Raw genomic sequence first — 71,546 nt, 5'->3', positions numbered from 1 at the left:
AAGACTCTGATGCTGGGAGGGATTGGGGGCAGAAGGGGACAACAGAGGATGAGATGGTTGGATGGCATCACCAACTCGATGGACGTGAGTATGAGTGAACTCCGGGAGTTGGTGATGGACAGGCAGACCTAGCGTGCTGCGATTCATGGGGTTGCAGAGAGTCGGACACGACTGAGCGACTGAACTGAACTGAACTGAATCTAGTTCAACCCCCTCATTTTACAGATGGGAAAACCAAGGCAAAGAGGAGGTAAATGTGGATACTGCACTGTAGGAGTGAGTGGGGGAAGGACCCGCAGTCACTAGGGGAGGTAGGGATAGGGCCATGGCAAGGAGCCCTGGTTCTCCAACCACCTACTTGAGTACCTAGCCATCTAGGAGTTTATGGAAGACAAAAGGTGTATCTTCCCTTCCCCAAGGACATTGGGTCTTGGGGTGATAACCCAGCAGGAGGCACTGAGGCGCCCCTCTTAATTTCCTAGGCCATTTCATCTAGATAGGAGAATGCAAAGGCCAAGTTCCTTCCCTTCAGGATTAAGAGCAAACTGGGAAGGCTGCCTTGGTTAGCATCTCTGCACTTCCTCTTACAGGCTGTGCTATTTAACCTGTGTGCCCAGACTCAAAAACCGCCTTAGTAAAAATCTGAAATTTCAGTTCCTGCGGCATTACTGACTCAACGGACATGAGTCTGAGTAAACTCTGGGAGTTGGTGATGGACAGGGAGGCCTGCCCTGCAACAGGCCATGGGGTCGCAAAGAGTCTGAGTGACTCTTTGACTGAACTGGACCACTGCAATTGGGAAGGTCTTGAGGAAGAGACACACAGGACTAAGATTTAGCCTCCTACGCACAAAGGGCCTCCCCCAAGAGGGACTGCCAAGGTCCCACGGGAAAATGCCCCACTCTCTGGGTGGGCCTAAGTGGGTACATGGAGACACCTAATAGGCTGCGCCCTCTGTCCATCTGGAGTGGCTCTACGGGAAGCCACACCGACCACTGTCTCCCAGCAGCAGCCAGCCAGCCCTCCAATTTGGTTTCTTTGCTCTGGGTGGTGCAAAGGATCAAGGGTGTAACCTCAGGGTGGGGCGCTGACTCAGCTGCGGGCAGGCTCGAGGAGTGTCTCAGTTCCTGCCGCATCCTCTTTCCATTCTGTTGGGCAAAAAACTGCTGGTCAGAAAGGCAAAGGCCTCCCCTGCACTGGAAGAGCTCCTAGGCCGGACGCACCTCTTCGCTCAGTCGGGAGGATTGGGGACCGAGGGAGGCCAAGAGACCAGCAGGGGTTAAGACCATGGAGCTACAGGGCACCGCCAAGGCCTAGAGAGACCCCGCCTCCCCACGTCCCCCCGCCTTGGAACCCAGTTTCCCCTTCCGTTTCCAGCTTCCGGGCGGGGCGCGACTTCCGGTTCCGGCGGTGGGCTACAAAGCTCGGCGCCGAGCAGCTGATTTCCCTTTCCCGGAGCCGGTGGCGGGGCTTGGCGTTTCGCTCCTCTCCTTCCCCCGTTCACCCGGCCTTCCGAGGGGCACCTGCGCAGGTGAACGCCCCTCCCCGCCCCCTGCACCTCCCTCCTCCGCCGCGCACCGCTGGGTGGGAGCGGGCGGCCGGGGCGGCGGCCGTGGGAGTGGGGAGGCCCTCGCCCGTGGGGTGTGCCGGCTGGTCGGCCTGATGTGGCCTTGGGGCCCCGCTAAATGTCCCAGAGAGGAGGGCGTCCAGTTCTGGATTCCCCAGATGGGCCTTTTCCGGCCGGATCTCGGCCGTCTGAACCGCACCCAGGTGGTGGGAGGAGTCGGACCCAGGCCCCTGCAGAGACGCCGGGGATTTTTCTTCTGGGCTGGGTGGTCCCGCCACTTCCTAGCCTTGTGACCTTGGGCAAGTCCCCTTTCTCCGAGCCTCAGTTTGTTTATCTGTGAAGTGGAAATGACAGTAAAGGCCCTACTGGGTTGTCGGGCAGGACTCGATGACGGAAAGCTACTGAGGACCGTGTGGCCTGTAAAATTCAACAAGTGGAGAGGTGGAAGCTGCTTGTTAAAATGGAGACTACTGGGGCGGTGGAGAGTCTTACCGAGAGTTTAACCTGAGTCGCTAAGAGAATCACGTAGGGAATGTGAAACGCACAGTATCAGATAGGAGATAAGGGTTACCTAAGCTGGAGTTACTGACTGGTGAGGATAAGCATTCTGTATGGCAGGTGGCCTTCTCAAACTGATTGGGTTTGGAAGCTGGGTAAATCATGGAGCTGATCATCATCTTCCAAAGCCAGCTTTGAAAACTGGCCTGTTGACAGTTGAGACTGTTCCTAGAAGTCGGGTTTGGGAATGAGAAGTAGTGAAAGGGTGTTTTCCTAAGTGGATTAGGGGTTTTCTCCCAGTTTCGAGCTGGAGGGGAAACCCTGAAGTGTTTTCTCCCTCTTGAGTTGTCATGAAAGTAGCATAGATGTAGTAAAAAAGAAGACAGTACAGAAAGGTATAAGAAAAATGTTTCCCGCTTTCACTGTTCTGCTCGTCAGAGGTAAAAGAACTTCTTTGATAACCTTCCCGGTACTGTTTATAGATACATCGGGTCGTATATGCTTACGTGTATGTGCTTCTAATTTCCCCAGATGAGATTACACTATACGTACTGATCTGTACCTGGCGGAGGGGTGCTATATTATGGAGAACTTTACATATCGGCTCTCACAGGCCTCTTTCATTTCTTCCAAGGCTGCATAGTATTCTGCTGAGTGGCTGACAGTACTTTAATCATTTCCCTGTTGATAAGGGCTTCCCTGTGGCTCAGTGGTAAAAGAATCTGCCTGCAGTGCAAGGGACACACGAGACACAAGTTCAGTCTCTGGGTGGGGAAAACCCCATGGAGAAGGAAATGGCAGCCGACTCCAGTATCTTGCCTGGGAAATCGCTTGGACAGAGTAGCCTGGTGGGCTACAGTCCATGGGGTCTTGAAAGAGGTGGACACAACTTAACGACTATACAACAACATCTTAACCACATTCCTGTTGATGGCTTAAGCTGTTCCCAAGATTTTGCTTTCATACAGTGTTTCATCCAACCTTTCCTTGACTATTTCCCTTTTATTCAAGGCACCCCTGAGTTTGGGGTGTATTCTGCTTTTGTCCTTCTCATCACCCTGGGATAGTTAACTTATTTTGAGGCATGAGAAACACCCTGTTGATTGAACAGAAACCCAGATCATAAGGGAAGTGATATATTCCAAAAATACTGCTACCCAGTTTAGAATCAATTCAGAGCTCCTAGAGGGACTTTCCTGGTGGTCCTGTGGCTAAGACTGTACTCCCAGTGTAGGAGGCCTGGGTTCAATCCCTGGTCAAGGAACTGGGTTCTACTTGCCATAACTAGGAGTTCCCATGCTGCAACTAAAGATCCTACATGCCTCAAGTAAGACCTGGTGCAGCCAAATAAATATTTTTTTAAAAAGTTCTAGGAAATGAATCAGTGAACGTTTAGAGACAAGGTGTTAGGAGCCAAGAACCATTTAACTCAAGGCAGCTGGTCGGTGTTAACGATTGTTGGCTTCTATAAATTGTTACCTAGAGGACAGATTTGAGACTCTTTGATGTAGGAAGGATTTTAAATCTCAACACTTCTGCAGTGTTGATACAATAAGAGAACTGATCCTTGGGGGAGGTGGTAATAATGAAAAAAAGGTGATCTGTGTAAAGTGACTTCATAGGGATTATAATCTTTGATTGGACATCCCTGCTGTGACAGTAGAGTCATTTCTATACTGTTATCTGGTTTCCCTGGTGACTCAGAGGTTAAAGTGTGTGCCTGGAATGTGGGAAACCCTGGTTCGATCCCTGGGTTGGAAAGATCCCCTGGAGAAGGAAATGGCAACCCACTCCAGTACTCTTGCCAGGAGAATCCCATGGAGGGAGGAGCCTGGTAGGCTACAGTCCATGGGGTCGCAAAGAGTGGGACACGACTGAGTGACTTCACTTTCATACTGTTATCTTAAGTCTCTTCTTTTGTTTTAAATTAACCTAGAATGTGGTTTTCCTGTAAATAATCCCTCTTTGGACTGGGCCCTAGCCTAAATGAAGCAAAACCTTTTTTCCCCCAGCTTTTCACAGGTGTTTGATTTACCTATCAGACCCCCTCCATCTCCCTTCGTCCCACTACCTCTGGTTTGCTAATCCTGGAGCTCTCAAACATCTAACGAGTCAGAAATCCATGCTACAAGGATTCTTCCAAGTTCAATTCCTCATACTTTGAGGGAGCTTAGGATCTTGATCTTAATATAAAAGCTTTTTCCCTTTTTTCTAAATTGTCATAGACTCCGCCCTGAGGGTAGCTCCTAAAGTATTTTTTTAACACTATTCTTTCATCATCATAAAAGACAGGAGGAGATAGAAAAGACGACAGTATATGAAAATGAAGACATTTTTTCCCTCTATTTTAGCGTTTCTTCATAATTTGCTTTTAAGCATAGCAAATACTCCATAAAAGTGGTTAGAGGAAGCAAACCATGATTTTAAAGACTTCCCCCCCTACAAGTCATGTGCATGTGTTTGTATTGTGGGGGGGACTGGATGAAAGATTTTTCCAGCTAGCAAGGCCAGCATTCTTGACTCTCTGCCTTGAGAATCTACTACATCTTACATTTTGGTAAACTGTAGACAAACTTTCTCAACTGTGTCCATTGATCCAGCAAGAGGAAACAAAAGCGGAATTTCTCATAACTTTATTAAGATTGAAAAGTTGTCGGAACCTAGGTCTCTCCTAGTTGGTGGACCAGATCCTTGAGATCAGGGAGGTTTTAACATCCTTTAAGATTTGTTTTTGTTGAACCTGACTTTTCTCTTTGTGCCTAGGAGTCTGAAAAATCCTTTTGCAGAGTTTTAGGATGGAGACTGAAGGGTATCCAGAGATGCAAAGAGATGGAGAAGTCCAGAATGATGAAATAAGGTCACCATCAAATGAGAGGATGGCTGAGGAGCCAGAAGGCATCCTGATAGCGCCACCCCAGGTCCAGGTTCCACCAGAGAGCCTGGATGAAGACTCTGAAGATGACCTGGAGACCGTGCCCCGAAGGAGTCCTCTCAACCCTGCAGCCTCCAGGCAGAGGTTCCGGGAGTTCCGCTATGAAGATGCAGCTGGCCCCAGGGATGTCCTGAGACATCTCCAAGAGCTTGCTGGACAGTGGCTGCGACCTGATATTCACACGAAGGAGCAGATTGTGGAAATGCTGGTGCAGGAGCAATTCCAGGCTGTCCTCCCTGAGGAGCTCAGAGCTTGGGCACTGAGGTGTCAGCCTGGGGTCAGAATCACTGGCTAAAATCTCACTGCTTCTTTTTCAGCCTACATATGAGAAGTGACCAAAGGCTCTCTGTTGCAAATCCAACTACAGTCATGAGAAATCTGAACCTTGATTTTCTTTGAGCTTGCCTTTGCTAGCTGTAATAAGAATCAATGAAAACCTTTTTTTTTTTTTGCCTGAAGCAGCTCTATTTCCTGGCACTGCGAACTCCAAAATGAGTTTCCCTGCCCTCTTGTAAGGACAATCAGTCTGCTGCTTGTTTTTGCTCTGCTGAATGCATCCCTTTTTGCACTTTGTGACACGCTTTAATATATAGTTTTTATGTATCCAAAGAGATGATTGCTTCAACTTTAATATTCTTGATTCTCGCTGTGGTGGCTTGAATGGAAGCTTCTGTAACCCCGCCAGTAACTCATTTGGGGTGTCCTTGAAATATTAAAGTTTGATTCTTAATAAAAATGTCCTGTGGTGATTTGCCAGTCTGGCTCTTAGTTGTCAGCATTTGAGAAAGGTGGGATAATTATCGGGAGTAGATGTGAGCTGCAGATAAGAACTATGTGGCATTTGCTGAGCTGGCGAATAGGAACAGGCCTGCCTTTGTTTTCAGAGTCAGCGTCTAAATTCGGCAAAACTGAGAAGGGGGAAAGAGGTCAGAAGAGGTAAGTAACTCAGGTGGGGCTGTTTGATTTGCTCTGTGTCCATTTCCTTATCTTCCTCAGCTCATCTTCCTGCTAGAGGACCAAACCATCTGAGGTTCTGTTCTTTCTGGAACAGAGGTCATCCTGGCTTTTTGTGTGTCGAGTCCTGTACTTTGGTTTGCAGCTGAAACAGCAGTAGCTGTGGTTGCGACAGGTAGAGAGGAAACAGCAGCTCCTTCCCCAGCATGACCCAGTCTTGAGGAACCTTTCTGCCTCTGCAGCCTGGCTTTTGGGATAGGGGTGGTTAGCTCCACTGTGGAGCTTGAATTCGATTCTGCTGATGTTTGTTGAGTACTTCTGTGCCTTTGGGACTCTTGATGCTAGAATCCCAGGTGGCGCAGCAGTAAAGAATCTGCCTGCCAGTGCTGGAGACACGGGTTCAGTCCCTGGGTGGGGAAGATAGCCTGGAGAATCCCATGGACCGAGGAGCCTGGCAGGCTACAGCCCATAGGGTTGCAAAGAGTCAGAAATGACTGAGCACACACAAATATAAAACCCAATTTCAGGGAATTGCCTGGTGGCACAGTGACTAGGAATCTGCCTGCCAGTGCAGGAGACGCGAGTTCGATCCCTGATCGGGGAAGATCCCACATACCTGAGAGCAACTAAGACCCTGTGCCATAACTGCTGAGCCCATGTGCTGCAACTGCTGAAACCTTTGTGCTCTAGAGCCTGTGCTCTGCAACACGAGAGGCCACTGCAAAGAAATCTGCACAGCAACGAAGAGCAGCCCTCGCCGCAGTTAGAGAAGGCCCTCACAAAGCAATGTACACCCAGTGCAGCCATAAACAAAAAATTCAAATATGTAATATAAAGCCCAACTTTATGGGAATCTATTGTTTCTAAGGAGAGGAAGAAGCCATCAAAATACATCATTAGAAATGCTGGAGTAAAACTAGCCTTTTTTGGCATCTGATTTTGAGACAGCACTAAAACATTTTGTGTGTTTTTTTTTTTTTTTTAAAGAAGAAATAGCCGAGTCAGGGAAGCGGCATTTTTATTGAACTTTAGTAGGAGTCAGAGATCACTGGACAGAAGGCACACCTTTTGTAAAGGCCTTTACAATGGGGATGGGAGGGCGTACAGTATTTGGGAAATAACTCATTGACTGGGTTAAGCTCTCAAGTAAAATTTAACATTGGCAATGGAGTAACAGTGATAGTGTCATAGTATCTTCAGCACTTCCATTTGTTCCAAACATTCCGAAGGTATTTCCTTTAATCTGCAGGGATTAGGAACTCCAGGTGTTAAAGAATTTCCTGACCTGCTCCAGTTTCTCAGATGCTTTGATGGCCTAGAATTTAGAATGCAAGTAAAGGACTAGAGTTCCAAGTAGACAAATGTTTTCATCTGTGGGATTTTAAAACGAGATTTCCTGAATCCCTTAGCACAGATTTTTCAACCTTGGCAATTTGGGGCCAGGTAATTCCTTTTTGTGGGGGCTTGTCTTGTGGATTCTAGGGTGTTTAACAGCATCTTTCTTCTCTGCTCACTAGATTAGAGTAACATCTGCTAGGTGTGACAACCAAAAATGCCTCCTTTGCCCTTGGTTGAGAACCACTGACTTTCAGTAGGAGACTTCATCCAGACACGTCCCAGATTATACTTTGGTCCACGGTCTCTTAAGCTTAACATCAGACTGAGAAGCTGTTGGAAGACTGGTGTAAACTGGGGTTTGTGGTTCCTTTTTTTATCCCTTCAAATTTTCTATTGGAGGATAATTGTAAAGCACTCTCCTGTGTGTGAGATATTTCTTTGGCTTTTTTCATCTTTATCTTGAAAGTGAAAGTCGCGCAGTTGTGTCCCACTTTTTGTGACCCCATGGACTGTATAGTCCATGGAATTTTCCGGGCCACAATATTGGAGTGGGTAGCTTCTCCCTTCTCCAGGGGATCTTCCCAACCCAGGGATTGAACCCGGGTCTCCTGCATTGCAGGCGGATTCTTTACCAGCTGAGCCACACAGGAAGCCCAATCTAAAATAACATGTCTTAGGTTCATTTGACAAAAAGTATGAAAGAAACAAGCCTGGTACATAGTCTCACTTCCTAGGTAACTCCTGTTAGTGTTTTTAAATTATAAGATACAAGCGTCCTGTGCTGCCTGTGTCTCCTCTCTTTCTGCCTCCCCAGCACATGGTAAGCTCTCTGAAAGCAGGGTCGGCGTCTGCTTTGTCCTCTACCCGAGGAGTTCCCAGCCTTCAGGATCTAATGCCTGACAATCTGAGGTGGAGTTGATGTAATAATAACAGAGATAAAGTATACAGTTAATGTAAAAAAAAATTAATTTGCATGTGTATAGAAAAGTCCAAGGATATAAGAGGAAAATGTAAAGGCTGTCTTCACATTAACAGTTTTGCAAATAGACATGTATGTGCCCACATATGCATATATCACCCTGCCTTTTTTTTTTTTTTTTTTGACCACGCTGTGTGGCATATGGGATCTTAGTTCCCTGACCAGGGATTGAACCCATGGCTCCTGCAGTGGAGGTACAGAGTCTTAGCCACTGGACTGCCGAATTGCCAGAGAAATCCTTTTTTATTTACACAAAATACATTATGAATGTTTGTATATTTTTCTTGCCCAGTAAGCCTTAGCAGTCTTTTGCTATCAACATAAAAAGATTTATTAAAAAAAACTTTTTTTTTAAGCAGTTGCGTAGTATTCTGTATGGCTAATACCTAGCCTTACACTTTTCAGTAAAAAATGCAAGGCAGGGGGTTTAGATACAGAGGTGAACCTCCAAAGCACAAGTGAGGCTTACAGAGGTAAGTGAGAGAGCCAGAACTCAAATCGGAACTGGTAAAATGCCCAGCACTATCTCCCAGCAACCTGCTAGTACCAACGCTTTCTCATGGAAGTGAACTTGTAGATGCAAATCCTTACCCCAAACAAACCCAGTAAGAGGAGAAGCTCGAGTTGATCTCCATTCCATCTGGCCCTAGTCCCATGCCCTTGCCACGAGGTCACGCTGCCTGGTTACTAAAAAGTAAACCAACTTCAAGGGTTTCTCGGGCCCTGTGGAGATTTGGGAAGACAGTCACTCCCCATCTCTAGTGCCACTCTTCCAGAGGTGGTTCCCATGCTTTCTCTACCCCGTAGAGTAGTTCTCACTGCTGCCAGTCACTGTCATTTCTGGAGTCAATCTAGATACCAATTCTAAAGAACCCTGTTTATTTCTACTATTTACTTTTTGGCTGCACTGGGTCTTCATTGCTGCCTGTGGCCTTTCTCTAGTTGTAGCAAGCAGGGGTTACTCTTCGTTGAGGTGCACGACTTCTCATCGCCGTGGCTTCGCTTTGCAGAGCATGGGCCCTAGGTGTACAGGCTCAGTAGTTAACAGCGCACGGGCTTAGTTGCTCCGAGGGAATGTGGAATCTTCCTGGATCAGGCATCAAACCAGCATTCCCTGCATCGGTAGGTGGGTTCTTAACCACCGGACCACCAGGGACATCCAAGAACGCTTTAAATTCTGTGAATGATGGGGGCAAGAGGAGGGAGAATGTAGAGGAGCTGGAGGGGAGCATTTCTAACATGTCTCATGTGTCTGACTTGCCCTCTGTGATTATTTTGACTCCAGTTCCACAGTTTCATCTAGTCACTGAAAAGCAGCCAGATGGCTGCTGGTGAAAACCAGTGTACGGACCACAAGGTAATATGAGATTCCTAGCAACTGGCTGGAGCCATGGAAAAATATGTCATCTGTTGGGCAACTGCACCCTGAGCAGTGAGTGGGTGCCAGTCCCTGGTTGCTGGAAAGGAGGCCAACTCCAGGGGCTGGGGTGGGGCAGAGTCCCCCACTCGTGGTGGTGAGAATTCAAGCACATCTGGCCTTCCTCAGAGCACCCCATGCGGTCAGTTTCCAAAGGCAGCTCACTACAACTCTCTTGACAACGAGTTGACTATTTTGCTAAGCATTTTCCACCCACCACCATGCATTTATTGGCCATTTCCCCTTGGCCTGAAACGTCCCACCCCTCTGCCTCCCGCGTCTTTGCCAGCCTACTCCTATTCATTGTTTATGACGCAGATAGCAGTGGTCACCTTCACGAAGCCTTCTGTGATTTCTGCCTTGAATCAGCATTTGAATCCCTCTTGTGCGCTCCTGTAACACCTTCCCTCTAGTTCTGCGTCCCTGCTCATTCAGCAAACATGCACTGTGTACCCAGCGCGCCAAGGCCCGTGCTAAGGATCACATGCAGTGCCTAGTTTGTGTCCCCAGCAGCTTGTGAACCCCACGTAGAGGGAATCTGTTCCTGGCCTCCAACACATGACCTGCACGTGACATCCTCTAGAAATAGTTTATTTTGTAGAAGACACATGATTGCTGCCTGATTTAAGGTGCTTCCTTCTTAGTGAACACAAATGACTGGAATTCATGGGAAACGAGGGAGTGAGATGATTAAATCCTGTTTAATTGGAGATAAATTGTTTAATTGGAGATTATTATTGCCCCTGTTTAAAATGGAGATGATGGTGAAAATAAACCCCTGAAGAAAAGAGGAAGGTTTCACTCAGTCTTCACTGGGGTGGCTGGCTTCCCTCTCCGTTTTGCACCTGATTTTGCAGTGAGGTGAAGTTAAAACAGCCCTTGGCTGGCTCTGTTTGAAAGCTCCAGGGCCCCCTGGGTGCCTAGCAACAAGCTGACTGCCCAGAATAGTGATTTTGAAGCTGGGTGTGTCTTCTGGGCAGGAAGCCACCAACACCACCAGAGCAGCCAGGGCCTCCCCTTCACTTCCTCTGGGCCGAAGCTCCGCCTTCACTTGGGGCCAGAACTAAGTGTTTTGGAGCCCTGTCTTAGCACAGATGGGATGTTCCTAGCAAAGGTAACTCCCGCCCTTTCAAGGTGTGTGATCTTAGACAAGTCTTGTCACCTCTCTGAGCTCCAGTTCCCACACCTGTCTTGTTTCATATTCCCAGCTAGGGTCACCCTTGCGCAGCACAGAGGCATTCTGTATATGCTACTTTCTGTGATAAATAGTCTATATCGTAGCTGAATCTGCTTGGTAAAGGGAAGGTTCATCGAGTGATTCCTTCTCAGCTGTGTCTTTGATCTTTTCCTTCCTGAGCCCATCTCTCAAACAGCTCCATCTCCTCATTCCCCATTTCTCTATGTAAAATCCTCTTTTTATCTTCTCACTCCTCCCCACCCCTCTCCTCATTTCTTATCTTATCCCCAGGCATTAGACCTCAGCGTTGAAAAAAGCCTACACTTCTTAAAAAAAAAAAAGTGTTTTAGTGTACAGGCCATTGCTAGTGTGTCGTGACCTTTAATTTTTAAGATTTAGATATAACAGGCATCCTGTAAAACACACAGATCTTAATTTCATGACTCAATGAATTTATCCAAAGTGGGCATACTCCTCTGACCACCTTCAGATGAAGATACAGGATTTAACCAGCTCCCCTGGAAGTCTCCCTCATACTGTTCCCGAGTTATCAGCCCCCCGAAAGGTAACTGTCATGCTTTCTATCGCCCTAGAGCAGTGCTGCTGAAGCTAGTGGGCAAAGACAGGGCGCGCTCTTTTGTGTCTGGTTTCTTACGTCCAGCATCATGTCTCTATAATTTGTCCGTCCCCCTAGCATCCTGCTTTTCTGTGTCTGTGAACCTGGACACGCCTGTTCTTTCCAGCAGGAAGCTTCTGTTCTGCTGACACGCCCTATCCTGGCCTGACCAGTCTGTGCAAGTCCTCTAGACTCAGATCAAATCTCCCTCCTTTGGGAATTCTGTGGTCAGCTCTGGATTTGAATCCCAGAGCTTCTGTCTACCGGCTGTGTGATTTCGGCCATGGGTTACTGACCTCTTCACTCCTCACTGCTGTTGAAGATCATGGTTTCTAGAGTTCTTATGAATTTCAAATGCGGTAATACATATTAAATACTAAGAACAATAGCTGGAACTAGGAAATGCTTAGTAAATATTACATATAACTATTGTGAATACTCTTCTTATGTCCGCAGATTCTTGTACACCCCCCCCCCCGCCATCTTAACACTTACCTTGATTATTGTTTGTTCCACTGTGTGACCTTAGTTCTTTAAGTGGGAATTGTATCTTCATTCATGGTATTTTCTGCAACAGTCTTTTATGAGTATGCCCTATATTCTAGCACGGAGGGTACAGTGGTGAAGGAAATCTTTGCATTTACTTTTTAATGGAAAGAGACGGATTACAAGAAAAATAAAGAGGTAAGGTCATTCTGGATAGTGATCAGCTCTAGGAAAGAAGTAAAACCGTGTGGTGTGAGAGTGGGTGTGAGGTGCCGCTGAAGCTGCAGGGGTTGGGGGGAAGGGAGGAGGTCTTCTTGAAGAGGCGAGTTGGAACAGAGCAGGTACATGCAGAGAAGGAGCGAGACCAGCAAGTGCAGGCTTCAGAGGGTTGCACAGGAAGCTCAGATGTGTCTGAGAAACAACAAAGAAGACCACGTAGCTGGAGCCCAGTGAGTGAATGCGTGGTCTGGAGAAGGCCAGAGGATGGGCAGGAGCCAGGAGGAGCTATGAAGTTAAGTGGGGGGATATTGTTCACCTCTGCTGCCTAGGTGCCTAGTACATAATGGACACCGACTACTTGCTGAATACTGGCAGCAATGTGCCCAGGACCAGTTAGGCCACACAAGCAATTCTTGGATCATTTTCAAGTTGAAATTTAATCTTTGTGCCGTATGCTTCTGAGCTCTTACCAAAACCGACCAGACGGGGAAGGAGATGCTCAGGTGTTTATAGATTCTTCTCTTCCCTATCCCATCTCATCCACCGTTCTTCAGTGACCCAGATTATCTCCACCAGAGACGTGTAACAGTGATGAAGGTGGCAAGTCTGGGCCAGTTAGAGAAAAGGCAGGTAGGAAACAGGTTCGGTCAGTTTCTCTCCTTTCTCTGACTCCAAGAGGGGTCCAGGTCCCTGGACAAGGGTAAGGATGTGGCACAAAGTGGAGGAGAGAGGCTGAGCCCCAAGGGGACTGCATACAGGGTGGGAGGGGGGTGGTGACCCTTGGAGGCGCCTGCTCTAGCCTCTTAAGGTGTGGCAGTCCCAGCAGAAAAATGGGGCTGCGGGCAGGGCCTGGGGCCGTGACCAGCCTGAGGGGGGAAAGACAAGCCAGTAAATCAGAATGGAAGGAAAGGCCTGAGTCTCAGTGACAGGAGTTTATTTATTTATTCGGCTGCACCAGGTCTTCCCTGCAGCCTGTGGGCTCTAGCTGCGCCGTGTGGGATCTAGGCCCCCGCCCAGGGATCGAACCTTTGCCTCCTGCATTGGAAGTGTGGAGTCTTAGCCACTGGACCACTAGGGAAATCCTCCAATAATAGGAATTTGTACAAAAACATCAACCTTTTAGTAACAACAGTGAGACTTTGTTTTATTTAATTATTTCTAATTTTATTTTTTATGAAATATTACGTGTGAGAAAAAGCACAGAAAACAAGTATACAGTACAATGAAGACTTATAAAGCAAACATCCGAGTAATCATCACCCAAGTCATGAAACAGAACATTGTCAACATCATCCCCCAAGCCCAGCACACCTCGATCCTTTCCAGATTACTATCTCAGTTAGAGGCAGCCAATAGCTGGATTTTTATAATTATCACTTCCTTGATTTTCTTAATAGTTTTATAACCTATGAATCACACAGAGAGTCTTAAATTAGGATTTTCTCACGTAAATCCTAAGACTGAGGGCCGCAAAAGAGAGCCTCTTTAACATAGATCCTTCTCCAGTGGATCTTGGCAGGCTCTGGGGAGATGGTAATGGATTTGAGGCTTTGGTATTTGTCAGAGAAAGTGGTGTTGAGGCTTCTCTCATTCAACCAGTGTTTGAGTGCTCACTACGTTTAAAGCTCCTGAGATGCTCCCCAAACTGAGCCTGCCCCTGGGAGCTTACAGTCAGGCAGGGAAAGTGTGGATAAGCATGACAGAACAGGGTGAGGCCTGGGACTCAGATAAGTGCTCAAAGCACTCAGATAAGTGCTCTGGGAATTTAGAAGAGGCAGGGACCACTTTTGGTGGCAGGAAGCAGAGCAAGCTTTATGGAAGAGGTGGATGACGCTCATTCATGCATTACTTCTCAAATATTTTTGAAGGTCGGCAGAGTGCCAGGAAATTAGGTAAAAGGAAACAAAAATGAATAAGTTAAGGTCCCTGCCTGCTCATGGCCGAATGGCATTTTAGCAGATACAAATATGGCATGCTTTAAAAAGAGCATAATAGGAATAATTGGCTGTGTGGAGTTGTCAGGGAAGCATTCGCAGCTGAGATCTAGGTTAGTCCTTGAAGAAAAGAACAAGAGTTTGGCAGACAAAGAAGGGAACCAGTGAATCTGCCTAGTTACAGAAGTGGGAAAGGACACGAGGTCGACGTTGACGAAAGGAGCAGTTCATAATGGGAAGGAGAGTGGGACTCGAGGGGTAGGACAGATGAACAGGAAGGGTGTTGCTGGCAAGGGGAACAGCATCAGCAGCACAAAGAGGCCAGAAATCACGGCACCTGTGTGCACGGTACTAAGTAACTTACTCTCGCTGCAGCATAAGGGGGTGGGACGAAAGTTGTGATGGTTAATTTTATATGTCAACTTGACTGGGCCATACGGTGCTGAGATATTTGGTCAAACATTATTTTGGATGTTTCTGTGAGGGTTTCTGGATGATATTAACATTTGAGAAAAGCAGATTGCACTCCCTGATGTGATGGGCATCATCCAACCAGCTGAAGGTCTGAGCAAAAAGGCTAACCCTCCCTTGAATAAGGAAGAAGTAAGTCCTGGCTTTGGACTCAAACTGAAATGTTGAATTTTCTTGGGTCTTGAGTGGCTGGCTGTTGGACTGCAATGGAAGCATTGGCTCTTCTGGTTCTCAGGCCATCAGACTCGGATGGGAACTGTACCAGTTCCTGCATCTGTAGCTTGCCCACCCACCTTGCAGATCTTGGGGCTTACCAGCCTCTGTAATCATGTGAATCAATTCCGTATAATAAGTCTCTTTAGGTAGAATTGGAAATATAGATGCATATAAATATATTGATAGATAGATGTAGATCCGTCTATCCATCTATTGAATCTCCTACTGGTTCTGTTCCTCTGTAGAGTTAATACAGAAGGGAAGGGGAAATAACTTTGGAAAGGCAAGTTGGTGCCTGATCATGGGGGACAGAGAATACCTGGCTAAAGGACTTAGAATTTTATTTTGAAGACAGAGGAGAAAGCACTGGGATTTCCTGAACTGGGCAGTGTCTTAATCAGAACTGACACCTAGGAAGATGAAAGCTGTGCTGTATAAAATGAATTCAAACAGAGATTCTTTTTGATTTTTAAAATTTTTTAGCTGCACCACATGGCACGTGGGATCTTAGTTTCCTGACCAGGGATCGATCTAGCACCCTTTGCAGTGGAAGCACAGAATCTTAGCCACTGAACCATCAGGCAAGTCCTAGAAGAGAGATTCTTAAAGGAAACCTCTAGAAGCTGGGTATTAATTTGTGGGCATAGGATCTACGATGCAAAAAAATTGGGGATCCCCGAAGCCAATCTAGGCACTGCAGAACCTGAAGCACGTGGGAACTGGAAGATGATTTCTGTGGTGCTGATGAGATTTGTGCGTAGCTGGAAATTTGGAAAAGGGGGTGAGCAGGGGTTAGAGACGGAAGAGATTTGGGAATCATCTACGTAGAGGGTGGTGGCAAGTACCCCAGGGGGCAGACGCTGGGGTCAGGAGTGGCAGAGTGACGGTGCATCAAGAGCCTTGAAGTTGCTCGTGATGGAAAACTACCCCACCTGGCCCAGGCAGGAGAGGGGATTCATTGGCTGATGTGATTGCAAACTGAAGAAGACTGGATCCAAGGGTTCAGTCATGCTACTGAGACTTGGTTTCACTGTCCTGTCTCTCCGCTCTGTTCTCCCTGTCTTGGTCTCATTCTCCGGCTGTCACTGGACTGACTGTGGGAAGAGGGCTACCAGCAGTGCCGTGATTACATGCTGCTCTCAGAAGATGGATTCATGCAACTGGACAGTTCTGACCAAAGGCCCAGAATCGGATCTCATGGCTCTCGTTGTGTCACGTACCCACTGCTGGCATGCTGTGGCCAGAGTCCTCTAAAATGCTCTGATAGGCCAAGCATGCGTCACGTGTCTGGCCCTGCAACTTGAGGAGAGACTCATCTCTCAAGCCACAGGGGTTGAGAACTGGTGGAAGAGCTGCCCAGGAGAAATGGAAATGCTGTTACCAGAGGAAGAAGGAGTGGGCACTAGGCTGGTAATCACAGGGGAAGGAGAACTGGAAACCCACAGGCTGGCCGTCCTGCAAACGGGAAGCAGCTGCGGCCAGTGGGGCAGTGGGGAGGGGCCACCAGGAGGTGGAGGTCTGGGCTGACAGCAAGGGAAGGGCTAGACTCGGTAACACTGTTGCCTTTGGGACGACCTAAATGTTGGAGAAGCTTCTTCTGACAAAGCCCTGACAGCATAACAAAGTGCTAAGTAAGTTCTTGTCCTCAGGATAAAGGCAGGAAAAACCAAGTGGGTTGGGTGACACCCCATCAGGATTTTGCTGCTGATGGAAAGGGCGAACATTGTCTGGGGACATTGATGGGAACTGCGAGATGGGATGGAGGAAAGGGCACCTGCCAACTGGTCGTGCAGAGGTTGAAAACAACCAGTTTTCCTTCCAGTTTAAGAAACTAAGCTCATGCATTTTTCAAACAGTCAAAAATTTACAGTAACCAAAAATAACCTAAATTTTGAAAGTAGGCGATTGATTGGGTAAATATAGAAATGCCTGAATAATGAAATGCAGCCTTTAAAAATGATGCGTGGGGACTTCCCTAGTTGTCTAGACCTCGGCCTTCCAGTGCAGAGGTTGTGAATTTGATCCCTGGTTGGGGAGTTGGTTTCCCTGGTGGCTCAGAGGGTAAAGAGTCTGCCTGCAATGCGGGAGACCCAGGTTCGATCAGTGGGTCAGGAAGATCCCCTGGAGAAGGAAATGGCGACCCACTGCAGTATTCTTGCCTGGAAAATCCCATGGACTGAGGAGCCTGGTAGGCTACACACCATTGGGTCGCAAAGAGTCGGACACAACTGAGCGACTTCACTCTCACTTTGGGGAGTTAAGATCCTACATGCCTTGAGGCGGAAAAAAAAATAAAACATAAAACAGAAGCAATATGGTAACAAACTCAACAAAGACTTTAAAAACGGTCCACATTAAAAACAAAACTTTATATTTTTTAGTATATGATGCTTTACTTGACATGGAAAGATGTTTGCAATGTAGTTTTGAGAGAGAAATGCAGAGTACAATCTGTTTTTGTACAATAAATGTGTATACATATATCTATGAATATATTCATATATCTATGAATATCTGGAAAGGTGTACACTGAAATGTTAATAGTTGGTATCACTAGGGATAGGACTAACAGCTAAAGCTTATCTTCTGATTTCATTTTAATAAACCTGCTAGGTAGTATGTAGGTACTACCTACTACCAACATACTACCTACAACTACCTACAATTAGGTAGTTTGTAGGTCAACTGGCCTCTTGGGTTGAAGTGCTAGCTCTGCCACTGACTGGCTTGGTGACCTTGGGTAAATCCCCTAACACGTCTGAGCCTCTGTTCATGCATCAATAGTGGGGGTACACTTTGTGCAGTGGCACTATCCTAGCCTATGAAGTTTATCCCAGAGGTGATTATGGCTGATTGAAAAAAAAAATAAGTGGGGGTAGTAGTTCTTAACTTCTAGGGTGGTTGTGAATTTTACATTAGCTACTATTACATGCAAACCTGTTCAGTTCAGTTCAGTCACTTAGTCGTGTCCAACTCTTTGCAACCCCATGAACTGCAGCACGCCAGGCCTCCTGTCCATCACCAACTCCCGGAGTCCACCCAAACCCCCGTCCATTGAGTCGGTGATGCCATCCAACCATCTCATCCTCTGTTGTCCCCTTCTCCTCCTGCCACTTATAGTAAACACTCAAAAATGTATTTTTCTTGTGTAATTAAAAAGTCCAAAAGAAACTCTTAACTATTAAACATATTGGAAACAAATGTTTTTCTTGGCCAACTAACTGTGGTGGTCATCAACAAAGGAGCTATTACTAAGATAAGCTATTTTCCTGTAACACTGGGAAACATCTGAACAAGACAGAGAAAGTTCCTACTCTCCTGAAGATTGCACACTAGCCAGGAAGACAGATGATAAACAGATGCTGTGAGGATAGCAAGATCAGAAGTTGGTGACACTGAAAGGCTGAGAGCCAGCAGAAGGGCTGAAGAGGAGGCAGTGAGTGCCGGTGGTGGGGAGGAAGTCTCTAAACCAAGAGATGTGGTTGGAGTGAGGGACAGAAGGGTCTAAACAGAGATGAGAAGCGACCTCAGCTCTTAAGCCAGTTCAGTTCAGTCGCTCAGTCGTGTCTGACTCTTTGCAACCACATGGACTGCAGCACGCCAGGCTTCCTTGTCCATCACCAACTCCCAGAATTTACTCAAACTCATGTCCATTGAGTCAGTGATGCCATCCAACCATCTCATCTTCTGTCCCCTTCTCCTCCTGCCCTCAATCTATGGTCTTTTCCAGTGAGTCAGTTCTTCGCATCAGGTGGCCAAAGTATTGGAGTTTCAGCTTCAGAATCAGTCCTTCCAATGAATATTCAGGACTTATTTCCTTTGGGATGGACTGGTTGGATCTCCTTGCAGTCCAAGGGACTCTCAGGAGTCTTCTCCAACACCACAGTTCAAAAGCATCAATTCTTAGGCGCTCAGCTTAAGCCAAGGCGTACTGAATACAGGCTTGGGGGAGTCAGGAGGCCGTCCCACTTGTAGTGTGGTTTCGGGCAAGTCACTGCCCGTTTGAGTAGCCACTGTCTTCTCTGCAAAATCGGGATGCTAACACTTTGTAAGGATGCAAGGATCAAAAGACATGTTAGGGGCAGCGCTTTGCAAGAGATCGTTTGTAGCATAAATTACAAATGCAGGAGAAGAACTGTAGAAAGAAGTCCAGAGAGCAGCCACCAACTAGCGACCGCGGTGACTGGCGCGTGCGCGTTAGACGGCCCGAGCCAGGGGCCTGAAGGGAGCGGGGGGAGGAGTTCAGGCCCCGCCCGGAACCGCTCGGCCTCTTTTCGCCTCCCGGCTCCTCCCATTTCCGCGGATAACCCAACCGTGCGTCGCCTGCGTGCTGACGTCAGGCGCGTGCCCCTGTCCGGCAGCCGAGGAGACCCCGCGCAGTGCTGCCAACGCCCCGGCGGAGGAGCTGAGGTGAGTGTGGGGCCCGAGGTTGCCCCGCGGGAGCGGCTACCCCCTCACACCGTCCTCGTCCCCCCGCCGCGCGGCCCCTGGCGTCTCCCGGTCCGCGGGGACCTCCTGCTCTGGGACCCCGGGGGGCGGGCGCGGGGCGCCGCGGGGGGAGGGGTGCCGGGCTCGCGCGGCGCGGGTCCGGGTTCTGTCAGGGGGACTGAGGGGAGGGGGTCGCGGAGGGCCCGGCGGCGGCGGCGGGGGGCGCGGGTTCGGCCCGGAGCGCGCGGCCGGGGCGTGAGGTGCCGGGGCGAGGGCGCGGCCGGGCTGTCACCGGGCAGCGGCGGAAGGAAAGGGTCACACCCATCCCGGCCGCCCGGCTCTCCTCCCCCGCGGCCCCGCGGACGCCCGCCGCCCCCATCCGCCGGGGCGGGCGGCCGGGCCGGGCCGGGGCGGTGAGGGCCGCAGACCCTCTCTCAGGCGCCCGCGCGCTGGCGGGGCCGGGGCTCCCTGGCTGGCCGGCCGGCCCCCAGCGCGCGCCCCGGCTTCGACTTCCTGCTTCGCCGCGGACATTTTGCGGCCGGCGGCGGGGGAGGGGAGCGGACCGCGAGCGCGGTCGGGGAAGCGGGCGGTCCGGGGGGGCGGCTCGGCCCTGCCGCGCGCCACCCTCTCTCTGCGGCGCGGCCGCCCGACGTCTCGTCCCGCGCCGGGAGGGTGGGGTGGGGGGCGGCTCAGTCGCCGCTTCTCCCGTCTCCTCGATTCCTGCCTTAGGTCGAGTTCCTCCCAATACCATTTCCGTTTGGCGTCTCCCAACTCTTCTCCCTCCCCGCCTCTTCAGTTGAAGCTTCCCTTGCTGGAAGTTAACCTAACCACCTCCCGAAACTGTCGTTCTGCCTTTTGCCTGATTCCTCTCTTTAGGGGGAAATTTTTCTTTGTTCATTTGTACCCCCCCCCTTTCCCTTTAAGTCCTAGAGAAATGCAGTGGGGAAGATTACGTCATTGCAATATAAGGGGTGAGAGTTTTTAACTCCTGCAAGTCAGGGGCTCGCTAAATTAAGACAGCATTTGGTAGCCTCTGTTGAGGCCACCCAGTGGCATATCCTGCCTGTTTCCCAACTACTGGTATTCAGAGATGATCTTTTGAAATCCTGGCCGTCTCATAAGCGTCTGAAAGCCAGGGAGGTTTGAAATCTCAAGATGATCTTAATGCCAAGACAACACTTTTCTTTAGCCACTTGGCGTGGGCAGTAACTTTAAAGATTCCTGTGACTGTATTGGAGTGAAGTTAATTTATTTGTGGAAGCCTTTCTTTGTTCCCAAATAACATTCTCAGATTATTTAACTTTAATAAGTGTGTCTTATTGATTCAGAGTACGTACCTAAGTCGACTCACCTGCACTTTTGTGGCAAGGGTGTGGTGAAAAGAGTCAGTTCATTTTACACCTGTTCTTTGCTTGCTGGTCACTTTAGTTTTGTTAAAATGAGTTTTGGGTTTTTAACCAAAAAAAAAAACCAAACCTTAAGTGAATAACATTTTCAGACTTTGGAGATCACAGTATTCATTCTTCAGAATGTTAGGCGCGTCTTGAATTGTATATCCTTCACTGACTACAGGGTACAGTAGCACAGAAAAATATTAGCATTGTAAAGCAAATGAGATCCAATTGTGTAATGCATTGTTATAAGGATAGTTCTTGTTGGAACAAGTACTTTCTTGTTGTTTCTCGTTTCTATAGAGAGAACAGATTGCTTGTTAAACACTTAATAGAAGTGGTCGATTTAAAGCAGCTTTTGGTAGTTTGTAGGTGTTGGTAGATGATTATATAGGTGTGGAGCTTGGATCTTCTGAAATACATTTGTTATAATGTATCTCTTTAAGAATATAAAATCGAAGTACTTATCTGCCATATTTCTCGACTCTTCTGTACTTAAGAGCTTTAAATACACAAATATCAATTGTCTTCTTCCCTTTTAAAAGTATGGGAGAATAGTTTGGATTTACAGCTTTTATACTGAGGCAAGGAGATTGGTGATTGAGTATTAAAAATGAACTCTTTCTCAGTAATTTTTTCAAGACCCAAAAGATATCACAACCTCTTAAAGTGTTTGTAATAATCAACATCTGTACTCAGGTGAACTTAATATTTTGGGCACCCGAGGCAGGTGTTACAGCCTAGGGTGGTGGTGGTTCAGTTGCTAAGTCGTGTAGGACTCTTTGTAACCCTGTGGCCAGGCTCCCCTGTCCTCCCCTGTCTCCTAAGGTAGTCAGGGGCTGAAATGAAACATCAGTGAGATTCTTTTAAAGCCCACCAAACCTACGTCTTGACTTTTTTGTAACTTCAAGATTTTCTTTATTCGGATACTTTTTCCACTTTTAATTTTATGGTTTATTAAAGAAGCATTTCTAGTTACTTTAAAAATGGTTCACTAATGTTTTGATTCAAGATGTGTTCCATTTGGAAAACTTCAAAGTACAGTTTACTGTGCCTGTTTGGGAGTAGTATTTATAGCCATTCTTGGAAGTAAAAGTGAAATTGTATTTTTTATTTTAAATGCATTTATCGTTTTAGGGTCAATTTTTGAGAGGACAAGGAATGCTTAACAAGAAACACTTAAGGCCACAGAGCTTCCTCTGCTGGGGGAAGAGGGGGTTAGTATGTTCACTTCTGTCCCGTAAATAGACCTGTGTGTTTTCTATTAAAGGTTGCATTCTAGGTTTTCAGTATTCAGTAGTCTCTTCCAAGTCTGTTAATTTCACCCACTAGAATGTAAATCTGTGAAGGCAGGACTTTTGACCTGGTGTGGTCACCCCGATCCCTAGTACCAAACCATGATGTATCTCAAGAAATGTTTGTCAAATGAATGATTGTGATGTCTGAGGGTCAACATTTTCTGCATATTCTACAGGCGTATGTACTTTGTTTCCTGAGATGACTTTTGTGCTTGGTCAGCCATATCCATATTTGGGCTCATTGAAGTGATGATTACTAATATTTTTTTGCTTAACCATATCCATCTGTTTACTCCTATATTTGCTGCAGGTGTACTATCTGAACAATTAACAGTTGCTTAGAAAATCTTTTCTGATGACTGGTTTTTATTCTCCTAAAAATTATGCAGACTTTAATGTGTTTCCTTCCTCAATTTCTGTTTTGAAAAGTCGCTTAATTATGCGACTTCTTTTCCTCAATTTAATGGCATAAAATTCTTGGTCATGTTAAGTTTTGTCCCTTACGTTTCTACTTTTAGTTACTCATCCCTTCATTCCAAAATATTTTTGCTAAAGCAAATCAATTTTCATTACTTGTTGTTTTGGCCTTCACTCCTGTTATAAGTCCTGGATGTCAAAACTCTTCTTTACTGGTTGCCCGTGGGACATTGGTCTCAAATTGTTCATTCCATGAAGTGAAACCCCATTTTTGCTACCAAAATGGTGTCCTATTAGAAAAAATTAGAAACATTTTTTTCTTAAAATATTTAGCTATTATGCTGAAATCCAGAACAGTTTCTAACAGCAAAAATCTACGTATCAAGTTATGGTGTTTACCAAGCGTCAGTGGTCAGTCACCTGAAGAGAACCTCGGTTGCTCATTCTGTTCTTTAACACTTTACACTTGCATCATTTTCTGTAAGAGTGAGCCATTTTGATTTGCTGTTGCTGTGTGTTTTGAGAGAGACACTGCAAGTATAGTGATTAATAGTGTAGACTCTGGAATCAGACTGCTTGGATTCACATCCTGGCTTTGGCATTTATTAGCTCCATGCAGCCTGAGTAACGTCTTTGTGACTGGATTAACCTTCCATAGAAAAGTTCTAGCAGTAGTCTCTACCTCACAGTGGTGGTGGTGGTTGGGCGCTAAGTTGTGTCCGACTCTTACGACCCTATGGTAGGCTCCTCTGTCCATGGGATTTCCCAGGCAAAAACACTGGAGTGGGTTGCCATTTCCTTCTCCAGGCAACGTTCCCAATTCAGGACCCAGGAAATGAACCCGTGTCCCGGGCATTGCTGGTGGATTCTTCACTGCTGAGCTATTAGGGAAGCCCCACAGTGTTGTTAGGAGTATTCTAAATGAAGTACTTAAAGCAATTAACTGGGGCACAGCAGTGCTTTGTAGGTGTTTGCTCTTGCTATTATTACAGCCTTGCTTAATGCCCCCATTTTTGAGAATTTACATGCATTTCTCTCAAACATCAACAGTTTAATAACCATCCCTCTCCCAGATAATCTCTTGAAACCATAAAAATTAAATGAAGTGGGAATTGGTGTCTTCTTTACGTTTATGTTCATTATCTTAAGCAGTGTCTAGAGCTAAGGGTGTAAGTTCTCAAGTGTGAAGTATGTGGTCCTGTGAACTAGCAGCATAAGCCTCACCTTGGAGCTCCTTAGGTATCTCAGGCTCCATTCCAGTCCTTCTGAATCAGAATCTATATTTTAATGCGATCTCCAAGTGATTTTCATGCTCATTGAAGTTTGAAGCACCCTCTGAGTTATAGTTTCCTGCCTATTGTGTAGAATCGCCTCATGTCTGTGCTCATCATCAGGAACTAATGTGTTTAGTTTCTAAAGAGTCATTACCCACTTAGTAATAACTAATCTTAAATTCTAGTTTTAGAACTGCTTGAACTTGAGTTCAGTTACACATTTGAACTCAGTGACTTTTTATGGAATACTAATTGCTGTTATGAAGAGCATATGATTAGGATCATTCACATAATTGTTGGTTATGAAAACAGGTTAAATACAAAGTTGGCATTTAGCTGATCAAATGTAAAAAAATTTTTCTGCTTTTTTGGTACTAAAATAAACCATATCTCCAGTCTCAAGGGAAAATCTTAATAACTAAAATCTAGTCTTATTTAGCTACCATCCTGAAAAAATTATTGCTGTTTTTAAAGGACTTGATTACATTTTCTGATTTTTCTTAATACTGATTGATGTAGAAGAGATTCACCAGTAATATCCCTGTGCAGTGTGTGCTCTAGAGCAGCGTTGTGTGACCTTTTTCAAATCAATGGAGACATAAAAAAAGTTGGCACCCTGGAGTAAAAGGATAAGACTACTCTTGGCTGGCTGGAGGTGCTGCAGCCCCAGGAGAGCTGGGAATCAATGCCTTAGGCACACCTGTGTCCGTTCTGTGTGTCCCAAGGGGCACTTTGAAGCCATCTGCTGTTGGATATTAAGCCACAGCCATCATTTTCAGCTAAAAAGATTATCACTTTTTGTTACTCCTTGTGTAAACAGAAGAGATGGAAGATAACAGGTCAAATGAGGAGCAGATGAAACCAGGGGGAGAAATGGAGGTGGAATTAAAGAATACTGTAATTAGTGTTAAAGACTGTGAGATGATAAATTTTGTAGAAGAAAATGAGCAAGATTTCAGCTACAATCCATTTACTTTGTTGGTAGGCAGTTTAAGGATATTTGTAATTTTTTTGTTTGTATTGGGTTTACTTTAAATCTGTCTAAAAGCAGATGAAGAGGAATAGGATGCGAGAGTCAAGTTTCTTAAGAAAGATATCTTTGTTATATGTGGTTTCAAGGATTTTCATCCTAATACAGCTTCACTGTAGCTTCTAGTGTTTGTAAAACAGCTGAAGGTGAGAGGAGCTCAATTTTAGAATTTTTTGAAGTGGAGTTAAACCATCTATATTATTTATTACTTTGCCAGAAAACCATAGTTTTATTGTGAGGTTTAAGAATAACAGTACAACTCAAAAGTAAACTTAGATTTTAAATATAAAATTTCATTCTTCAGATAACTAGGAATGAATGGATAGTTCCTGTGAATGTTGAGTGCTGGGGCTTTAAATCAGTATCTAATACTCTAATTTGTTTCAGGAAGTGTATAAATAGTATACATAGTATAAAATATAAGCTATGAAAATGTTTGAATCATTTTCGGTTGTGTGATTTATTTGTTTAAAGGGCCAAAGGAAATATTAGTTCGTCATGGACAGAGGAGCCTAGTAGGCTGCAGTCCATGGGGTCACAAAGAGTTGGACACCACTGAGCGACTTCACTCTCACTTTCAAGCATTTATAAATCAGTGGAGATGGGGATAAGGGATACTTGCAGTTTTTAAGAGTGGGGATTTTTCTGGTGGTCCAGTGGTTAGAACTCTGCCCTTCCAATACTGGGGGTATGGGTTCAATCCTTGGTTAGGGAGCTGAGATCCCCCGTGACATGCTGTGTAGCCAATAAATAAATTAAAAAAATTTTTTTAAGAGTAATGCCTATGTTAATTCTCTAGTGTGTTTCAGAATAGCTGGAAGAGGTTTCCATGGGGATGGGTTCGAACCCCTACTTAATATATCCCCATTTTGGAAATTTATGATATGTAAGTTTGTTAAGGGTTCATGGAAGTTATTTACATTTGATCACAGATTGTCAGAATCTGTTTTTATTCAGTGTTTTTTAAACTTGTTTGGTGATGGCCCCATCTCCCCAACCCGTGGAACACCCAGTTCCACCTTTGAGAAAGTGGACTGGGAGAAAGTGGTATTTGGTGGCTTGTTAATCTCCATTAGGCAGGGGCTGTTGGTGTGGCTTTGCTATGGGTAGAAAAATGGAAAACACTTTAAGTTCCTGAGGCAAGTGAAAGGTAGAGACTTTAGCAGAGCCCATAGATTATCTATTCTTGCTGTAACCTAAACGCTGCTCAAGATCTTTGTACAGAAATTGCTAATATGCACTTCCTTAAGATGGAACTTGGCATGTTATGTATAAAACACATCTTTGGGGTATTGATAGGGGAGTTAAGTATTCATTGAAAGGACTGATGCTGAAGCTCCAATACTTTGGCCATCTGATGTGAAGAGCTGACTCATTGGAAAAGACCTTAATGCTGGGAAAGATTGAAGCCAAAAGGAGAAGGGGGCAGCAGAGGATGAGATAGTTAGATAGCATCACCCACTCAATGGACATGAGTGAGCAAACTCTGGGAGATATTGGAGGACAGCAGAACCTGGTATGTTGCAGTCCCGGGTTACAAAGAGTTGGACACAACTTAGCTTAACAGTAACAACATGGGGGTGTAGCTCCATCTCAATTTAAAAATCAGGCAAGGTATTGGAAGGGTTGCAGTCCATTATTAGGGACTGGGAAAGTGATTGTCTAGTGGCTGCAAAGGAAATCTCTGAAATGGAGTCTCTGTCTCCTGTTTTCTTTGTTCTTGGATCAGTAATCCTAGTTTGAGTATTTATTATTTTCCAATATTCTGAAAAGCTTGCAGTAATTTCAAAGCCATTTTTTAAAAGCTCTGAAAGTCATGTAATTTTTAAAACTACTTTATTTGAGATCCAAAGAAGTTTTATGTTTAAAAAATAATTGTTAACGTAAACAAGTTTTTTAGGAGTTTGTGGCAGTAATCTTTTGTATTTTATAATTTGACATCTTTCTTTTGCTTTTTCTTGTCATACATACTGCCCAATCCACTTCTCCCTTCTCACAAAAACAAAAACCTGGCCCAGATACCATCTTTTACGTTGATTTTTTTCCCCCTAGTTTCATATATTACATGGAAATGAAGATGTATTCTCCTAAAAAATTGTCCTTGGTTCTAGTTCAGAGCCAGGAATAGAAAAAATCATTTTACTTACTGTTGGATAGTTGACCAAAAGAGGTGGGGGAATGGGGAAAGATGATTTTGTGGGTCAGGATTAGGGTTAAGGACTCGGGTTGGGCTGTTTTAGTTCTTTTTAGAAAATTACTATTTTTTGGTAGTGGGGTAATTTTTCTTTAGGATCACAATTCATGTCTTGGATGTGATATATGTTGAAGATACAAAAGTTTGTTTTCTGTTGACATCAAATTTTTTATCTCTGCTACTTTCAGTTTGAGAAATTCGTGTCATTTCTGCTCTTATAAAACATAGATCTCTCATGTTCCTTTTTAACAATACAAAGATGAGGTGATTCTTTGCAAATATTAACACACACTCTAAAAGAAATGTAAGACTTAGAAACAGCTTTTAAAATAGAGCTGCTGCTGCTAAGTCGCCTCAGTCGTGTCCGACTCTGTGCGACCCCATAGATGGCAGCACACCAGGCTCCCCCGTCCCTGGGATTCTCCAGTCAAGAACACTGCAGTGGGTTGCCATTTCCTTCTCCAATGCATGAAAGTGAAGTCGCTCAGTCTTGTCTGACCCGCAGCGACCCCATGGACTGCAGCCTACCAGGCTCCTCCGTCCATGGGAGTTTTCAGGCAAGAATACTGGAGTGGGGTGCCATTGCTAATCAGTAACAAAGATTTTTGTGAAAACCTAGATTCTGGAAATAATTTTTTGGCAGTTCTGTGTTTCCTTAAGTGTACTATTTTAATTGATGTTAAATCTGAGTGAATTTTTCCAAAATTAGAAGCACATTTTAATTATAAAGCTACTGAGCCTAAGATTGGCTACATTAACTGTTTCACTGTGATACAGTTGGAAACATCATGTGGTATGCATTCTTTATAGGGATCTTGTGTTTTATAGAAAAGTATCCTTTTTTGCTAGTTTAAAACTCAGTAGAGTTTCCCTGGTGGTCCAGTGGGTAAGACTCTGGGCTTCCAATGCAAGGTGGGGGGATCCCTGGCCAGGGAATTAAGATCCCCCATGCCACAAAAAGAAAAAAAAGTAGAATTGTGCATTCCCAGACTACAGTTGCTCATGATGATTCAGGATATTTATTCTCCAAAATGATATTGGGTGGCTTTTAAACAGTTTGATGTTAACTACTGTAGCTAGTTTGGGCTGTGGCCTTGACTTAAGCTTTAGGAATAGGATTCTTGTCTTTCAGAGGGAGTTAAATTTTTTTTTTGTTCCCCTCTCCCTTCTTTTCTCCGGATAGTGATAGATGAGGGTTTAGGAGCTTAGAGGATCGACTAATGGGTATATTCTTAGTTCAAAGAACAAGGTTTTTTGTTTTTTTTTTTTTGATTCGCTTCATCTCTAACCCATACTGTTTTATTAATTAGTGATTTCAGCAACCCTTTGTGTGCTCTCTGGAAATGACAGTTCTAGGTGTTGGTGATAGAAGTGAATGCAGTAGACCAAAACAGATCTCTGGCCCCATGCAATTGACACACTAGTGTGTGGGTTGGAGATAAGTGGCTAAAAATGAAGAAGGGGAGGCAGGGTACAGTGGAGTGTTTCAGGGTTTGTAGAACTTGTGGTGCAGTTTAAGGTAAGGTAAGTGAGGAGTTCTCACTTCAGAATGACATTTGAGCAAAGACCTGTAGGGGAGGTGACTGACTGAGCTGTCCAGGCCGGAGCCTTCTAAGTAGAGGGAACTACTGTAGTCAGTCTTCAGTCAGTGGCCAGTGCTGCTCCACCTGATTTTATACGAAGTCTTCAAAAACAGACATTAAACAAATTGATTTTTTTCGTTATTTAAAAGTTTATTTTTTAATAGAAGGATAATTGCTTAAAGAAGTGTATTATTAATGCATCTGGAATACCATTATAGGAGCTTAGCTTCTCAAAATGCGGTATGTGTATATAATTTCCATAGATGGAATTCATAATCAAAGTAGAAGTTTGTGCTTTGATGGTGTTATCTTTGGTTGCAAAGTGTGCTCTAAAAGGCATATTTGTGGCCAGCACATACTGGTTGTTTTTCGGTCTTTGCAACTCTTATCTTTGTTGTTTTTGTTTCTCTTGATCTCTTTTAGTGGATAGAACTATACTGTTACTGCTGTGCAGCCAGGCTGAAACATCTGCAGTCATGCCAGCTGTACTGCCTTGACATAGAACTTAGTGCAAGTGTTATAACGTCTTTATTCTTTGTTGAATTATTTCTTCAAGTGCACAGCTGAGTGCTACTGTAGAAGTTCACCCTGTTAATTTTACAATTGGTAGACTGCTTTGCTTCAGAATCTTGGTAATCTTATTAAAAAAAAAAAGGCTTGTAGTTTGTAAAATAGATTGTTGAGTATCCGAATGTAGGTGCCTCCGCCTCATTAGATGTAACAAAATTTAAATGATCATGGTTAGTTTTGTAACCATGGTGGCCTCTCACCTGATAACCTATTCAGAGAAAGGTTCTCAGCTTGTCACTCATTTTATGGTGTGTGTGTTGTCCAGGTTTTATAGTAACTTTTTTTTTTGCTTCAGACATTTTTGCTGCAAATGTATGCTTGTATGTGGGACTTCTGATACATACTGGCACATGATTTCATCCTTGATGGACTTAGGACCAAATTATTGTGTTCTGATTCTGAAAAGGCTATTCTTTTTCGTGTTTTCTTGCAAAAGAACGTAATATCTTGACCTTAAGATTTCTTTTCCAACTTCTCCATTTGTCTGTGTTACACATCTCTCCTGTAATTTCCCAAACTAAAAAAGTTTCCTCATAATTTACCACCTCCTTAAATAAACCCCTCCTCCACCCCCAAACTGGTCAGCTCTTTCTCTGCTGGCATACAGCCACTTCCTAGTTCAGGCCCTTGGATTATTAAAGCAGTTTCTTAGCTGAGTTCCTGTATTTTATCTGGTTACCTTTGACAGTTCACCTTGGAGTACAGATTGATATGCTTAAAAAAAAATTGGTTCATGGATCAGAAAGAAATGGTAGCTGCTTCTTATTAAATGAAAGTTCCTTCCTTAGCTTTCAGAGTCTGTATGACATGAACTCATCCTCTGTGTGTGTGTTTCTTTCATTCTTGACCACTCCCATGTTTTATTACTTTTGAAAATCTTTGGAAGTTGTAGCAGACTTGCAATTGTGTTAGTCTCTCCTGCTTATAACCAATGAAGTATACAAGGTGATGTATGTTGAGCTATCTAGCATAGTGTTTGACACAGAGTAGGCATTGAGGAAATTACTAAATTTGTGTTGAAGTCAGGGTTTCTGCGTTACCCAATGTAGTGCTATAATAAGCACTTAAATATCTTGCTGACTTTTACAGTATGTAGAGTTGTTTCTTGGAAGAACAGAAGTGTAACATGTTCTAGATTCTAACTTTTGTCCCGATGCAGTGAAGATTGAAAAAGATGTTAGGCACTTGGTTCTTGTTCATTAATTGATATACACACACACTCACTCTAGCGTAGCTGATGTTTTCTTTATTGTTTGCTCTGTTGGTATTCTTCATAACTATTTTTAATATGTATTGCATGTCATTCTCTGGTGTATTGTTACTTAATCGTTTTTTTCTGTTTAACATTAAGGTATTTCATTGTTTCTTAGTGAAGAATTTTCTTTATTTTGGATAAATTATCTGAAGTGGAATTATTTTTTAAAAACAATAAAAGTATTTTGATTGTTGAAATACATTGGTACATTTTAGTACTAAGTAGATGAAGGGTATTATTGAGGCAAATAAGTGAATATTTAATGGATCTTAGAATACCGTACAATATGTTTAAAAAAAAAAGCCTACGCTCATGAAGTAGATCACAGATTTTTATGGGTTTGGTTTATTGGTACTTGATATCTTGTAGACCAGGTTTGATCAGAATGTTTTCCTTACTTGTTGAAAGGCTTTTGGAGATCTTTTCATTTTAATAGATAGCTTTGTTTTTAAAATTAAAGTACTACATGTACATGGTGAGAGCTTCAGTACAAAAGAGAATATGATGAAAAATATGTCTACCCATTACAGACACACCCATGTCCTCTTCCTAGAAGCAGTCACTTGTCCAGCAGATGTATTTTTGTAGAGAGTCTCTGGACCTGTCAGTATATAAGTATCTCCTCTCCATTAAAAAATTCGCACGCGTCAGTTGCTATATTATGCATACTCTTTGCACTTTTCTTTTCAAAAACAATATATTTTGGAGATCTTCCACACTTGCACTGTATTGGTAGTTTTTGCTAGGGTTACTGTATAGTCTGGCTGATTTTAAACAGCAGACGTTTATTTCCTTACAGTCCTGCAGGCTGGGAGTTTAAAGGCAGGTTCTGGGCAGGTCCGTTTCTTCCAAGGCCTCTCCTCTTCGTTTCTAGACGGCCGACTTCTAGGGTCTGCACTTGGTCTTCCCTCTGAGTGTCCCAGTCTTGCTATAAGGACACCAAGTTAGATTACGGCCCACCAATATGATCTCATTTTACCTTCATTATTTCTTTAAAAGCTCTGTCTCGAAATATAGTTGTATTATTAAAAAATTTTTTTAATTTAGAATTTGAATTGGGGTATAATTGCTTTACATTTTTTTTAACCAACAAGTTATACTATTTTTTATTCATGTTAGAATTTCTATCAGTGTTTGAACATTAATATTTAGAGTGTTTGTACATTTTTGCCTTCTGACGTTTAAAATGAGAACCACACTAGGTCACAGATTGTAACTAATACAACACATTCCACAACTGCATGAATATTCACTCAGTCTCACTCTCTTAACACTGTTAAGACATTTTCTTTTTCTTGCTGTACTTTACAATGAAATGTGTGCCCCAGTCATGTCTCAGCAAAGTTCCAGACATTATGGATTCATCACATATAAATTCTTCAAAAATTTACTTCTGTCAAAAGACTTGATGACTACTATGTACACTACAAAAATAAATTTTCATATAAATTGCATGGCATACTTTTATCTTTGTAATTGAAATGACACAAACCCATTCCTGCCAAAATTGGCAGACGAGACCCAGTTTGAATATTTCCTTTAAACTCCTTACACTAAAACCTACCATGAGTCCTTAATGAAAATGTTATATATGCTTTACAATGTTATGTTAGTTTCTGCTGTACAACAGTGTAAATCAGCTATATGTATACATATCTCCCCTCCTTCTTGAGCCTCCCTCCCAACCCCCTCCATCCCACCCCTCCAGGTCGTCATAGAGTGCCGAGAGGAGCTCCCTGTGCCATCCAGCAGCTTCCCGCCAGCTGTCTGTTTTACAAGTGGTGTATATATGTGTCAGTGCTACTCTCTCAATTCACCCCGCGTCCCCTCGTTTTCAGAAGTCCGTTCTCTACATCTGTCTCTCTTCCTGCCCTATAGATAGGTTCATCAGTATCATTTTTCTAGATCCCATATGTATGCATTAATATACAATATTTCTTTTTCTGACTTCACTCTGTATGACAGACTCTAGGTCCATCCACATCAACAAATGACCCGATTGCGTTTCTTTTTATGGATGAGTAATACTCCACATATGTTCAGTTCAGTGTCTCAGTTGTGTCCGACGCTTTGCAACCCTGTGAACCGCAGCACGCCAGGCCTCCCTGTCCATCACCAACTCCTGGAGTTTACCCAAACTCATGTCTATTGAGTCAGTGATGCCATCCAGACATCTCATGCTCTGTTGTCCCCTTCTCTTCCTGCCCTCAATCTTTCCCAGCATCAGGGTCTTTTCAAATGAGTCAGCTCTTTCCATCAGGTGGCCAGAGTATTGTAGTTTCAGCTTCAGTATCAGTCCTTCCAATGAACACCCAGGACTGATCTCCTTTAGGATGGACTGGTTGGAGCTCCTTGCAGTCCAAGGGACTCTCAAGAATCTTTTTCAACACCACAGGTCAAAAGCATCAATTCTTCGGTGCTCAGTTTTCTTTATAGTCCAACTCTCACATCCATACATGACCACTGGAAAAACCATAGCCTTGTCTAGTAGCCTTGACCTTTGGTGACAAAGTAATGCCTCTGCTTTTAAATATGCTGTCTAAGTTGGTTATAACTTTCCTTCCAAGGAGTAAGCGTCTTTTAATTTCATGGCTGCAGTCACCATCTGCAGTGATTTTGGAGCCCAGAAAAATAAACTCTGACAGTTTCCCCATCTATTTGCCATGAAGTGATGGGACCAGATGCCATGATCTTCGTTTTCTGAATGTTGAGCTTTAGGCCAACTTTTTCACTCTCCTCTTTCACTTTCATCAAGAGGCTCTTTAGTTCTTCTTCACTTTCTACCATAAGGGTGGTGTCATCTGCATATCTGAGGTTATTGATATTTCTCCTGGCAATCTTGATTCTAGCTTATGCTTCCTCCAGCCCAGCGTTTCTCATGATGTACTCTGCATAGAAGTTAAGTAAGCAGGGTGGACAATATACAGCCTTGACATACTCCTTTTCCTGTTTGGAATCAGTCTGTTGTTCCATGTCCAGTTCTTACTGTTGCTTCCTGACCTGCATACAGATTTCTCAAGAGGCAGGTCAGGTGGTCTGGTATTCCCATCTCTTTCAGAATTTTCCACAGTTGATTGTGATCCACACAGTCAAAGGCTTTGGCATAGTCAGTAAAGCAGAAATAGATGTTTTCTGGAACTCTCTTGCTTTTTCGATGATCCGGCAGATGTATCACTTCTTTTATTCATTCGTCTGCCAGTGGATGTTTAGGTTGCTTCCACGTCATGGCTGTTGTAAATAGTGCTGCAGTGGACTTTGGAGTACATGTGTCTTTTTGCATTATGATTTTCTCAGGGTGTATGCCCAGTAGTGGGATTACTGGGTCATATTTTTATTTAGTTTTAGTTTTTTTAAGGAACCTCCATACAGTTCTCCAGAGTGATTGGTTGCATCAATTTACATTCTCACCAACAGTGCAAGAGAGTTCCCTTGTCTCCGTGTCCGGTGCAGCATTTATTGTTTGTACAGTTTTTGATGATGGCTTTTCTGACCAGTGTGAGGTGATACCTTATTGTAGTTTTGATTTGTATTTTTCTAATAATGAGTGATGTTGAGCATCTTTTCATGTGCCTCTTGGCCATCTGTATGTATTCTTTGGAAAAATGTCTGTTTAGGTCTTCTGCCAATTTTTGATTGGATTATTTGTTTTTTGATGTTGAGTTGTGTGAGCTGCTTGTATATTTTGGAGATTAATCCTTTGTCAGTTGCTTCATTTGCAGATATTTTTTCCCATTCTGAGGGTTGCCTTTCATCTTGTTGGCAGTTATATTCTGAGTTACTGGTGTTTATGACTTCAGCATATCAGTTTGGGGGATGGGCACAATTTAGTCCATAACAGGCACTATAGGTCATTCTTTTTAAATAGTTCCATGATATTCCTTCGTAATATGACCTATTTTACTGTTCCCCTGTTGGTGTGCATTTTGCTCCTGCAAGCAAGGCTGTGGTAAATATGTTTGTGCCTCCCTCTTTGCATACTTGGAGAACGTCTTAGAAATGGAACTGCTGATCAAAGAATGTACATATTAAATTTTGGTAGGTACTGGCCTAGACATGGGAACCTTGTTCCTTATTGTTTCTGATATTTTTTGAAAGCAAAACTTTACTTTGTGTATCATGTCCTAATGTAAAAACCACATTTTATTTTCAAGGGTATATCATTGACTTTCACTTTGCATTTTGATAAGGTATAAACACAACCCCCTATAGAAGACTGCTTAATCATATTCTGAATTAACTGCTTATCTGGGTCATTTTGGGGCTTCCCAGGTGGTGCTGATGGTAAAGAACCTGCCTGCCAATGTAGGAGATGCAAGAGACATGGTCAATCCCTGGGTTGGGAAGATCCCCTGGAGGAGGGCATGGCAACCCACTCCAGTATTCTTGCCTGGAGAATCCCCATGGACAGAGGAGCCAGGTGTGTTACAGCCCATGGGGTCACAAAGAGCTAGAGACCACTGAAGCACCTTTTGCACGCTTTTGCACACAGCACACTGGGTCACTTCACAGTGATAAAGAGCATTCGCATTTGAGTGTCAGGTGCTGTGCAGAGGGGTAACAGAGTTCATTGTGACAACCTGTGATGTGAGTACTGCTTCTGTTTTTAATGGAGAAACAAGGTCTTGAAAAGAGGTTAAGCTTGCCCAAAGTCACACAGGAATGGAAATGTAAAATTCGGGCTGAAAGTGAAAGTGTTAGTCACTCAGTCGTGTCCACTCTTTGGGACCCCATGGACTGTAGCCTACCAGACTCGTCTGTCCATGGAGTTTACAAGGTAGGAATACGGAAGTGGGTTGCCATTCCCTTCTCTGGGGGAATTCCTGACCCAGGTATGGCACCCAGGTCTCCTGCATTGCAGGCAGTTTCTTTACAAACTGAACCACCACGGAAGCCCCCAAATCCCTAAGGGGCTGCTTGACTTGAAAGATTTTGTGCCTGCCTCCTCTGAGTTGTTTTCCTGGGCATATTAGTCTGGCTAGATATTTGCTGCATGATTAATTGTTACTTTGTCTCTTTAAGTAAAGTGGATTGCAACCCTTTCTGTAACATTCAAAAGCTCTTGCTGCAAATGTGACATTGGAATTTAAGCTACAAATGTGACATTTAGTTTAAGCTGTTCTTTGAGATTAGAGTGAGGGGATTTCAGAAAGGAAACCCTAACCCTGTCAAGTAGAAGCAAGGATTTTTCTTATATATAGTATTTAGATGCTTTCATTTCACAATAGTGAGTCTGATCTTTTTCATAGGGCCATTTTGGTTTTTGCAGATTATAATTGGGGATAAAAATAAGGTGCCAGACTAGGTGTTTACTCTCTACCAGGTGATAATCAATAGTTTTATACACATTGCTTTGTTTCTCTTTGTGGCAGTTTTGTGAGTTAGATGTTATTGTAGAGAAAAGATATAGAAGTGAAATAACTTGCTGTATTACGTGAAGTAACTTGCTGGGATTACGTACATTAAAATTTTCAATTCTAGCTCAGTACTGTATTAAGTGCCTTGGGAAGGAGATAAAGTATAAGCCTAGTTTTTCCTCTCAGAGAGCTTAAGCTCTTTTAGAATAAACACACACTTCTGTGAATAAAAACAAGATAATTGAGTGCTCAGTGGTGTTTCACATTTGTTCACAGAGTGCCTACTGTGTCCAGTATTGATCTGTGTTCTGGGAATACAGCAGAGTCCCCACCTTCACAGAGATTTCCTTATTTTTTACCTGTCTTCCTTTACTGCAATATACCATAAACAAGATAATTATAGATTATGACTATGCTGTAATGGAAATAAACAGGATAATACGATAGAAGTGAGGAGGGAGGTGGCTGGATAGTACTCTACATAGTGTGTTTAGGGGAGAATTTTCTGAAGAGATGATTTGAGCTGAGATCTGAAAGATGAGAAGTCAAACGGTGTTGTGAATGGGGAAGGACTATTTGGCAAGTATAAAGACCTGTAGGCAGGACAGGACTTGACGTGTTTGAGGAATATAATAAGACATGTATAGCTAGAGCATGAAGAGTGAAAGGGATAGAGTATGAGACAGGAAACTTAAGAGCTAAGAAGGGCCTTGCCATGGAAGTTCAGAGAATTTGGGCAGTTTCTGATAGCTGGAATAGTTAGGTGATGTGTTTTAGATAAGGTGGGATTTGGGGATGGGAAGTTAGGATAGAAACAGGATGAGTTGTAAGGCTAGACATCCAAGATTTGGAGAGATTTTATGGATAAAAGCATAGACATTGAAATAAGCACCATACTGTATTAGATAATTTAAATAATATCAGGCAACTTGCAGTTGATTAGATGGGCCGAGTAAGACGCAAACTTAGTTGAGCAATTTCAGTCCTGTATTTGCCTAGGTTGTCAGACCTCAGAGCTGTAGCAAATGCAGACTTGAGATCTGGAATCTGTGAAATGCTGTCTTTTGTTGTCTGATCTTTTGCAGGAAACTGAGGGTAGATTTGAATGTGTTTTAATATCTCCTTACCCTTTCTTAATTAAGAGAACAGAATAGGAAAACTGCATATAAGGGTGTCCGTATTAGTAATACTATGAGGAAGGCTGTGCGGGGGCGATGCTGATTTCCTTATTGTATGTATACACCACTAGGATTATTGTCCCAAGCGGACAGGAACTTTGTTCCAGGCATGGGCGGGGGGCGGGGCATGGCTATGTATAGGACAGTGCTCGGCACTTACCAAGTGTTTGTTGAATCAGTGAATAAATCTACAAGTCTTGAATATTTTGAGGGAAAATCTTATTGTAATTTCCCTTCTTTTCTAATCAGATTCTTAGTACTCTTATACATTTTGGCGTACTCTTCAATTTTTCCAAATTGTTTTGAAGTATATTACACTCAGAAATTATATACCTTAGTAGATACTTATTAATTGGACTAAATTTTTTTTTGAGTCACAAAGATAATAAAAAATGATTACTTTGGCTAGCATCCCTTAATTTTTGGTAGTTTGAGGAACGAAAACTCAGTAAGGTTCTAAAAATAAGGACTCCCGTTCTTACTGGATCAGACATTTCTGAATGAAGTCATTTTCAGAAATGAAGCTGACAGCAGACTTCGAGCCCTGCTGAAAACTTCTTTTTGCCACACAGGATCTAATCTTTTCATGTTACGGGTGCTGCTGTCAGCGCTTTCCAGACAGTTGCTTCATTTTTTTGGCGTTTCAAGGACCCAGAGAGCCGTAATTTGGCACCCGCTTCTCTACTGTTTCATATAGGTTGCAGTTTCACAATATATTTAATTTCTTTCACAAGTGGCAGAGAATGGAAGAATTGAGTAGTTGCTTTAATGAATGCCTAATGTTTGCCTTTCAACACTTTGCGTATGTTAATGCATCTAATTGTCAGCTGGAGATATTAGAAATTTTGCAGCCATTTTGTGGGGGAGAGATACATGAAGAATTTGAGATGTTTTTGCCCAAAGATACTTTTGTTTTATGTAACATCTGGAAAGTACATTTAGGAGAGGGGAGAAAAACCCATTATCTTTTCCAGCAATCAAAGGCTTTTGTAGTGTTATCACATTCTGCCCAAGTCTGTTTCCCTGATTTCTTTGACTAATTTTGGGGCGAATTTTACATATATCTGCCAATCTCATGTTAAACATTTGAGAGGAAAAAAAGCAACAACAGGGCTCTCAGACATGTACCAGGAGACTTTGTCCTTTAACATTGTATAATGACTTAATTTTAGAAGTGAATAAGTAGAATTTTGGGGGAAAATAAGCATACTCACAGCTGTTTAGGGGCTTCCTTGGTGGTTCAGACTGTAAAGAATCTGCCTGCAATGCAGGATACCTGGCTTTGATCCCTGGGTCGGAAGATCTTATGGAGAAGGGAATGGCAACCCACTCCATATGCCTGGAGAATTCCATAGACCGAGGAACCTGGCGGACTACAATCCATAGGGTTGCACTCAGACGTGACTGAGTGACTAATACTTTGACTTTCACAGCTGTTTAAGGATAGGAGAACAAAATAAGGTTTGGTTTTTGCAAAAATAGCTGATTTATTAGCTTTATTCAAAGCAAAACAAATACATTCTTATTTTTATTTTACCACCTTTCTTGATAGAGGATTCTGGCCTTCACACATTTCTTCCTATTAGAACAGACACCTGGAAGATGGAACATAAACAAGTGAAACAACCAGTCAGCTCTTGGGGAACATGTACTGGCTTGAGTGAGGAGACCAAGGTGTAAAAAAAATGTTGATTATTTCAGGAGGGTTTTCTGTGAAGAACACCTTTGGATACTGCATAAGATATGAGGCCTGGTAACCTAGCCTCTACTCTCTTTATTATTCTAAGAAATCATTTAATTGCTCTGTTATTTACTTCCACAACTCAAGTGCACAACAAAATCATTCTCATAGAGCTCAGTCAATTAAGTAAACAGGGTTGGGGATTTTATTTTACTCCCCTTAAAAGCTAATATGTTAGCCTTGTATTGTTTTACGGATGCTGGCAGAAAACATGGGTCGGAGACAACGAATTTAATTAAGCCATAGCCAGCAGCAGGAGATGAGAGTGTTGTGTGCTGGGTCGCTTACCCCTAAGACTTACGGATGGGTGACACACTGGGTTTGTGTCATAGCTGAGGGGCTCCGAGCTTGGGGAACCTACTATTTAGTAGCATGCAGAAGGCCGCCTTGCTGTTTGTCCCAGAGGGAGGCTTTACTGTACCCGTCAAGGTGGTTTGCTGCAAATAACCCTGTGACATGGTCTGGGTAGAGTGATCAGGGCCTTGCCCACTTAGCATACCTAGAAGATGCTTAGGACCACAAGAGACCCATGAAGACTGTCTTTCCTAACACAGGGTTGTCGGCTTTTTACTAACAGAAAGTTACTTTATAGAATTCTGGTTTTAATTTATTGTTCAAATTGGAATGCACACATTTATTATTGAAAACTGAGGCAAACCATGTGATCATATTAAGCTTCTTTTGGATTTTATTAGAGCAGATAAGTTTGAGCAGTAGTTGAATCATTTTGACCTTTTGAATGAGCACCAAAGTTTTCTAAGATGATTCCTTGTTTACTTAGGACTCTGAAAACAGATTATCAAGTTCAAAAAGAACTGTATTTATGTGACTTGTTTTGTGTTTGCCTGAATTCTGAAGAGTTGGGAAAGACTATCAGGATACATGGGTGTTAACTGTCTGGCACTGGGGCAATTCCTTTCCATTTAGGCCAGAATATCTGCAAAATGATGGGAGATTCAGTTCATTAAGGAATATTCCAATTTTGAAGGAAAATAATATTCTTTATTTGGGTTCTTCTAAGTAATATTGGATGAACTCTTAAATTTAGTTTGAAACTAAGTGTCCCTTTTCAAGGTTTTATGTATATTGCTTGTTTTGGGGGAGAAAGGCATCTAGGACAGAGGTGCAGTAGGGTTTCTGGGAAGAGCTGCAAAAGGCTGTATGCACCGTATTCTCCAAAAGCGACTGGATGTGAGAGGAGAGACAAGTGGCACCAAGTTTATTCATTCTGTCTAACCCTGTAACCAGAGCAGGCGTGTCATCAGATATGTAAGGAAGGCTTGTTATTCAGGGTTCTTATTCTCTTGATTCTTGATGTCTCTTTCCTGCAAGTATGAAAATGGGTTGCTTCAGGGAGAACTGTATTTCAGATGAAAAGAATATTACTTTGGGTGTATTTTGTGTTAGTGTGAATGTAGTATTTTTTTCTGATATCACTTCTGTCAATTCCATTCTAACACTAACTCCCAGAATTAGTGTAGACCCCACAGCTTAAGGGCTCATCCCCACAAGACTGCCTCAGCTTCAGGCAGCAGCTGCAGATGGGGTGCCGAGGCTATCCACCCTGCTGCCTGGCTGATGGCAAATTTGGGGTATGGGATACAGGTCCTCTCCAGGCAGGCACTCTCCAGCACAATGTGGTGACTAACTTGGAAGCTCTCTTAAATCTTCAACAGTTTTCACAGATCTCAGTTTCCAATGCTCTCTTGCCCGTCCCCTACTGCTGAGGTTGACAGGTAGGGCTGAAAATTCTAACCCTCTCATTGCTTGGCCTTTCTGATGAGCAGTCCCATCCCAAGGCTATCCAGGGGCCCCTTCCTAGTCACTATTAGGAAGGAGCACATTATGAATGACAAAAGATACTGCTATCATTTAGGGGAACTTCAAGGGTTTAGGAGTTCTATGACAGGAATGCTGCACAAAGACTAGTTATTTTTACCACAGTGAATAGCAAAAATTAGACGTGGGTTTTATTCACACTGTTTACTGTTAATATTTCACATCGTTTTATAAGGGATATAGTAATCTGATTGAGAATACATCTTTTTTTTTTGCAAAACATGCTTATTAGCAAATACTTAACCCCCAGATCTTTTCATATGCTCTTTGTGCCTTATGTCTGGAATGAATGATGGTGCATGGGAAGTCAAGGCATCTGTGGCCGGGAGCTTTGTTCCCTTCCCCTGTGTGAGTTCTTTTCCTCGCAGATTGCATTGTTGGTGGAGTTTAGTTGGCATCTAGCTAATAATGATGCTAAAGAGAGAGTTCCAAAGTCTCTTTATTTTTATTTAAATATTTATTTATTTGGCTGTGCTGGGTCTTAGTTGCAGCATGTGGGATCTAGTTCCCTGACCAGGGATCAAACCCAGGATCCTTGCACTGGGAGCCCAGAGCCTTAGCCACTGGACCACTAGGGAAGACCCCCATCGTCTCTTTAAATTTAGATAGAGCTTAGGAATCCCAGAAAACTAAAGGGACTTTAGTTTAGAGATCCTTGAAGGGTAATTTGAACCACCAAAGCATTTAATTAAGAACCTAAGAGAAGGGTTTTGGTGTGGTTTTCAGGAAGAGTGATAGATACTGGGAAGGAATGTAGATGATTACCTTATTTCACAATTTTTCTTCCTTAGGATTGGCAGTCGTTTTTTGTGCCTAAGGTTGCTCAACACCAACCAATTCCAAGTTATGGTACAAATGAACTTCATTATTAAAAAGAAATAGTATTTAGCTGTTGGTCCAAAATGACTTTTCTAGCCACTCTGGATAGCAGAATGGTAAATTGGTACTACATAACCTCTTTGCTGTTACAGTGATTTGACATGGTTCAAATAGAGAGTTAGCATAGGATTTACAAACACGTCTGGCCTAGTTCGCGCATGTTGTTGAAGCTGCCATTATGTATGTTGCAAAAACAGTCTCTCCCCTGGTCCCCTACTTCCTTCCCATCTGTGGGTCATCTGGTGACATTTTAATATGTGATATTATTAATATTAATAATACATGTCATGCTTTTCAGAATAGCCCTAATTAAATTGGAACTTGACTCTGAAATGACCACCTTTGTAATGATAACTCTAAATTTGATTACATTTGTAGTAAAGACTTTACTCATTTAAGAGTAGGTGTAAACATTTAGTAAGCATTTATTGGAGGCCAGGCACTTTTACTTCTTTACATATATTATCTTCTTCAGTCAACTTTATGAGAGTGGTATTATTTTTATTTTTGAGATAAGTGAAAACAGCAGTTAAATAGCTTGACTAAGGTCACATAAGCTAGAGTGGTAGAGCCAGCCTGGCTTCTGAACCAATGCTCTTAGCTGGGGTCCCACAACTGATTTCTGATAGATTGCTGAACTGTCAGGTTAGGAAGCCTAAGAAATGGAAGATTTGTGAGTATAGAGATAGAAAGAGGAAGAGCAAACTCTTATCTTACAAATTCTCGCTTCCCTTCTCCCCAATAAAGATTGAGTGGTTGTCTGCAGGGTGAAGAAATCGGAAATGAACTTAATCCGTCTTCCTCGCTCCTTCTCTAGCTTCCTCTGCCTGATGCTGGCAACTGTCACATACGTGCCACTTCATTTGTAGTGATCATGTTTGTTTTTATTAATGTCACTTCTCAGGAGAAAGTGGTATAGTGTATAGAGTTTTAGAGCAGAACCTTGACAGACTGCTTGGGCTTAAATTCCAGTTCTGCCATTTACTGGCTTAGTCATCTTGATCTAGTTACTTAACTTCACTGAACCCTTCTTTTCTTATCTGTGAAACAGGGATGTATAGTACATACCTCAGAGTTGTTGAGAGAATGGCATGTACAGATATGTGTAATACGTTTAGAACAGTATGTGGCACGGAGTGCTATATAAGTGTTGGCATTGTTATTTGAGAACACTGAGGTTGAACCAGTATTAAAGCATCTCTGAAGTATCTTGGTTCATGATCTCTCAGTATCCATGAGTTTTGTGTTAGTAAATACCTGGTTGATATAGATAATTTACAGTGATAATTTGGATTCTACTTTGAAGAAACTCACTTCTTGGCGATTTAAATGCTTGTAGTGTTTATCTTAGTTTGCATTCTTTTGTTACTGGTATTTTTTGTCTGGTTATCATATGTGGTTGCGGTTCTCAGACTTCTCTGTACATGAGAATTACATAGGGAGGATTGAGATCTGGTTTATTAGATTTGGGGTGAGGGTCCAGGAGTCTGAATTGATAACATTCATTTTGGGTAATCCTGACTGTGATTGCTTGAGGTAATAGTTTTGGGATTGCTGATTTAGAGGCTGAATTAAGTATAATGGGAAAAAGATTTTTATAAAAGGTATTAACAGTGTGAACATTGATAACAGAAACCTCATTTAAGCTGGAGTCAGGCTTCCCAGGTGGCTCTGAATTGAAATGAAAGTCACCGCTTTGTGACCCTGTGGACAATACAGTCCATGGAATTCTCTAGGCCAGTATACTGGAGTGGGTGGCCTTTCCCTTCTCCAGGGGATCTTCCCACCCCAGGGATCAAACTCAGGTCTCCTGCATTGTAGGGGGATTCTTTACCAGCTGAGCTATCAGGGGAATCCCAGGTGGCACTAGTGATAAAGAATCCACCTGCCAGTGCAGGAGATGAAAGAGACACAAGTTCGAGCCCTGGGTCAGGAAGATTCCCTGGAGTAGGAAATGGCAGGCTACTCCAGTATTCTTGCCTGGACAATTCTGTGGGCTGAGGAGCCTGGTGGGATACAGTCCGTGGGGTCTCAGGCTACAGTCCATGGGGTTGCAAAGAGTTGAACACGACAGCACGTACTGCAAGGAGACCCAGCCAGTCCATCCTAAAGGAAGTCAGTCCTGAATATTCACTGGAAGGACTGATGCTGAAGCTGAAACTCCAGTACCCTGGCCACCTGATGGGAAGAACTAACTCATCTGAAAAAACCCTGATGCTGGGAAAGATTGTAGGTGGGAGGAGAAGGGGACGACAGAGGATGAGATGGTTGGATGGCATCACCAACTCAATCGACATGAGTTTGAGTAAACTCTGGGAGTTGGTGATGGACAGGGAGGCCTGGCGTGCCACAGTCCATGAGGTGGCAAAGTCGGACACGACTGAGCGACTGAACTGAACTGAGCACAACAACAGGTGACCAGAAGGGGGCGCTCTCACACCCTACCACTAGATTTTAATTGTCCACCTGGAAATTTTTTATCTCCAGCAGGGAGAAGGTGAAATAACTGGCTGTTTTATTGTTTTAGATGAACAGTTGTCAGATTTTCATCAGTTTGCATGTGGGCAGTGATGATTTGTAATCCCAGGGGATCTTCCCGACCCAGGGGTGGCACCCAGGTCTGCTGCCTTGCAGGCAGATTCTTCACCATCTGAGCCAGCAGGGAAACCTGACTGGGTCTGTTCCCATACCAAAATTATATTGTTTTGTTTTAAAGCTCCATTTAAGAAAATTATATTTATTTATTTGACTGTGCCAGGCCTTGCCTGTGGCATGTGGGATTGTTTGATCTTTCGTTGTGGCATGCAGGATCTAGTTCCTCGAATAAGGATCAAACCCAGGCCCCCTGCATTTGAAGTATGGAATGTTAGCCACTGGAGCACCAGGGAAGTCCCCTAAAATATATTGTTAACACCTGTTAAGTACCTTGGTTTTAAGGACTGCTCTGTAAATAGAGAAAAGTGCAGGAAATACAGAAAGAAATAATATGGGAGTCTTCAGGAGAAGAAATATTTGGATGGATTTCTTGTTTTTTTTGTGTGTGTGTCACTCACTATTAATAAATAACAGCAAATATAATCAGTTTATTTTAGCCTGTTTTTGATGTGCGTGTTTTGGGTAAAGTGTGAGAAGTTTTGCTTAGGTAACAGCCTTCTAAAGAGAGAAGAAAGCGTGGTGCTCTTTTTGCGCCTTTGGATGAAAACAGGTGTGATGGGATTGATTTAACTGGCATACTTGGTAGAGGAATTCATGTATCTTGAGTATGTGCTAGGAGCCAGGTTCTTTAATATTATTTAATCTTTATAACTTTGCAAGGTGTTGGTTTAAATTATAATTAGTTCTGTTTTTAAATGAGAAAATTGAGGCAAAAAGAGATTCAAGAAACTTGCCTAGGTCACTAGTAAGCGCTGAGCAGAGATTAAAACTGAAGGTTTTCCTGGTTTCAGAGTTAGGAAAATTATTGCCACGTTATGTATTAAGTTTATGTAGCTTGGAAGTTCTTTCCAGCTTACTAAGCAGGACACCAAAGAAGGGCCTGATTGGTTTAGGGGCTGTTTTTCCTGCTCAAAAAAGATCCAGACTTCTGCAGGTTTTCAAAGCAGCAATGTTTAGTGATCTGGCCAAACTGTGATCCCATTTCTCTCACGTGAGTTTCAGTCTCCATTATCTTTCAGTGGAAAAGCTTAAAGATCTTCCTCAGATAGTGATTTTGTTCTTAACAATGCAGAGATATTTTTAAAAATTATATTTGGAGGATAAGCCTAATTAGCCAATTTGAAATATTGTTACCTTGTTTCTAAACTTACATTGTAGACTTAATCTAAGACAACTTGTGTTGTAGGTTTTGCTCAACAGTTATGTTTCCTGGTGGACATTTTTAGCATTTTCTTATACTTAATGGTATCAAATACAGAGGTACCACATTTAGGTTTTTACCATACAAAGAGGGCTTCCCAGATAGTGCTAGTGGTAAAGAAGCTGCTTGCCAGTGCAGGAGACATAAGAGACACCGGTTCGATCCCTGGGTTGGGAAGATCCCGTGGAGTCGGAAGTGGCAACCCTCTCCAGTATCCTTGCCTGGAGAATCCCATGGACAGAGGAGCCTGGTGGGCTACAGTCCATAGGGTTGTAAAGAGTCAGACACGACTGAAATGACTTGGCATGCATACAGTATACGAAGAACCAGTATCCTAAATTGGTTATTTGTGAAATGTCTGTCCTGAAGACAGTTCATTTTGATAAATTTCCTAATATACCTATAATAAAAAAAGAGGAATTCAACTTGAATTAGATTTAAATGTTTCTCTTTTAACACATTTATTAATGATAGCTTCTCTTTTCTTTGGAATGTTGTAGGCCAGGTTTAACCTTCTCCATCATAGCTTGTGATAGTTTGTGATTTAGCCATGTGGCAGTGGTATTTGTGTCTTTAGTCATGGAAACTTTTTGTTTTAAACTTCTTTATTTCCTAGAGAATTTTAGTGAAAGTTTTAAGAAATGTTAGCTCTTCATTTACGAGAAGTTTCAAGTTTAGAAGTGGTCTGATGATTTTGTATTTGCTAGGTTGTATGAGTTATAAGTCTTAAAAGTGAATACCATAGGTGGACTGAAGATAAGGATTATCATATTTAAGGATGGCAGTTTTAACCACAGTTAAAATTTAACAATAGAATTTATATTAACAATAGTATTTATCTTAGGTGTTTTCAAGACAAAGTTCAAAAGTGGTCAAGTTTACTATAAAGTTACTTGATAAGTCCAAATATTACTATAATTTTATGAATTGTAAGACTATATCTTCTACACTTAACATCTCTAATTTAGGATGTATTTTAAAAATCGTTGTCTTAGAGTCTGTGAAATACAGAGATTAGGATTTCAGTTCTGCTGCTGTAACTGAGAAGTCCAAAATACTAGGGACTTAATGAAGGCAAAGTTTCTTTCTCCTGTAAAAGTCCTGGAAGGCAATACAGGGCTGGCTTCTCCTACTGTGTTCCTCATCCTTAGCTGTAATCTCTGCCTTCTGATTCACTGTGACTGCTCTCATGTCTGTTATGATGCATTCTAGCCTACAGGCCAGGTGGGACAGAGAAACTGTTTTCCTTGTTTTTAAGGCTTGTCTTGAAAATTACATGCTTTGCTTCCATCCCCATTTGCTTGAACTTGGTCACATCTAAGAAGGCAATGGCACCCCACTCCAATACTCCTGCCTGGAAAATCCCATGGATGGAGGAGCCTGGTGGGCTGCAGTCCATGGGGTTGCTGAGGGTCGGACACGACTGAGCGACTTCACTTTCACTTTTCACTCTCATGCATTGGAGAAGGAAATGGCAACCTACTCCAGTGTTCTTGCCAGGAGAATCCCAGGGACGGGGGAGCCTGGTGGGCTGTTGTCTATGGGGTCACACAGAGTCGGACACGACTGAAGTGACTTAGCAGCAACTGCACAAAAATTTAGGAAATGTTGTCTTTACTAGGAGCCATATGCGCCAGTAAAATTCTTTTACTAAAGAAGAGAGGAGCAGTTGCTAGCAGTCTCTGCCACCCTGCTCAAACCTTACTTTCTGGCCAGTGTTTATGATTAAACTCTGTGTAAAATGAAATTACCCGTAATGGTCATGAGACATGGAAGATGCAAGAACCGAACTTGAAATTTATTTTTAGGCATAATTTATTTTTAGGAAGATAATTCTGTAGGATGATCAGAAGTCTCTGCTTACCTTTTTTTTCTTCACTCTGAATTGGAAATAAATTTTACAGAAGACCTTGTTTTTTAGTAGTCCCTGGTAGCTCAGCTGGTAAAGAATCTGCTTGCCATACAGGTAGACCTCAGTTTGATCCCTGGGTTGGGAAGATCCCCCGGAGGAGAACATGGCAACTCACTCCAGTGTTCTTGCCTGGAGAATCCGCATAGACAGAGGAGCCTGGTGGGCTACAGTCCATGGGGTTGCCAGAGTCAGACACGACTGAGCGACTAAGCACAGCACATCCTGTTTTTCAGAGGTGGATTGAGGAACTATGAGAAGATAGCCATTTCTGTTTTCTCTTCTTGGTTTTATTAATCATTAGAAGACATTGTTCTAGAATAATTCTCTAGAATTAATTTAGTTCTTGGTGTAGTGTTGTTATTTTGATAAGTGATTTAGTTCAGGGGTCAAGATCCCTAACTGAGTATGAGTATGCTAGTGCGTTGTTCTCTAGCGCGTTACAGGGAAGAGAGAAGATAAAAGGAGGTTAAATAAAGAGAGATGCAGTCAAGATGGTTTTGATGAAGAATGGAAGAAGGTGTATTTCCTGTATGTTACCCATTCCTCATATATATACAGAGATACTAACAGGCCTAAGTGATGCTTCAGAGTTGCAGAGGTTACTATAGGAGCATATAGGCCTGGCATCTAATTCTGTTGACATTTTTATGTTAATAAGGTGGCATCTCTAGCTAACAAGAAATTGTAATCCCTTCAGAATTATAAGAAAAAGAATTTAATCTTAAAAAATAGATATATAGGTAGTGGTGTTTTTTATTGTTTCAGAAAAACTTAAGATTTTCACTGATACAAGATGTCATATATCCCAGTTTCATAGATGTCAACATGTTGGGGTAAAATGGCTGGTAACAAGTGTAAGGAACCTTTGGTAAAGATATGTTCTGATTTTAGAAATGCTTAAGTGTAAAAACAAGCATCTCAGAATTGATAAAATTAATAAATCTTTGGTGTATTTGTAATCAATAGTGTCTTAGAATGGAGGACTATAGTAGAAGAAGCTAAGGTAATTGGATCTGTTTATAAGTTAGAATGCTTTAGAGAGATCATTTTCATTTGAAAAGTCTAGATTTCGATCTCTTCATACCATAAATACTGAATTAGTAACTTGACAGCTTGGTGCTGAAACAGCCACTGAGACCAGGGATCACCCTGATCTTTGTCCGGTTCTTCATGCCTGTCTGTTATGCGGGACAGGTGATGATGCTCTGCTGCTTATTAGTTATGCCTGAGTAGCCATCTTAGATGGGGTAAAGGGACCATTCTTTGAAGCGGTGGCCTTTTTTTGCAGTCTAGTACACATATATGTGTATACACGCATGTGGAGGCACGTACAACTGAAGGAAAAGTTGCACAAAATAACGCTTGACATTAAGTGGGGTTCATTCTGAAATAGCTTCTTCTCTTTCATTATAAAAAGATCTGTGCTGCTGTTAATGTTCTTTTTGATTTTTTTAAGAAAAACACTTAAGTCAAAAACAACCAAGGATCAGAAACTTAGGAAAATTGACTCCTATTTGCAAATCACTGTTTCTCTTTTTTGGTTCTCCTAGCGCTGGTAGTTGAGGTGCTGATTCTGTTATTGCTCTGAATGTGTGAGTCTGTTGCTAATTGAAGAAAAACAGTATATGTATAAGTACAAATAATTGAGAGAATTATTTTTAATCTTTTTGTAGGTCATCATCAAATTTGAAATATTTAAAGTGGATACAAAACTGTTTCAGCAATGCAGACAATTAAGTGTGTTGTTGTGGGTGATGGTGCTGTTGGTAAAACGTGTCTCCTGATATCCTACACAACCAACAAATTTCCATCTGAGTATGTACCAACTGTAAGTATAAAGCTTCCATCTGTTAGTGAAATGTATTATAATTTGATATCCTTTTGAAAACTTCCTCATGTGTGTACTGAAATTTTTCTGTTGTCTGCCTTTGTTTCCTGTTTTTAAAGATCTTGACTTCTCATGGGTAAATTATGTACACTTTAAAATTAAACAGCTGAAAATCAGTGGAAAGTCAGAAGGGGTGACAGAAGGGTTTGCAAGAAGTGCTGGGAGGCAAAACTCCAGTAGACAAGCTTCTAAAGAGTGGTGGTCTCAGTTTGGAGGAGTATGCACTACATCTTGGAATGAGGTGACTTTTTTTTTTTTTGATATCTTGGCCAATGATTAATCAGTGCTTGGAGTTCTTCGGGATGATTTTGGGGGGCCTTGTAACTTGAGGGAAAGTAGTGTGTGTCTACGCATTCTCCTTAGGGAGTAGAAGAAAAGCTTATGGAGCTGTTGTCCTCACAGAAATGGTGCTCCAGACTGGCGTTTAGAGGCAGAAAAGACCTGTTTTTCTTATGAGAACATCAACAGAAGCCTATGGAGGTTCGCTCGCACATAATGCTTTTTATCAGCTTCTTAGAAAAGTAGAAGGAAAATGGGGATAACAAAGATCTTGAAGTCAGAGAGGGAGAGTTATTTAGAGTAACACTCATTGTGAATGTGTTTGGGGATCCAGTGTTTGTCCCAGGTTGGTTGACCAATCCAGTGGTATAATTATGTTAAAGATAGATGTCTATTCTGTGGTGAGAGAGGAGCTAGTGTTGGCTTGGCCTGGCCGCAACCACCTCTGTTAAGTGAGCTATTTTAGAGGTTATAGAGCACCTATGTATGATTAATATTTGGCCACCTCATGCGAAGAGTTGACTTTTTGGAAAAGCCTCTGATGCTTGGAGGGATTGGGGGCAGGAGGAGAAGGGGACGACAGAGCATGAGATGGCTGGATAGCATCACTGACTTGATGGCCGTGAGTCTGAGTGAACTCCGGGAGTTGGTGATGGACAGGGAGGCCTGGCGTGCTGCGATTCATGGGGTCGCAAAGAGTTGGACACGACTGAGCGACTGAACTGAACTGAGTATTGTTTGGAAGTGAAAAGGAAGAAAATGTACGATTACTTCAGATTAATCTTCAGAGATGAGAGTATTTTTAAGAGGGTGGTGACAGGTTAAAGGTTTGGTAATTATGTTTGATTGTAATTGGCAGTCTGTAATGTCCCAGGGCAGATAGTGATTGAGGTAGGCCTAGGCTATAGGAGGAAAAACTAGGGTTTCTTGAAGGAGGAGAAATCATATTTATAAACATGAGTATTTTTGAATTGGCCCTTTTGGAGATATTTGGAAGTGAAAGAAGTGCTGAGGTTGAAAGGGACTTTTAGGGGACCTTTAGAGATAGGTCAGTTTTGTGGATCTTGAGTGAAGGCTATCAGAATGTTCGTGTTTCAGTTTCCATTTAAAGTTATTTTCATACAAATGGGATTTCTGAGTCTTAAGTGTTTAAGGAGAGCTTGTGGGTGGGTGTTTTATGTATGTGTTTGTGTGTGGATCTCTGGAAAAGGGTTAGGTATGGCTTCAGAAAATAACCTAAATGAGAGCTTAACCATATTGTTTTTACTTCCTTGTTCTTGCGGTCAAGAACTGAGTTTCCTTTTAACTGCCGCCTCTCCCAAGCCCTTTTTTCCAGTCTACTTTTTTTTTTAAAACATTTAAACAAGCTCCCAACAATCCAGTCCACTAAAACATGAATCAGAGAATTGGTGTTAAGCAGAGCCGATATTAAAATGTACCATCCTTCTCTTGGCTGGAAAGCCTTGCTTTTCAATTGTAAATTACTAATAATTCAGAGGAGTCCATGAATTAGTGTTGGGTCTTTTATCATTTCATTCATTTTTTCATTTTTCATTTGTTGGAACTTTCATTTCCTTTAGTTACCTCCCATTTTTACAAATTACTTAGTACACCTATATATATATATATATATATATATATATATAAGTATATACTGAGTTTGTTTGTTATGGGTTTTGCAGTCTATTTATAAGTAGTATACCCTATTCAGTATCCTTAAGTGTACACACACACCTATATACTATCCTTAAGTATACTCAATTCAAAGAAGGTATCTTAGGTCATGTGGTTTGTACCCAGTAACGTGAGTTTTATTCGTGAAGTCCCAACAAAAGATCTGCCAGCCTTTTTGGACACTTTCCTTGAGTAACTTGAGGGAACCTATATTTTTCTCTAATGGGGCATATTTGCAACAAGGCTGCTCTTGTCTTGAACCCTGAAAGGAAAAAGATTATCATGGATCTAGGAGATTTAAATTCTACATTAAAAGGAAATGGCCTGTGAAGAATAATTTCTTAGAAATTAGATAGAAAATTTAGGTAAACTTTAAATTAGTGTCTGAAAAGTTTCAAACTTGAATTGTATCATTTCGTATAGCCAGGGGACTCCACTCCTGCAATACCGCTAACCCTTTTGTGGCTGTTTATCTGGGCGGTTGGGGTAGAGCAGACGTGCCAGAGTGCATCTTCCGTCACTTATTTTTGAAGAACTGTTAGGTCATGCAAGGGCTTAGTTGGCATGATTGGTCATAGAAGAAATATGGACTGAAAGAGCATTGAGTCTTGGGAAGGAAACTTTGTTTTAGCTTAAGAGTTGTCCTGTCCTGTTTTGACCATCCTCTTGCACACTAACAATGTCATATTTTTCTGTTTTAGGTTTTTGACAACTATGCTGTCACAGTTATGATTGGTGGAGAGCCATATACTCTTGGACTTTTTGATACTGCAGGTGAAAACTTGCTGTCTTCTATAATGTTTTTGTCTGTAACTGTAACACTTGCTGGTTGTCTTTTTTGGGACATTTTGGGAAACTAGAGTATTAGCAAACCATTTGCTTTTGTTAATAGCAGGATTGAATATTATGATAGTCGATGCTTGACCAAGAAGCAGCCCCTGACCTGGAATGGCAGATAGGTGCCTGGAGTACCCTGACTGGATGGTGTGAAAGGGGACCAAGTAGGATGAGAGCAGAGTACATTGGACAGGCTCGGCTGTCACTCTTGTGTTTGAAGACTTACTTAGTCTTTAGTATATGTGTCTGTATATTACATATACAGGTAGCTTCTGTAGTATCATATTACAGCTTGCTGTTTTATATTACATATGAAAAATTTTTAGGGCAAACCAGTGTTTAGCTCACAATATTGATATTTGCAGTCAGCTTTTCAAATTTAAATAAATTTCTTCTTTATTTACAGTTTCTCAGTGTTTTTTCCTTATTTTAACAGTAACTACACATCTTAATCTCTGACTTCTATTATTTCTGTTATCAGTTCAATTAGGCGAAATAAATATTCAGAAATTTGTTTTGGTATGTAGGAATTCTAACCTCTTTGCTGTTTATGAGTTATCCTGTCACTGCCTGCCAGATGACATATTGCTCTTATGGAGTATATCGTACTGCCCACTTTGAGGAACTGTCTAGATTTAATTGGGAGGGTGAAGTGGAGAGACAGTAGTAAACAGTTAAGTTTAGAGACTTTCTAATGGTGTGTTAGACCTTGAAAATTTTTATGAATTAAAAATTCTAAGAGTAACGGTATATTAGAGAAAACTTGGAAGATGGACAGAGTAAGTTAATGACCTACATCTCACGGTTGGTGAAGGATTTTTTTGTTTTTGTGTGCCTTCGGAGACAATCTGTGTACAGAGAAGAGGCAATATATGGCTATCTGAGGTTGAAAATTAATTTTAATCTTTATTTTCAAATTTTAAAACTTATTTCTTTATAAACATTTATGTCTTAAATCATTTTTTAAAAATCTTTTTTGAAGTATAGTACAATAGAATTCATTCATTTTAAGTGTTCAGTTTGATTATTTTTGCTGACTATAGTTGTGGTGGTGGTGTTTTCGCTCAGTCTTGCCTAACTCTTTTGCAACCCTGTGGACTGTAGCCTGCCAGGTTCCTCTGCCCATGAGATTTTTCCAGGCAAGAATACCGAAGTGGGTTTCCATTTCCTTCTCCAGAGGATTTCCTGACCCAAGGATTGAACCTGCCCACGACTCCTGCGTTGGCAGGCGGAGTCTTCACTGCTGAGCCACCTGGGAAGCCCATATGGCTGTGTAACTGCCACAGTCCTCAAGATATGCCATTCTAAGGGCTTCCTGTGCCCTGTACAGTCAGGCCCGTCCCTTGACCTGGCTCCAGGCGGCTGCAGATCTGCTTTCTGTCAGTATGGTTTTGCTTTTCTGGAATTTCATATCATTGGAACCGTATGATCTGTAGCCTTTTGTGTTTTACTTCTTTCATGTAGCATAATTTTTTTGAGATTCATCTGTTATGTTTATCAGTAGTTTGTTTCTTTTGTATTCAGTTTATGAATATAGCACAGCTTGTTTTATCCATTCATCCACCAATAACAAGGTGATGGTTTGGGTTCCGTTTTTAAGCTATGATGGATAATGGTGCTGTGAACATTTATGTATATATGTCTTTGTATGGTCACAGTTTGGAAGTAAGCCTTTACATTTATTAATAGTTGCACAACTTATTACTTCTTTTTATTAAAACATCTCTTTTTTAACAGATCATTCTCACAGTTGCCCAGGGTCCTTTGATTAATATTGGTTTATTTAACTTGGGTTGGTCAGACTTTAATCCTAGTTAGCCTCATTTACACCTGTTAAATTTCTTGTAGCACTTTAGATTGTGTTTATAAACTTAAAATACTCAGATTTTATTTTAAGTGATTCGGTTTGCTTGACATGACAAATGAAACATACCCAAGTATAAACCTGATAACTTATGATTTTCTGTATTTGTTTTAATTTATCTTTTAAACAGTATTATTTACAACTTTCATAAAATTCTTAACATTTTCAGTGAAAACTTGAGATCACTTACTCTGACACATTTTAAATTGGAATCAGAAAACTAATCTATCATGTTCTTTAACATGGTGATTATTTTAAATATTATAGACACTGAGTGTTAAGTAAGAAAAGTTATTCCCAAATGTAATTGAAAATTAATAATAATGTTTGATTTGTTTCATTTCTATATTAGATTCTCAATCTTTATAGGGGTTGAAAGACATTTACTAAGGAAATTATTTTACTGTACTGGGCAAGTTGCAGAGTTTTCACCTCAACTGGTTAAGGTCACTGTAAGCCTAAGATCTTTTTTGACAGGTGCTGGAGACCTGGGATATTAGGCATCCAGATTGAGTCTCCTGTCTTTGATAGACTTAAGAGGAGACTCTGTATCCTTCTCCAGAGGCCTTAATCTCAGAATCCTGGTTGGAGTCATTCATTAACTCAGTGTTCTTTCTGCTAAAGCTTTCATCCATGCTCAGATAGCCTCTGATTTCCTTTATTTGTTTGGTTACTTTTAACCTGTCAACTGTGTTATTTTGTTTTGAATTCTTTAATTCATTTATTATTTTTTTAAAAAACTTCTTAGAATTGAAGTATAATTTTTAATGTCATGTTAGTGTCAGGTGTACTACAAAGTGATTCAGTTATTTATATATATATATGTATTTCCTTTTTCAGATTTTTTTCCATTTTAAGTTATTACAAGGTATTGAATATAGTAGTTTTGACTTCTTTTTTATACTATTCCTATCTTTAGGAATAGTATATAGTATTTTATACTATTCCTATCTTTAAGGCTACAACTCTTACAGCTGTTTTAAAATCATACTGTTTAAGACCAGAGATAGGGCTCTTCCTCTGTCTCATAGCTTTATTTCTGCTTCGGTGGTCGCAACGCCAAATTCTTGTTTAATGAGTTTCCAGTTACTTTGTTCGTTCGTTCTTTTTTTTTTTAATGCTTTTTACCCTTGTGTTTATAGTTCTATATTTAGCTTTTTTCACTTACGTATTTTATCATAGTCTGTTTTCCATATTGAATAATTCCAATTCCACCACCAATTCCTTTCTTTGTCAGAATTTAAAATGTTATTGTTTATTATAGAGATACAGGTTTTTCCTTATTATAGGAAAAACAGTATAGATAAGCAAAAGGAGAATATGAAAAGCCATCTATATCCAGAGACAATCACATCTTAGTGCATGTTCAAAACAGAGCTCTTCCTGTACATTTATTGTATTTATACGCCCCCCCCCGCCCCTTTACTCTGTACCTGCCTTTATCTCTTTGTAGAAAAGTACGATGATATCTTTCAGGGTTGTACTTGTGTGTCATAGTCTTCATGGTTACACAGTAGTCTGATCACAGCACAGTTTAACTTCTTTTGTTAACACAGGAGTCTGTTTGTAGTTTTATGTTTCCTAGAGAAACACTTTAGTATTTGGATGCACGTTGTCTTTTATAACTTTTTATCCTGATTTAGCTTCAGGTTTATAGATAAGTTACTACTACAGAGAACTCCTGACCAGATTCACCAGTTTTTAGCCTTTTGTGACATTCTCCAGCTCTGTACGCGTATCGCTTCTATTTCTAAGCCATTAGTAGACTAAGCTGCATACTCATGCCCTTTTGTTTCTTAATGTTTCAGTATGCAATTCTGAAGAGCAAGGATTCTTACAGTGCACTTACCAAATTTAGGAAATTTAGCAGTGTGTGTGTGTGTGTGTGTGTGTGTAATATTTTAAGCTTTGACCTGTTGTCAACTTTCTGATTTTGTCATTTGTCTTAATGTTGTTCCTTACAGCAATTTTTCTTCTACAAGATCTGACCTAGGGTCACACATTGCATGTAGTTGTCACTCTCTTTGGTTAATGTCTTTTAGTATAGAGTCTCAGCCTTTTTACCGTTGCCTTTTTTTTTTTTTTAAAAGAAAACTGGCCATTTATTTTCTGGAATGTTTCTCAGTTTGAGTTTGTCCATTTCCTCATGAGTAGATTCAAGATAGGTGTATTTGGTTAGTATACCAGGTTGGTAAGTATGTCCATCTCAGGGTATCACCTTTTGGTAAAAGTAATTTTGATCACTTTTTGTGGAGTTGTCCAGTTTTCCTACTATATATTTAGAATATTTCCTTTTATAATTAATAGTCACTTTGTGAGGAGATACTTTAAAATGGTATAAACATTCTCTTTCTTTAGCACTCTCTCTAGATTTAATAATCACTGACACTTTTTGCCTGAATCAATTTTTCCTACAATGTTGCAAAATGGGAATCATAAGTCCTAGACGTGCTTATTGTTTTAGAGCTCTGGACATAGATAAGAGAACAGAACAGCTATAACAGGGTAGCAACTTGTTTTGCACCACAGTGACTTGTCCTGAACCACAGAGACTTGTCTTGAATATCATTCTTCCAGCTAGGAAGGCGTGTTTAATCTGGATAGCGAGTTTTTGTTGATAACTCCAAATTCAGTCCAGTTCAAGCTGTTGTCTTCGCCTTCACCAATTCCATGTTTTCATCTCCATGTCTTCTATAGGTAGATACTGAGTCCATGAAAGATGAGTAGAATGTTCTCATTTTCACTTCTGCAACACACATAAAGCAATTTCAGAATTTTATACCATACCACTGTGAAAAGCAAATATGTAATAAGAGTTCAAGATTGGTTTGCAATACCTTTTTCCTTTGGTCTAATAACATACAAAGTTTCTTGGATTTTGTTCCCCCGCCCCACCCCCATGTGGCTGTGTTATTTGGAAGACAGTTCAGTTCATTTATGTTCACATTAAATTTGTTTCCCTCCATTCTCACTTATTTTATTTATGTATTCTCTTGTTAGGTTCAGTTTTCAGAAGATAGCTTCATTTCTAACAATTGTAATCAGTCACTTCAGGCACTACCGTAGCAATAAATGAGAGAAAGGTTGGACTTTGATGCTAGATAGACCAGTTAGCTCGATAGTTGGTAAGTTACTTAACTATGTGGAGCTTAATTACCTTGATGTATAAAATGTTTAAAATATTTTCCTTAGAGGTGGTGTAAAGATTCAGTGATAGTTTAATGGAGTGAATACATATGTAAAACCTGAGGAGCTGTGTATTTATGGTTCATTGTTTATCACTAAGTCCTGTACGACTCTCTCTCTGTGACCCTATGGACTGCAGCTCGCCAGGCTTTCCTGTAACTTCACTGTCTCCTGGAATTTGCTCAAATTTATGCCCAAATTTGGTAGTTCAGCCATCTCAGCCTCTGTTGCCCCTTTCTCCTCCTGCCTTCAGTCTTTCCCAGCATCAGGGTCTTTTCAATGAATCGGCTCTTCACATCAGGTGGCCAAAGTATTGGAATTTCAGCTTCAACATCAGTACTTCCAATGAATATTCAGGGTTGATTTCCTTTAGGATTGACTGGTTTGATCTCCTTGTAGTCCAAGGGACTTTATAGAGTCTTCTCTAGCACCACAATTCAAAAGCATCAATTCTTCTGCACTCAGCCTTCTTTATGGTTTTTTTTCTCCCCTCCCTTCCCCTGCCTTCTTTATGGTTTAACTCTCACATCCCTACATGACTCACTTTACAATTAAACCCCAGCACAATGACTGGAATGTGTTTGGTGCAGAGCTAATATTATTCTCTTCCTTAGCAAAGGAATAATACTCAGAACAAGCCATAGTGATGTACTTTGACCTGGTTTAGCTGTTGCTGTTCTTGATTCATATTGTTGTACAGCAGAAGCTAACACAACGTTATGAAGCAATTATATTGCAATTAAAAAAAACTTTCGTTGAGGTGTTTCTAGTATCTGGCTGTCTTTTGTAGTTACTGATCAATTACTTTGTCAGGAATGGCAGTGCTGTCCACAGAGATATTTATAGCCGATTTGGTCTCTAGTGTTATTGTAGAATCTTTCTTTGAGTCTTCAGTCAGTTCTGCATTAACATGCAATGGTATAGATTTTTACAGATGTTATATATAAGCTGGTAGGAATCTCAGGTTCCAGTGTCCCCATTTATTTTTGGATATTTTTTCTCTCATGATGTGAAAGTTATGAAATTATTTAGGAATAATCTCTGTAGCAGGCTTCCCTGGGGGGGGGCACAGTGGTAAAGAATCTGCCTGTAATGCAGGAGATGTGGATTTGACCCCTGGGTTGGGAGGATCCCCTAGAGGAGGAAATGGCAGCCTGCTCCAGTATTGCCTGGACAGTTCCATTGTCAGAGGAGCCTAGTGGGCTCCAGTCCATAGGGTTGCAGAGAGTCGGACTTGATTGAGCCACTGCGCACACACGCACACAAGCTCCACGGCATAGATGGAGCAGGGATCACTAAATGCTGTTGAATTTTGAGAAAGTGTGTGTAGAAAAAAATGTTTAAAGTTTTAATTTGTAGTTGTATATTCTATGAAATTTGTAATGTCCTCCTGAAATTCTCTGAAAATTGTTTTTTAGCCATATTCTTATTTTTCATACCATGAGAACATTTCAGATTTCATATGGATCAGAGTCCTCAGTTTAAGTTGACTTAAATTCCTCTTGAATTAAAATTTTCAATGTGAGATTGTGAGCAAGGAACAAAACCATCAACCTATGAGATGTACCCTTGCTTTTTTTTTTTTTTTTTTTTGTACCCTTGCTTTTTGTCAAGTGTTAAAAATTAAGTGGTGAGCTGGTGTGCTGCTAAATATAATTTAAGACTTTTAGTCAAAACCTGTCTTACACAGTAGAGGGGAATTTTGATCATGTTGTATACCTTAAAGGATGTTAAATGATACTGCTAGCTCTATCTTGAGTGAATAACGACTGCTTGTGACAAACTCAGAAAATAGGTTTTAGCGGATAAATTATGCTTGGATATTGAAGAGGCTTGCTCATCTAAGGGATCATACTCTGTTTCCTTAAATGTAGCACTTGCAGCAAATGTAAGGTAACCTACATTTTGTTTATTGAACAGTTTTACTTTTGAATTTTTTTTCTCCTTAGCAAAGGAAAAGAAAGATTTATAGCTTTGAGGGCTTGTTTATTACAAGTAAATGGACAGACCAATACCTCTTTGGGTCTTATGTTAAAAAACAATGACTGTTACTTGCTTTCTGCCTCCAGTCCATCTGAATTGAAGGTTGGTTGCATGTAAAACATTGGGCATTTATTTAGATGCTCCCGGTGTTGCTTAGGAGTCTGTTTTTGATGCAGGGGCTGGATGACTAAAAATGTAGCCTTTTCTAGTCTATGTCGGCCTTAATTTTCATGAAATATATTCTATTTGAATAGGGACTAGGGCTAAGAAAAGGTGTGTGAACATCTGTACTGTTTATGCAGTTTGGTTAACTGTATCATCCTCTTATTTTCTAAATTTAGTTTTTGTTTTATTGTTCTTTTGGAGCTTTGGTTGTGATACCTCAGAGCTCCAGCTAGTGTTAGAGCTCAGGCAGTTAAGATTGAGAGAATTAAAGAGTTTGGCTAATTTCACCCCCCCCCCCATTCTTTCCTTTTTAATCCCTTCTGTGTCTACAATTGTACATTATAGTTACACACCTTAGTGGATACCTTTGAATTGTTTTGATTCTAATCCTAGCAGATTGCTGTAGTAAGTATTTAAGGTACTAGTAGCTTGCTATAGTATTTAAGTATTAAGTTAAACACTTTAGTGCATATCTTTGACTTGATTCTAATCCTAGCAGATTGCTGTAGTAAGTATTTAAGGTACTAGTAGCTTGCTATAGTATTTAAGTATTAAGTTAAACACTTTAGTGCATATCTTTGACTTCCTTTGATTCTAACCATCAGTAATTGCTAGAGGTACTGAAAGTGATTTTATTGTTTTGTAATTGTTGTTTTGTAATCTCTCTTTTGACTTCTTTAAACCTTATTCACTTGCTTGCTGTATTCTCCTGACAATACCTTTATTGTCTGCTTATGTATTGTTTCAGTTCACTTCAGTCGCTCAGTCGTGTCCAACTTTGCGAACCCATAGACTGCAGCATGCCAGGCTTCCTTGACATCTTTAATTACCATGTTTTGATAGCTACCCTAAATTCTTAAATTTGTTCTCATTGGTGGCAAAAAAAAAATCACTGGCATAGAAAATATTTAGGGTTTCCTAGGTGGTAGGACATAGGAGCAACTGAACAACAACAACAAAATACTTAACTTTCCTTTTTTCCCCTTAAAATATTTTTTTACTGTGGTAAAATGCATATAACATAAAGTTTACCATTTTCATCATTTTTAGCATCCAGTTCAGTGTCATCAAGTACTTTCCTGTTCTTCTCTTTGTTTTGTGGTTGCATGATTTGTGTGCATCCTAGTCTTCCCTCCCCTGGGATTGAACCCTTGCCCTCCACAGTGAACGTGTGGAGACCCAACCTGGACCCTGGAGTTCCTCTCGCCTTTCCTGTTGAGAGCGCCTCCTGTGAACTGTTCTTGTTAATACATAGGATTGTTGTAGTTCAGTTTTGAAATTGGATCATGAAATCCTTTCTCTGTGACTCTTCCCTTTCCTTCACAGTTTTGGAAATGTGTATGGATATTTTAAGACGCTTTTTATCTGGAAATAATTTCAAGCGTAAAGAACAGTTGCAGAAATAGTGCCAGGAACCCACATATATCCTTAACAAAATTTACCAGTTGTTAATGTTTTATCTGCTTTTTTCCTCTTTCAACATATTTGTACATACTTTTTCCCCCCCCTGAACTGTTTGAGAGTAAGTTGTCATTATCCTTGAATTAGGGCTTTCCTGGTGACTCAGATGGTAAAGAATCTGCCTGCAATGCAGGAGACCCAGGATCAGTCCCTGGGTGTGGAAGATACCCTGGAGAAAGGAATCACTACCTCTCCAGTATTCTTGCCTGGAGAACTCCATGGACAGAAGAGCTTGGTGGGCTACAGCCCATGGGGTCTCAAAGAGTTGGACACAACTGAGCGACTAACACACACAGCCTTGAATAAGTATGAATTTCCTAAGGAGAGAGAGATTTTTGTATAATGGTAATCAACTTCAGGAAATTTAGCATCGATACTGTACTTTAACATCTAGACTCCAGTTTGTCAATTGATCTAAGTCCAGTTTTTTTCTGCTTTTAGTCCAGGACCATGTATTGCATTTAATTGTTATGTCTCTTTAGTTTCTTGTAATTTGGATCAGTTCTTCTGCCCCCAGCCTCTTTTGGTGTTTCATGACATTTTAATATACTACAGACCTAGGAATCCTCACCCTCCTCCCCTCATTTTGGTTTTGGTCTCTTTTCTCATGATTAGGTACAAACTATGCTGTTTCGGTTGGAATATTACCTTAGTGATGTCTTCCTTAGTATATGAATGTAGAGGCATATGATATTCACCTGCCACTCATTGGTGGTAATCTTGATCACTCAGTCAGGTGATGTCATTTCTTCATAGTGTGCTTATGTTTTTTCCCCCCTTGTGATTTATAAATAATCTTTAAGACCATGTAAATATTCTCCTTTTCACCAGAGTTTCCTCCATATTAATTTAACATCACACTGATTCTTGTTGAGTTCTTTTTTTTCTATGTGTTTTCAGTTTCAAGTACTGGTGTCTTACACGTACCCATTAACTAAATGTGAGCCTGATTTGGTAGTCATGAGCAGTGGATTTTGTCAGCTGGATTTTACTGAGGTTTTTGTTTGCTTAGGTCAGCACTCCCCAGCCTTTTTGGCACCAGGGAAGATTTTTCCATGGATTGGGGGTAGGGAGGATGGTTTCAGGATAATTCAAGTACCTTACATTTACTGTGCACTTCATTTCTAATCTGATGCTGCCGCTGATCTGACAGGAGGTTCTGGTTCATGGCTTGGAGGTTGGGGACCCCTGCCTTACACAGTTTCACTGTCACTGTTTCGTAGATCTGATTTTTAATCATTTCTGGCAGCAGTTTGTTGAAAACTGTAAATTGATATCAAGGCAAATAATACGTAACAAATTCATTGCTGTTCTGAAGCAGTGAAAAGTTTCTCCATTTTTTTTCTTTACTGATGTATAGTTGACTCACAATATTATATAAGTTTTAGGTGTACAACATAGTAACTTGATATTTTTATGCACATCATGCAAAGATACTGAGCTGTCACTGACAATATTCCCTGTACTGAGCACTACATTCCTGTGACTTAACTTATTTTATCACAGATAGCTTGTACCTCTTAACTAGAATTAGCTGAGTTGAGAGTATTGCTTAAATATTCTGTTACAAAGCTATACATTTTATTAGATAAGTTACATTCTCATTAGTAAGTGTGCTGTTAACTACGTGCTTAATTTGTTGGCTGCTTGTGATGTTAATGCTGTTAGGCACCAAGACTCACTTGCTGATTTCTCTGCTTTTCTCCCCCTTAGGGCAGGAGGACTATGACAGGTTGCGACCGCTGAGCTATCCACAGACAGACGTGTTTCTGGTCTGCTTCTCAGTGGTCTCTCCATCCTCATTTGAAAATGTGAAAGAGAAGGTGAGTTAGTCAGATACTTTCTCCCTGAAAAAAAGGGTATCGTAGAATTTCTGTTGACTTATACATAGCTTTGGAGGCTTGTGGATTAATGCAGGTGTATTTTTTCTTTTTTTAAAATATTTTTTCTCTAGTGGGTGCCTGAGATAACTCACCACTGTCCAAAGACTCCTTTCTTGCTTGTTGGGACCCAAATTGATCTCAGAGATGACCCCTCTACTATTGAGAAACTTGCTAAGAATAAGCAGAAGCCTATCACTCCAGAGACTGCTGAAAAGCTGGCCCGTGACCTGAAGGCTGTCAAGTATGTGGAGTGCTCTGCACTCACACAGGTGAGGACTGTGCAGAGCCCCATGTCTATTAACAGTGGAGCGGTTTGAGTAGCGTTTAGGACATGGGTTATTTCTGACAGTGGTCTGCAGTGCTCAAGAAAGCTGCCCAGGAAGACTGTTAGAAGTCTTGTTAGAGGTCTCCATTTTTATGAAGAAAATTATTCATCTCTAAATAAAGTGCTTGTGTTGGTGAGCTCCTTGTTTTATGTATCATTTGTAGTGGTCAGGGATTGTGGGTGTTTTTTTTTTTTTTAATTAATGGTAAGGTCCATATTAGCACAAATTTATAAGAGTATGTGAATGATTCCCCTCTTCCCCCTGCCCCCAACTTAAAATCTCATCTAAGTAAATCTCATCTTTATCAGTACTGACAGTTGATGCTATAGCCTCCTGGGGTAATTCATCTGAAATCGGGAATTGGTCGTAATTATTGAGACTTTCAGAGAAAGCTACCTTGGCCATTTCTCAAGTTTGCCTTTATATAATGTCTCTATTCCTAGATTTTGGGAGGCATTCCTTCCTTACACTGTTCGCTTTTCTTTCTGAATGATTTAATTGGAACTCTGTTCGTAGTTTGATGGGAAACTTCAGATTCTGAGGACAGTGAGCAGTGCTGAGCATATTTTGGGTGAGAGTTACAACTGGCTTGTGTGGTTTCACCTTCTCTGCCTTCATGGTATTGCCAACCTATTCTCCCATTTGAGAATTGTTCTGTTGGGGGGTGGAAGGAAGGATTATGGAAATAATTAGCCCAGAACTTTTTTATTCTGTTTTTTGACGTTTGAACAGTGAGCAGACATGCCTAATTAAAATAAGGCAGGACTGAAGGGTAGAGATTTCTTACAGTTATGTGAAGTTCACTTATATTTCTCACACTGCTTTTTCAGATAGGTTTTTTAAAAAAAATTAAGTTAAAAAGACAGATTCTTGATTATATATATACCAAAGTAAATGGCATATAGTTACATATTCTACATGTACTAGGTATGTAGTAAGTAGGGTGTAGACATAACTTAGAAATCTACAATTTAGCCCTGGGCTGGATATGTAAACACAGAATTTGTGCTCGAAGCTGGATATCTCACAGGATAGCTTCAAGGCCTAATTTTACTCTTCCAAGCCCGGTTTTTCCTGACAGTTCAGTTCTGTTGTATTGACATTGCAGATATTTACAAGTTGAGATGATTTTATATTTTCTTACATGTACAGCTGAGATTTTAAAAAATGCATAATTGTACAGCTGGCTGAGACTTTAAAAAAATGCCTAACGCCTCTGTGTTTTGCTAGAAAAATGTTGTGTGTGTACTGAAGAAGGATGTGTGTGGAACACTTGAGTCAGCTAACTGTTGCATGTCCCCATTCTCTGAATATGGGTTGCTTTGGGGGGAAGTGGAGGCAGGTAAGCCATGTGGGCCCAGTTTTAGGTCCCAAGAGAAGCTTATTTTAGAGAATTGGATGCTTCCATATAAGGTGTTCTACAATATGAGCAGATTTATTTAGGAAGTTCCTTTTCAGAGAACAGAAATTTGAAAAAGTCTTAGCAAATATATTTTTCTTATCAGATTTTGAAGTTTGGAGAAATCAAAAGAGAAGACAGAAAATGGGGTCCCTGGTGCAGTTTGGAAGCCGGAAGTTTTTAGGACTCCAGAATTTGTTGGTTCCTCTAAAACTGAACTCTTTATATAATCAGATAGTGTGATTAAAACAAAGATTAGGTTTGTCTTGTAGGGGATTAGTTGATCTTTGTCAATAAGCAGGAACATACTTGCTTCTTATTAAGGGATGCCCTAGTTACTAATTGTTGTCCTCTTCTTTCTTTCCCCTTATAAAATTTATTTCTCCTTGATAGCTTTCCTCCTTTATGTTTGACAGCCAGAATTTGCTCCTAGATATGTAGAAAAAATTTCAGAAGAACCTTTGACTTGTTTAGCATTTCTAGTTTGTGAAAGACACAGAAGGAAGAAAACTTAACCTTTGTTTCTTTTCAAGTGCTTATTGTTATTTCTCATTTATTTTGTACCTAATGGAATATGTGGTGCCAGTCTTCTAAGATACTCTGTGGGGGCGGTGAGCAAAATAGGGCCAGCGGGGCTGTCTGGGGCTTGCACATTTGCTACCGGAGCTGTGCTCTGGGGCTTTGAGGGGCATGTTTACTTGGGATCCAGCTGACGTAAAGGACATGTGAAGCTTCTTTGGGTGGTAAATCTGTGGCTTCAGATTTAGGTTGAGTTTAGGTTGAGTCTATAGACCTGGTACCAGTACTGCTGAGTCATACTGTCACGCTGGAGTTCTGGCTGAGGTGTAAGTGTATTTCTGCATCTTACTCCTTATAGAGCTGAGAATATTCTTTGTTTTCACTCCATGCTTTATGCTCTGATACCCCACGCGGACATTAAAAGCATTGATCTGCTTGCTAAAACTCATTCTAGGACCCCATTCTTTGTTTTCCTATTGGGTGGTGGTTACTTGCTCTAACACATTACTGAATAACTGAAGTGTATGCTGTTTCTAGAGTCTTTTCTTTAAACTTCTCCCAGTTGGTACTGCTGAACAATTAACACTTTTTCTAAATGCCTGAACCTGTTGTTCTGGAAAACTTGTTTAATCTGAGATCCTGATGAATCCCATCTAGATATATCATTGAATCTAGAAACATGTAGCATGCTTGTTAGTCTGCTGTGTGTCCTTCAGTTATTCAGGGGATGAATTCACAGAAGCCTGAAATTGTAATAGGTTTAGTTCCGAAATGCGTGTGCCATTCCTGTCATTAGAAGTACTTGGGTATTTTACAAGTACTAATGCTAATTTAATGCATGTATCTTGTGTTTACATATCCATTTTATTCCTCTGGCACTGTTTTCATTAATATGTTGTAATGTTAGATTTCAAAGTGTGATTGTTCTAGTAATCAACATATGGCATTGTCACAAAAATTGTTTTCTTGCTCAGTTAACCTGTTTTGAGGTAAGACATTTGTTCAGTTATTCACTCTCTTGATAATGGACTTAAGATCTAGCTTTCTGGCAGTTACGTTTCTAAAGGTGCGTTGCTTCTGTGAATTCAGCCCGTTTAATCCGGACTGCTGTTGTATCTGCTAGTCTTTCTAATCCTCTAACCTGGCTGCTATTCTCTCTCCTCCCCTCTGTCTTATAGAGAGGTCTGAAGAATGTGTTTGATGAGGCTATCCTAGCTGCCCTCGAGCCTCCGGAAACTCAACCCAAAAGGAAGTGCTGTATATTCTAAACTGTTTTCTCCTTCCCCTCTTTGCTGCTGCTTCCTGTCCCACTACTGTAGAAAGATCGTTTAAAAACAAAGGAATAAAACCATCCTGTTTGAAAGCCTCTGCGTCTTTTTACTCACTACCTTAGAGCAACCTCTGTATTAGTTTTTGATCAAGAATGCAATATCTTACAGAATATTTTTTGTGATCAGTAGTCAAGTTGGACTTGTTTAACTTTCTGCTGCTTGAGTTGCCTGATGCTGAGAGCTTTTTGGTTTGGATTACTATTGCAAAAGGGAACTTGGTCTGGCATTAAGAATGTCCTTGGAGAAAATTAAGAGTTTTTAACACTTACAGATCTTAGTTCTTGATGGAGAAAATAACACAAACATCATTTTACTCTTGTGATCCATTGTTAATTGTAATTGCATGACAAAATTTATGGGAAAGGGTGACCTGCTAGTAGAGTGTACTGGGGAAGGGAGGATTCTTTTCTGGTTTTCCTTTGTGCAGTGAAACTTTGTGTTGCTGTTGCTTTGGCTGTCTGTGCTGTAGTGGAGTGTTTGTCAGTCTGGGTGGGAAAGATATTGATGTACCTGCTACTGCTTTATGAGATCATTTGTTACACTCTTTTAAGAATAGCATCCATTTTAACAGCTGACTGAAGGTTTGTTAATGTTGAGATGTAAAGCTGCCACCTTTATATTTTCCTGCTTCTGATTTTATTGTGAGGGGAAACGTACAATTGTGGTTACCTTCAAATTTTGAAATTAAAAATATACAATTGTTTGTATAAATGCCTGATGAAGCTTTTTATTCCTGTTGCACTGACTGGCTCTAGTTTCACATATGTATAAGGTACCCACATTTCTGCTTCCTTGAATCCCCCTGGCTCTTAACTGGTGGGAAAAGGGGAGTTCAGAGTGAATACCTCTGATGCAGCCACTGTGATTGCTCTCTCCATCTTTGCCTGCGCCTTTCATGTGATAAGGGTGCCACTGCCCAGTGCCCGACCTCTCCCTCCTGCTCCATATTCAGCTGTTCCGTTTGAATGCAGAGCTGCTTGGTTGTTTTTATGGAAAATGTTTCAGCAGCACATTGTACGAAACTCATTGAATGAGCAAATGACACGTGTGCTTGTTTGCTTCTTGTGACATACATTGGTCTGCAAAAAGCTTTCTCAAAGAACCGCTGTCTCACTCGTGAATATCTGCTCCTCTGCTCCTGAATTGCTGGATCCTTCCAGTGCCCTGCCTGGACAGAGCTTGGTGAAGTGATTGTGTTGAGATTCAGGGTTTTTCAGTGACTCGTTCTTTGCCAACTCTTGGGGGCTTGAATGTTTTAAATTTGATCTTCAATTTTATTATACTGAATATCAGACTGCAAATTTTTTTCTTTCTACCCCTTTTCAGAAAGGCCTAAAGAATGTATTTGATGAAGCAATATTGGCTGCCCTGGAGCCTCCAGAACCGAAGAAGAGCCGCAGGTGTGTGCTGCTATGAACGTCTCTCCAGAGCCCTTTCTGCACAGCTGGTGTCGGCATCATACTAAAAGCAATGTTTAAATCAAACTAAAGATTAAAAATTAAAATTCATTTTTGCAATAATGACAAATGCCCTGCACCTACCCACATGCACTTGTGTGAGACAAGGCCCGTAGGTATGGCCCCTTCCCCTCTCAATACTAGTTAATTTTGAGTAATTGTGTATTGTCAGAAAAGTGATCAGTACTAGTTTTTTGTTTTGTCGTTTCAAAAAAATTATTTTTTTTGTTTGTTTAAAAGCAAGGCATGCTTGTGATGACTCTGTAACAGACTAATTGGGGCTGTTAAAGCTGTTCCCGGGTTCCACTCTGGCGAGTAATCTGGGATATCTAGTGTTTTTTTTTTTTCCTTCTTTCTTTTTTTTTGTTTGGGCGGGGGAGTGTGTGTGGGATTTGTTTATATTTAGTCTTTTTTTTTTTTTTAAATCCATTAACCATTGGGCAGCCCTTAGGGGAGGAGGACGGATTGATTCCATGTTCCACTTCCTAGATCTAGTTTAGAGAACATGTTCCCCACCTGGTGCTCTTAGGAAGGAGTATAGTAAACGCCTCATTTAATAATATACTCCTTTTTGAAAGTTGCCTTTTCTCTCCACCCTTGAGTAGGTCCAGTATTTGATGAAACTCATGAAAGTGGGTGGAACCTGTCTTGCCCCTCCTCTTTTCTAGGATGCACTATATATGTGACTGTGACTCTCAAGGAAATTCGTTTGCCATTTGCTGATTTTTTTTTTGAAGTTAATTTCTAACTTCTTTCACTGATAAATGAAGAAAAGTATTGCACCTTTTGAAATACACCAAATGGATTGAGTACATAATTAAAAAACTTTTTTTTCCCCCCTGTCAGTCATTGTCTTAATATGCTTAGGATAGACATGGAGCTTAATAGTGTATGATATGTGTTCCTAGAACACAGCTGAAGACCTGGTATATAGAGGAAATCCAAGGGGGTGGTGCTGGAAGACAGATGCCTGGGATGATTCACATCCTCTTCCAAGTCGCGAGGATGGAGACCTGCTTCATTAAGAAGCTGGGGGTGGGGTGTGGGGGGAGAACCTTTAACAACATGGGGACCAGTCAGGGAAATCCCCTTATTTCTGTTTTGCATACAAGGAACCCTAGAGCAGCCAGGTGAGGCTCTCTAGTTCAGTAAAAATCCTAGGGAGAGTCTTATGAAGACTCTTCAGAAGTGTTAATAAGGATTTTATCAGCTTATTTTGGTTGCAGTTTTCAAGTTTTAAAAATGTTATTATCTTCCCCACCTTCCCCAAATCCTAATTCTTGTAGGTTTCGTTAGTGTTGAACCAATGCTTTCTCATGTCTCAATTCTTTGTATATGCATTCTTTTCAGATGTATTAAACAAACAAACAAAAAAACCCTTCACAAGTCAGCCTGGGGATTGTTATTTTCCCTCCGCCTCTTAATCTTTAGACATTTAGGAGTGGGAACTTGACTCTCATTGACATCAATTTTCTAACAGATTTCAGGATAAAAATTTAGAGCATAAAGATTTAATGTACTTTGTTTTCTGGAAGTCAGGTTGAGATATTTTTTCCTCTCCTCATATTCAGATTTCTGCCTTCTCCCCTAAGTTTGACAGGTAGCCTGCCAACTCCTTTTCTTTAATATCAAGTGGGTTCCATAGAGAAGTGCTCTGACAGCTCACTGCTCATGTTGTTGAAATGATAGTGTACCTCCAATCCGTGGATTAGTGGGAAAGCAGCTGTTTTTTCTCCCAAGTTTTCTGTCAGTGGTTTTCAAACTTTGCTGCTTTGTAGAGTACAGCTTGAGCAGGGGATTATTTAGAAGCTTTCCAGGTACTTCCATTATGCAGCCAAGTTTGAGAACCACTGCTCCAAAGGTGTTAACCACAAACTGCTTCTATCAAATTACAGATTCTATGCCTTGTATCTGAATATAGGGCACATTTTCTGTAGGTGCCAAGAATGATTCATTTATTTTTGAGAGCATTATACTGATCTGTATGAGAATCTTAGAAACTAAGGGCTGTTAATTCAGTTAATAAGGCTGATACAGTGTGTAGCCTCATTTTCATAATTTTCTATGTGGAGTCATGTTTGACTTGATTCTATTCTGTGCTAGAACTTAGCTGGGCTGGTTGGGAAGAGGTTCAGTTCAGTTCAGTTGCACAGTCGTGTCTGACTCTTCGCAACCCCATGAATTGCAGCACTCCAGGCCTCCCTGTCCATCACCAACTCCCAGAGTTCACTCAGACTCACGTCCATCGAGTCCGTGATGCCATCCAGCCATCTCATCCTCTGTCGTCCCCTTCTCCTCCTGCCCCCAATCCCTCCCAGCATCAGAGTCTTTTCCAGTGAGTCAGCTCTTCGCATAAAGTGTCCAAAGTACTGGAGTTTCAGCTTTAGCATCATTCCTTCCAAAGAAATCCCAGGGTTGATCTCCTTCAAAATGGACTGGTTGGATCTCCTTGCAGTCCAAGGGACTCTCGAGTCTTCTCCAACACCACAGTTCAAAAGCATCAATTCTTTGGCTTTCTAAAATGTTATATTTCCTTTTTCTGAAGCAGGGCCTATTTTCATAGTATTGAATATAATCAGAATACCTCTTAAAGTTTTGTGTTATACATTTAGTGTAGTGGTGCTTTTTTCTGAAAAGCTGTCGTTAGATCATTGGTGTCTTCTAGTTATCTTCACAATATCTTCATAGAATGGATAAGATACTACTTTTTCTTCATTGTTAGATTTGGACTATTCTCTTAATTTTCTCCTCTCATTTTGATGTTGTTAGTTTGGAGGGTGCTGAATGCTAAGGAACTAGTGTACAGGGACCCTGCTTCTTGAGGTTTGAAACTTAGTCTTCTCTGGGTACAGCTAACATACATTGAAAATTTGGATGATTTTTCACCAAGAAGTAGCAACTCTGATATTTTTCAGGAAAGACTGAGCTCTTCATGGTTAGGATATCTGAATAATATATGAGGGGAGTGTCTTTGAATCACATTCCTGATTTCGCTCTCATTGTTTTCTGTAAGACTTACCCAGTTTGCCTTAACTTCAGAGCATGGTGATTTAACTTAAAAAGCTCAACAGAAGACCTCACCTTAATATTTTCTTCTTTCCAGGACTGTTACAATACTTTGTTTATATATTACTTGTATTTTTTTCTGAAGAGCCCCTCCTCCTCAAAAAAAAACCCAAAAAAACCATTAACTGTTCCTACAATAATGGTGCATTACAAACCATGCTAACTCTCAGCTGGCCTTATGCAACAGCATTTATTTTTCTAGATTGTGGGTCAGTTGGATTTTGCCTCCAAGCTTCAGATTGGGCTCAGGTTGGCTTCATGTTTCTTGTTCTGGAGCCTTCCGGAGAGGACATCAGGTAGTGAGCCAGAGTGGGTGCAGGAACAAGCACATTGAAAATCCCTCACGTTCCATTGTCCAGAGGCTTCCACATAGCCAAGCCCAAAGCCTGCCACTCAGACGTTCATTTCCCTCAGATTTAGTAATTAAAAAGTATGGTTTTCTTTCTTTCCTTCTTAATAAGGCTCTTGAGGATATTAGCAGAGAATAAAACAGATGTGAGTTCCTGACTTCTGCTTGGAATTTTCTCTCCTTTACAGTTTTGATACCTGCCTTTTTTTTGAATAACCATGTGAGAGAGTAAAACTTTTCTCTGCACGTGCATGCCCACAACATAGATTCATTCGTCAGAGCTCTTGTTCTGTACTAGGCTCTGGAGCCATTGGAGAATGACAGTCCGAACTCCATGTGCGGGCAGCTTCGCTCTCCTGGCCCCTTTGTGTATAAAATAAGTCTGTACTTAACTGTCATTGAGGTTTCAAGTGCAAATCTACATAGGTGTGGGGTGGGACCTGGGAATCAATCTAGTTTTTAGATATTCCCAAGATAGACCTTTGATGTTTGGGGACCAGTGTGTGCCTCAGTGGTTCTTAACTCTGACTGTGTGAATGGCACCTTTGGAGCTTATTTTAAAAAAGGAAAATAATGCCTGCAGCAATTTTAGGCAATCCCTGGAAATAGGGTCTGGGCATCAATCTTTTTTTTCAGATTATTTTTTATAGGAACATCATGGCTTTAAAGCTCTTTTGCTATTTTAATATGCCCCAGGTTTCAGAACTGTGGCACTGGATTGTCTCTTTAAGGTTTCATTTATATCTGACATGAGTTTTAGAGTAATTTTAGACTACAGTCTTTACAGCTTTTTTCTCCTTTGAGGAAGAGGTCTCCATACTTGTGGTCCCAAGCTGGCACTCAGTTCTTCGTAAGCCTTAGTCGGAAAGAAGGTTT

At 41.4% G+C, this 71,546-nt stretch overlaps 2 protein-coding genes across 22 annotated transcripts; both read left to right on the top strand.

The window, feature by feature from the left end:
* Positions 1–1,445: 1,445 nt before the first annotated feature.
* Positions 1,446–5,746, top strand: LOC101103215 (SCAN domain-containing protein 1-like). The gene is made up of 2 exons (XM_042244604.2): positions 1,446–1,531; positions 4,829–5,746. Exon 2 carries the CDS (start codon positions 4,861–4,863, stop codon positions 5,290–5,292), a length of 432 nt encoding a protein of 143 aa, XP_042100538.1. The 5' UTR covers positions 1,446–1,531; positions 4,829–4,860; the 3' UTR covers positions 5,293–5,746.
* A 10,366-nt stretch (positions 5,747–16,112) lies between these two features.
* On the top strand, positions 16,113–68,100 carry CDC42 (cell division cycle 42). 21 transcript variants are annotated; one of them, XM_060408777.1, is made up of 9 exons: positions 19,183–19,304; positions 21,761–21,840; positions 34,185–34,279; positions 34,514–34,661; positions 48,677–48,831; positions 51,546–51,618; positions 62,054–62,163; positions 62,295–62,492; positions 67,125–68,100. In XM_060408777.1, exons 5-9 carry the CDS (start codon positions 48,727–48,729, stop codon positions 67,212–67,214), a joined length of 576 nt encoding a protein of 191 aa, XP_060264760.1. In that variant the 5' UTR covers positions 19,183–19,304; positions 21,761–21,840; positions 34,185–34,279; positions 34,514–34,661; positions 48,677–48,726; the 3' UTR covers positions 67,215–68,100.
* The last annotated feature ends 3,446 nt before the right edge of the window (positions 68,101–71,546 follow it).

This window comes from Ovis aries, chromosome 2 (genome assembly GCF_016772045.2).
Source record: "Ovis aries strain OAR_USU_Benz2616 breed Rambouillet chromosome 2, ARS-UI_Ramb_v3.0, whole genome shotgun sequence".
NCBI classification, from domain to species: Eukaryota; Metazoa; Chordata; class Mammalia; order Artiodactyla; family Bovidae; genus Ovis; species Ovis aries.
The sequence above is the reverse complement of the archived record's forward strand: the minus strand, read 5'-3'. Positions and strand labels throughout refer to the sequence as shown.

Coding starts and splice junctions, on each gene's coding strand:
- LOC101103215 (XM_042244604.2), top strand. CDS start 4,861: ATGGAGACTGAAGGGTATCCAGAGATGCAAAGAGATGGAGAAGTCCAG.
- CDC42 (XM_060408783.1), top strand. CDS start 48,727: ATGCAGACAATTAAGTGTGTTGTTGTGGGTGATGGTGCTGTTGGTAAA. Junction 48,832..51,545: donor CATCTGAGTATGTACCAACT/GTAAGTATAAAG, acceptor TTTCTGTTTTAG/GTTTTTGACAACTATGCTGT. Junction 62,164..62,294: donor TTGAAAATGTGAAAGAGAAG/GTGAGTTAGTCA, acceptor TTTTTTCTCTAG/TGGGTGCCTGAGATAACTCA.